The sequence below is a fragment of the Lagenorhynchus albirostris genome, chromosome 20 (assembly GCF_949774975.1).
Source record: "Lagenorhynchus albirostris chromosome 20, mLagAlb1.1, whole genome shotgun sequence".
In the NCBI taxonomy this organism is placed as follows: Eukaryota; Metazoa; Chordata; class Mammalia; order Artiodactyla; family Delphinidae; genus Lagenorhynchus; species Lagenorhynchus albirostris.
In genome coordinates this window covers 39,966,999-40,038,302 of record NC_083114.1, presented here as the reverse complement: position 1 = coordinate 40,038,302, position 71,304 = coordinate 39,966,999, and the positions used below count along the sequence as shown (strand labels likewise).

Sequence of the window (71,304 nt, the reverse complement as noted above, 5' to 3'; positions counted from 1 at the left end):
ACCATCTGCAGTTTGGCGCCACCTGCTGGCAGCTGTCTTCTATGTCTAAAACCAGGAGAGAATTCAGGGACCAGCTGACTTCCAAGAAAGCAGCAGTTCCAGGAATCCGCAGCCTGTTTAGCTGGCCTAACTCATCCTCAACTTCCCCATTCCTGAAACTCCCCTTCCCTAACCACCACCCCCTAGCCCTGCCTGTCCACCAGCCATATAGCCCCTCCTCACCCCAGAAAATTACAAGCTTTAGCCCACCTTCTTGGGGGCTGGATGCAGAATGAGCGCCAACACCCAATCACTTTATGTCTAATTTTTTCAGCAATGCCACATGGTACCAGGGGTTTCCACGGTACTTATATATGGCTGTTCAAGGACTGATGTCCCCAGTATATAAATTCATGAACAGATCTATGGGTACATGATACACATAAGTACTTCATGAAGTATGAATGGCCAACAAACATTAAAAAGTGCCCAATGCCCAACATCTCTAGTAATCAAAGAAAGGCACCAAAACGGGTCCAGTTTGTTTAATGATAATATTCATTTTAGCAAGGGTGTAGACAAAAGGCACTAATACATTGCTGGATGGAATGTATCAATAAATTAACAAAAACTTCATGAGAACAACTCAGCAACATGTATCAAAAGCCTTTAAGAAAAGAATATACCAGCAACTCCATTTCTAGGAATTTATTCTTAAATAATCAGTTATTTATTATATGTCCATTCCTCCTAGCAGTGTTTATCATAGTGAAAAATTAAGCATAATAAAATATCCAACAACGAAGAATCAACAGACTGTTAGAAAACACCCATCAAAGTCCATCAGAGGAGTCTCATGCAGCCATTAAGAATGTTTAGGTTCATGTATTGACCTGAAAAGATGTCAGTCATCAATTGAGAAATGAAAAGTAGAGTTTCAAGACAATAAATACAGTGTCATCTACTTGTACAAGAAAAATAATTGTATGCAAATTATATACAAGCTTATTAAAAATTTGAAACAATATACATATAAATGTTAACAGTGACTATTCATGGGTAGTGGAAATATGAGTGATGTTTATTCCAGCTACATGTTTATATATATTTTCTAATTTTTCTGAAATAAATATGTACTACTGGTAAAATTTTTAAATCTTCAACGAGAAACCATCTGTATATTTAAATGTTTTTTCAATGTTCCTTTTTTTCATTTTTAAGAAAAAAACTAAAAGAGTAGCCAAGCGGTAAGAAATGTGGTAGAAACTTTTAAGAACAATTAAGAACGAAGAAGTGCGTGGGTAAGAGAAGCTGGTAAATTAGGAATTTGTGGGGGGGGCAAGAAAAGCATTCTAGAAGAAGCAGGGTTTGAACTGTGGTAAAATGTGGATACATGGAAAGAAGAGAACAGGGCATGGTTTGGGTCCTTGGCTCCAGGACTAATCACGTCAAAGGGCTTCTAGAAATACCCAGTCACCTACCATGAAGAGGTGACGGGTTAGTACATAAACATCATCCATTTGCCCTTTTTAGAAATACTTGTGTCCACTCTGCACCCAGAAGGGCAATGGTAGGCCCCGGACTTGCTGTTGACGCCACTGGGGAAGGATGCTAGGCTTACCAGGTACCCTTCAACCAAGGATTCCCGGACACCTGGTTTCTCTGTCTCCCTCCAGGGCACAGGCATCGAAGAAGAACAACTGCTTGCTGGGAACTGTTTCTCACTCATCTAGTCATCAGAGCTGAATCTTGTCCCTTTTCTCCCTTCCTGAAAAGCTCTGGCTTCTGAGCCAGCATTCCCATGGGTTCCCTCCACAAAACAGTAACCATACAGGCTGGCCCCCTGGGTCCTAAGCCCACAGCCAACCCTCCCAAGCCTGGCCCAGATCTACAGCCTCTCTCTTCAGACTTGTCCTGTGAGCCCTTCCCATCCGAGGCCACAGATCTGCAACGGTTTCTCAACAGTTCTGTTCTCAGGGGGTCTGCCTTGTGCCCTGGGGCCAGTGCAGGTAGACTGTCTACCTGAGCCTTACCCAGTCTCTGTGCCTGGGATGAGCCTTGGTGGGACGGGTCTGATGAGCACGGAGATCATTCATGGGCAAATAACAGTTTGGCTAAGTACTAGAAAGATCTCCAAAGTGTGTTCCATTAACTTGTACATGGCATTCTTTTACAATTATTTTAACCTTTCCTGTATGCATAGTTATGTCTCCTTTCCCATTTCTAATCTTTCTAATTTTTTTTCTAATCTTATACATTTTGAATCTCTCTCTCTTTTCCTTAACCAGGGTCACAAAGAGGTCATCTATTTTAATTGTCTCTTTAAAGAACCGGTTTTTGAGCGACTGTATGTATTTGTTACTTTCTATCTCAATGATGTCAGCTCTTATTTTCATTAATTTATTTTGCATCCATTTGATCTTGTTGTTCTTTAAAAAATTTGTAGTAAGTTTCTTCATTATTAATCTCTCTTTAATAATGCAGCCATGTGAGGCTATAAATTTTCCTCTATAATTTCAGCTATAACCCAAAAGTCCAGGTACAAAGTTTTCTTCTTTTCATTACTTTCAAGTTGGTTTGTAATATCAGCTTTGATTTCCTTTGGTCCAAGAGTTATTTAGGAGAATGTATCTGCATTTACAAAGTAAGGTTGTTCCGGTTGTCTTTTTATTATTGAATTCTTATTGTGTCAAATAAAAACAAATAAGGAGGGCTTTCGTTAGAAAGACTCTTGCAATAGGGAGATTGGTGATCTCAGAAATCTGCAAGTGTGTCAAAATCATACAGAAAAAGGGTTTTTGTGTGTGTGTGTGTGTGTGTGGTACGCGTGCCTCTCACTGTTGTGGCCTCTCCTGTTGTGGAGCACAGGCTCCGGATGCGCAGGCTCAGCGGCGATGGCTCACGGGCCCAGCCGCTCCGCAGCATGTGGGATCTTCCCAGACCGGGGCACGAACCCGTGCCCCCTGCATCGGCAGGCGGACTCTCAACCACTGCACCACCAGGGAAGCCCAAAGGGTTTTCTTTTATAGAGTAAAAGAGGAGGCAGGCAGAGATAAGCAGAATCTTTGGAGAGGAAGCAGGGCAAGCTAGGAGGAATGACCACTGAGGTCTGACAGGAAGAGGGTCTCTCTGTGGTCAGATGATTCCCAGGAGAAGTTGATAAGGGGGGCATGTCCCACCTTTTGTGTGTGCTCGCTCAAGCCTGAGGGCAAGCAGATCAAGGGCCTGCGCAAAAGAGAGAAGCCGGACCAAACAAGGTCAAGACAAAGCAGAGAGTAAGAAACGGGCTACTGTGAGTGCTTAGTCAATTGTAACTCCGATTGGAAGGTTGCCTTGGAAGAATTCCTAGGCAAGCCCCCCTTCCTCAGTCAGCTATCTTTATCAGGTTTCCTCTCGGAATGGACATGTACAGGCCAGTTAAGGAGGACCTGTAACTTCTAACCTCTAATTTGGCACGATTTCTACCAAATAAGCATCACTCTACCCAGTTCTTAAGTACAAGTGCTGCCGTAAGTCTGCAGCTTACGGGCTAGTAAAGGAAATCCCTCCTAACTGTAATATAAAACACTTCGTAAATCTGACCAGAAAGTGATGCACTTAGTAACCAAATTGCTACATATTAGAGCTCGAAGGGAACCTGAAAATTATAGAGTCCAATATAATAGTTTTCCAGATCAGGAGACTGTGACCTCATCTAGAGACACCCAAGATGTTGGAATTTGAGAACAATATTTATAAAGTGTCATAGTCCTGATGGCTGAGGACAGAGGACATGAACAGGTGAAGGTTTCCCCTGAGCCTATGAGATAAAATACCATCCCATTCCTTCCTATAAAATTATTCTTTTACCACTGGGACTCCTTGACCAAAAGTTTGTAGCCTCTCTGTGATCAGAAGGTCAGATCTGAGGGGTCAACCTCAGAGAGACAGAGGGGAGAATGCCCAGAGGATTGACTTAGCAATGGCAAGAGCTACGGGAGGCTGGGTCTTGCCGCTCACATTGCCATCTGGGTTATAGATGTCTGTGCGTTCTCTGAATAGAAGCTATTGGCTACCTGGTATGAAGAAAGGTCCAAAAGGACCTCTCAAGCACAAAAACAAGTCCCTGTGCTTACTTCCATCTGTCTTAACTCTCCAACCCTACAAAGTCACTTGCCCATTCTCTTAATTCTCCATAAACTGGCTAAATGATCTTCAGGAAAATTTTAAAACTGAGCTGCATAAAGGGATTCTAGAGCATTCAAGCACGACAAGCACAAAGCTAAGTCATTTCCTCTTAGAACAAAATTTGGCAAAATGGTGCCAAACAGATGCAGGTGGGGAAGAGGAAGGCTTCAAACAGACACGCTTAACGGAAGCTATTAAGGGAAGATTGGAAAAGGTGACAGGGAACGAATTCAGGAAAGGAGAGGAAGGCGTGAAGGAAGAGAAACAGTCACAGCATGGGTGGATTTCTGCTCTATTTTTGTAGGTGTTTGTAACTTCTTTGGTGTCTGACAAGAACACTGGGTTGAAATCGATTTAGGGATGGTGCCAGATCCAGCTGGAGTGTCCTTTCAGGATACTTATTGTTGCAATTTTTGTTTCTTCCAAGTAGTTGAGCCTGGGGGGGCTCACAGTGGCCACCACCAGGACACTGACCTAAACAACGATTCCCTACAGGGGAGGCCCCGGCTCATTCTGGCAGGTCCTTCCCTGCCCTTTCCCCAAACAACACCTCCCCCCACCAACACACACACACACACACACACACACACACACACACACACACACACACACACACACACACACACACACACACACCCTGAATTACAAACCCAGAAAGTGGAGAATAAAGACTTAGAAGGCAGAACACATGTCCTTTAGGACAAAAGTGATCAAAGTATTCATGAAGCAAGTCAAGCCGTGCTGTTTTTCATCCTTTCATTCAGTGAATATTTATTATCTCTCTACAATATGTGGCATATGACAAAGAGGCTGTGCACACATCAGCTGGGAGCTTTTCCCTTTTCCGTACTGTCTGCCACAAAAATTTCTGCCTACACTCCACAAATACGCTGTGCCCACCTCCTTCCCTTAGCTATTCTGATCTTGTGTTTTTATTTGAAAGACTCATAACAGAATATTTTCTGGAGTGAACAGAAGGCAGAAGCCCTGAGTTCATTCTATTCTTAACTTGAAAGACTCATCAGGGGCAACACGCCATACCTTTCATTATTTGGTTTTCCTCCTAATCTAAAAACATGCAGTTTATTCCTCTGTAATCTTTTAAAATACAAATCTATCTCACCAAAAAAAATGCTGTTGGTTACTATTTGCAAATCATTCTGCACTTATAAAAATCATGTTCTATAGTGAAGTGTAGTTTATATGACTCTTTACAGGTAAAAATAAATGAATAAATAAACCGCTAATCACAAAGTATTCAAAACTACATGTAACTGAAGGCAGAGCATTGAACTGGGAGCCTGGACATCTGGGGTTCAGTCCATTGCTTCTAAACGATTATGTATTCAACAACCACTGGATGCCAGGCACTGAAGCCAGCATTTCTGAACATTCTGTTTCACTGGAGCCTCACCAGATTCCTGAAGTTTTCATTTTACAGATGAAAGAAATGCCGAGAACTCATTTGTGATCTTTGGCAAATCATTATTTCAAATAGAGTGCGTATTAAATTCGGGGATGGCTCGGAACAATGGAGACTAATGTTTATACAAGAATTGCTAACACTTCAGGCAAGAAGAAGACTTTATTTACATATGTGATTAAAATTCTTTAATCCACAAAATGCCAACATTCTAGACAGTTTGCAAATCACAGAATCAAGATTAGTCTGTTGGATTGATTCACCATTTAAAAGAAAAGGCACATAGATACAGAAAGCATAAAAATGCATTTAAGGAAATACACACGGAAGGAACTCCTATGGATTTATGTCTACATTTATTTACACACTGCCTCATTAGGCAAAGAATTTGAGGCAGTAATGGCTATTTTATTCATTAAATACCCTTCCCAGCGGTCATCTCCAAAGTATAGACTAAAAGAATAATGTCAGAGAAGTATCTCAGAATAACTTAATTTTTAAGCTGAATTTTAAATACCAAAAAGACATAGATACCAGCATTAAAAATTGTATTAAGAAGAAAGCTAAAAAATAGGAAACAAGACAGAATACCTGACATCACAAGCTTCCTCAGTTGTGACCCAAATGTCCAAATATCCCAAAACATAAGGTATATAAAGCTTCCAAACTGAAACTGCCACAACTCAGAAGACAACTAAAGAAAAATTCCACAAACCTCAGGCAAAATTCAGAGGCCAAAGCTACTGCTAAATTTTGTCTTTTCTCATTCTTTCCACCTAAAGCTCTTCCTACCCAGGATCTCAAATTTCTAAGTTTCATCAAATTTTTCACTTAGTTATTCCTTTCTTTAAACCTTTTAGCCAAATGCCAACCTTTTTGAAAGTGGAAAGATTACATTTCATTATTTTAAGAGGGAGGAAAAGAAAGATGTTTTTCCTCCCATCTCTAATATTTGCATATAATTTAGCCATTAGTGTTTAGACTTCTTTGGTTTCATAGCTTTGGGGAGGGGTGAGGCAAGATGACCAACATACTGTAATGGGTGGTGCATTTTGTAACCTACCTTAGAAGGATATGAGAATTACTCCCAGCTTAACGATTTCAAGCTTGGGAAACACCTTGTACCCCTCGAAGCAGTGGCACACTAAATGTAAGAACAGTCACACACCACTACTGCAAAAACAATGTGGTAGAACCTAAAAGCTTAGAACTTAAAGAGTTACACAGTAAAAGGAATGATCACTATTTCATAAGGTGTCCCCATCAAAGGCAGTCTAAGGAAAATTAAAAGAAGGCAGAGCACTGGATAACAAATGATTGAATATAAAGATTCAAGCAAGCACATAGTTTAACAAGCCTGCCAAGATAAGCAAGAAAGTTGTAAATAAACAAAAGTCAGCGACTTGAGCTAAAGCTCAGAAGGCCAAGAAATATTTTTGGAAGCATCTATACTTTAAAAACAAAAAAAAACAAAACAAAAACACTTTTTAAAAATTGTGGTTAAAGGCACATAACATAAAATTTACCATCCTGGGACTTCCCTGGTGGTGCAGTGGTTAAAAATCTGCCTGCCAATGCAGGAGACATGGGTTCAAGCCCTGGACCAGGAAGATCTCACATGCCATGGAGCAACTAAGCCCATGCACCACAACTACTGAGACTGTGCTCTAGAGCCTGCGAGCCACAACTGCTGAGCCCACGTGCCACAACTACTGAAGCCTGCACACCTAGAGCCCGTGCTCCGCAACAACAGAAGCCACCGCGATGAGAAGACCGCGCACCGCAATGAAGAGTAGCCCCCACTCGCCGCAACTAGAGAAAGCCTGTGCACAGCAACGAAGACCCAGCGCAGCCAAAAACAAATTAATTAAAAAAAATTTACCATCCTAATTATTTTTCAGTGTACAGTTCAAGAGTGTTAGGTACATTGACATTGTTATGTGACCAATCTCCAGAACCACTTGCATCTTGCAAAACTAAAACTCTGTACCCACCGAACAACTCATTTCCTCTCCCCCGAGCCCATGGCAACCACCATTCTATTTTCTGTCTCTGAATTTGACTACAGCAGGTACTTCATATAAATAGAATCATACAGTATTTGTCTTTAAAAAAAGAAAAAAAAAACCACTTTCAAAACAGAGAAACTACTAGCAGAGGCAAATGGAAATAATCTAAAGAACAAAGGGACAGAAAAACAGGAAGCAGAAAGTGAAAGACAGGGGAGGATTCTAGATTTTAGTATCTATAAAATATGACCCCAATCATAACATTAGTTATCGGAAGTGGATCCAGATCCTCTTTTCTAAATACCTTATAAACAAAAATAGAAAAAAACCTGAGCAGAGAGTAGACAGGAGACTCCAGGTTTTGGTATCCGCAAAATCACTCCAAGCCTAACACTGGTTCTCAGAAGTGATTCACATAGGGTCTTAGTTGCTCCGCAGCATGTGGGATCTTCATGGACCAGGGATCTTTGCGGACCAGTGATCGAACCCATGTCCCCTACGTTGGCAGGCAGATTCTTAACCACTGCGCTACCAGGGAAGTCCACTTTATCAGGTTTTTATATTAATGTTATACTAGCTACATGACACGAGTTGGGGAGTGTTTCCTTTTTAAAAAAATTTGGGATACTTTAAATCACATTAGAATCATCTCTCAAAGATGGTGGTGTGGGAAGACATGGAGTTTGAGTCTCCCCACAACTAGGGCGCCTGCCGGACACTGGTGGGGGACCCCGATGCCCAAGGAGAGGGGAAGAACCCCCAAGATAACTGGTAGGATGTGGGGGGACTGAAAGGGGAGGAGAAGTGGAGGCTGGACAGGACCGGTGCCCCTGAGGGGTGGCTGAGAGGGGGTAGGGGTTCCCACGCCTGGAGGGACCCTCAGGGGCTTGGATCAGGAGGGAGCGTGCGCAGTGTTTCCCCGGCCCAATCGGCAAGGGAAATCTGCCCTGCTCTCCGGCTGGGTCCTACACCCTCAGAGGTCCCCTCTGGTCTGGGTTGGTCTTGGGGGCATAGGAGGGAGGCTGGGGAGATCAGGAGAGGTGGGTGGGAGGGGCCCTACAGGACCAGAGGAGCAGAGGAACAAGGGCATTTCCCCCTGCCCACTTGAGCCCAGGAAGCCTGCTGGGCTCCAAGGTGAGTCTCCCACCCTCTGAAACTACAGGTGGGAGGCACACCTGGGCCCCTTCTGTTCTGTTGTGCCTAAGCCTCAACTCCCACACCCCAAAGGGCCTTTTCCAGCCCTGTGGGTCCTAAGCATAGGCCCCGCCCACTGCCCGAACCTCACCCCTGCTTAGGCCCCGCCCTCCACAGCCAAGGCCTTTTCCACCTTTTTGTTTTTCTCCTCTTTTTTACTATTGTGGTTTTGTTTTACCTTCTGGTTATTGTCTCATCTATATTTTTATTTTTATTTTTTTTCTAACATATCTGTTAGTTTCCTAGTCTAATTTTATTTTTTACTTTGTTATTGTTCTTTTTTCCTTTTTTTTTTTTTTTTTTTGTCACCCCGGGCGGCTTGTGGGATCTTGGTCACGAGCTGGGGGTCAGGCCAAAGCTCCTGCGGTGGGAGCTCTGAGTCTGAACCACTGGACTAACAGAGAACCTCAGACCCCAGGTAATATTTATCGTAGTGAGGGTTCCCGGAGGTCCTCATCTCGGCACCAAGACCCAGCTCTACCCAACAGCCTACAAACTCCAGTGTTGGAAGCCTCAGGCCAAACAACCATTAAGACAGGAACACAATCCCACTCATAAAAAAAAGGAAAAGAAAAATGAGATGGCAAAAAGATGTCACAGATGAAGGAGCAAGGTAGAAACCTGTGAGACCAAATAAATGAAGAGGAAATAGGCAATCTACCCGAAAAAGAATTCAGAGTAATGATAGTAAAAATGACCCAAATCTTGGAAATAGAATAGAGGCACGGATTGAGAAAATACAAGAAATGTTTAACGAAGATCTAGAACTAAAGAACAAACAAACAGACATGAACAACACAATAACTGAAATGAAAAATACACTAGAAGGAATCAGTAACACAATAACTGAGGCAGAAGAACGAATAAGTGAGCTGGAAGACAAAATGGTGGAAATAACTGCTGAGGAGCAGAATAAAGAAAAAAGAATGATAAGAATTGAAAACAATCTCAGAGATCTCCAGGACAACACTAAATGCAACAACATTCAAACTATAGAGGGTCCCAGAAGAAGAGAAAAAGAAAGGGTCTGAGAAAATATTTGAAGAGATTATAGTGGAAAACTTCCCTAACATGGGAAAGGAAATAGTCTCCCAAGTCCAGGAAGCACAGAGAGTCCCATACAGGATAAACCCTAGGAGAAACACACCAAGACACATATTAATCAAACTAACAAAAATTAAATTCAATGAAACAATATTAAAAGCAGCAAGGGAAAAACAGAAAATAACATACAAAGGAATCCCCATAAGGTTATCAGCTGATTTTTTAGCAGAAACTCTGCAGGCCAGAAGGGAGTGGTAGGATATATTTAAAGGGATGAAGGAGAAAAACCTACAACCAAGATTACTCTACCCAGCAAGGATCTCATTCAGATTCGATGGAGAAGTCAAAAGCTTTTCAGACAAGCAAAAGTTAAGAGAAGTCAGCACGACCAAACCAGCTTTACAACAAATGCTAAAGAAACTTCTCTAGGTGGGAGACACAAGAGAAGAAAAAGATCCACAAAAACAAACCCAAACAAAGTGAGAGAGTGGCATGGACATATATACATTACCAAATGTAAAACAGATAGCTAGTGGGAAGCTGCCACATAGCACAGGGAGATCAGCTGGGTGCTTTGTGTCCCCCTACAGGGGTAGGATAGGGAAGGTGGGAGGGAGACACAAGAGGGAAGAGATATGGGAATGTACGTATATGTATAGCTGATTCACTTTGTTATACAGCAGAAACTAACACACCATTGTAAAGCAATTATACTCCAGTAAAGATGTTACAAAAGAAAACCAAAAACAATTAAGAAAATGGTAATAGGAACATACATATCAATAATAACCTTGAATGTAAATGGATTAAATGATCCAACCAAAAGACACAGACTGGCTGAATGGATACGAAAGCAAGACCCATATATATGCTGTCACCAAGAGACCCACTTCAGACCTAGGGAGACATACAGACTGAAAGTCAAGGGATGGAAAAAGATATTCCATGCAAATGGAAATCAAAAGAAAGCTGGAGTAGCAATACTCATATCAGATAAAATAAACTTTAACATAAAGAATGTTACAAGAGATAAGGAACGACACTACATAATGATCAAGGGATCAATCCAAGAAGAAGATATAACAATTATAAATGTTTATGGACCCAACATCGGAGCACCTCAACACATAAGGCAAATGCTAACAACCATAAAGGGGAAATCGACAGTAACACAACAATAGTAGAGGACTTTAACACCCCACTTACACCAATGGACAGATCATCCAAACAGAAAATAAATAAGGAAACACAAGTTTTAGATGACACAATAGACCAGATAGATTTAATTGATATTTATAGAACATTCCACCCAAAAGTGGCAGAATACACTTTCTTCTCAAGTGCACACAGAACATTCTCCAGGATAGATCACATCTTGGGTCACAAATCAAGCCTCAGAAAATTTAAGAAAATTGAAATCATATCAAGCATCTTTTCTGACCACAACGCTATGAGGTTGGAAATCAATTACAGGAAAAAAACTGTAAAAACCACAAATACATGGAGGCTAAACAGTGCACTACTAAATAACCAAGAGATCACTGAAGAAATCAAAGAGGAAATTTAAAAATACATAAAAACAAATGACAATGAAAACACAATGACCCAAAAGCAGTTCTAAGAGGGAAGTTTATAGAAGTTCAAGCTCACCTCAAGAAACAAGAAAAATCTCAGATACACAATCTAACCCTACACCTAAAGCAACTAGAGAAAGAAGAACAAAGAAAACCCAAAGTCAGTACAAGGAAAGAAATCACAAATATCAGAGAAGAAATAAATGAAATACAAACAAAGAAAACAATAGCAAACATCAATAAAACTAAAAGCTGGTTCTTTGAGAAGATAAACAAAATTGATAAACCCTTAGCCAGACTCATCAAGAAAAAAAGGGAGAGGATGCAAATAAATAAGATTAGAAATGAAAAAGGAGAAATCATAACTGATGCTGCAGAAATACAAAGGATTATAAAAGACTACTACAAACAACTATATCCCAATAAAATGGAAACCGCGAAGAAATGGACAAATTCTTGGAAAGGTACAGTTTTCCAAGACTGAACCAGGAAGAATTAGAAAATATAAACAGACCTATCACAAGTAATGAAATTGAAGCTGTAATTTAAAATCTTTCAAAAAACAAAAGCCCAGGACCAGATGGCTTCACAGGTGAATTCTATCAAACATTTAGAGAAGAGCTAACACCTATCCTTCTCAAACTCTTCCAAAAAATTGCAGAGAGACGAACACTCCCAAATTCATTCTACGAGGCCACCATCACCCTGACACCAAAACCAGATAAAAATATCACAGAAAAAGAAAATTATAGACTGATGAACATAGATGCAAAAACCCTGAACAAAATACCAGCAAACAGAATCCAACAACATATTAAAAGGATCATACACCATGACCAAGTGGGATTTATCCCAGGGATGCAAGGATTCTTCAATATATGCAAAACAATCAATGTGATACACCAAATTAACAAATTAAGGAATAAAAACCATATGATCATCTCAGTAGATGCAGAAAAAGCTTTTGACAAAATTCAACACCATTTATGATTAAAAAAAAACTCTCCAGAAAATGGGCATAGAGGGAACCTACCTCAACATAATAAAAGGCCACATATGACAAACCCACAGCAAACATCATTCTCAATGGTGAAAAACTGAAAGCATTTCCTCTAAGATCAGGAGCAAGACAAGGATATCCACTCTCGCCACTATTATTCAACATAGTTTTGGAAGTCCTAGCCACGGCAATCAGAGAAGAAAAAGAAATAAAAGGAATACAGATTGGAAAAGAAGTAAAACTGTCACTGTTTTCAGATGACGTGATACTATACATAGAGAATCCTAAAGATGCCACCAGAAAACTACTAGAACTAATCAATTAATATGGTAAGGTTGCAGGATACAAAATTAATTGACAGAAATCTCTGGCATTCCTATACACTAACAATGAAAAATCAGAAAGAGAAATTAAGGAAACAAACCCATTCACCATCACAACAAAAAGAATAAAATACCTAGGAATAAACCTACCTAAGGAGTCAAAAGACCTGTACTCAGAAAACCATAAAACACTGATGAAAGAAATCAAAAATGACATAAACAGATGGAGAAATATACCATGTTCTTGGATTGGAAGAATCAATATTGTGAAAATGACTATACTACCCAAAGCAATCTACAGGTTCAGTGCAATCCCTATCAAACTATCAATGGCATTCTTCACAGGATCCAAACAAAAAACTTTAAATTTGTATAGAAACACAACAGACCTTGAATAGCCAAAGCAATCTTGAGAAAGAAAAACGGAGCTGGAGGAATCAGGCTCCCTGACTTCAAACTATACTACAAAGCTACAGTAATCAAGAAAAGTTTGATACTGGCACAAAAACAGAAATCTAGGTCAATGGTACAGAATAGAAAGCCCAGAGATAAACCCACACACATATGGTCACCTAATTTATGACAAAGGAAGCAAGAACATACAATAGAGAAAAGACAGCCTCTTCAGTAAGTGGTGCTGGGAAAACTGGACAGCTACCTGGAAAAGAATGAAATTAGAACACTCCCTAACACCATACACAAAAATAAACTCCAAATGGATTAGAGACCTAAATGTAAGACCAGACACTATAAAACTCTTAGAGGAAAACATAGGAAAAAAACTCTGACATAATCCACAACAAGATCCTTTTTGACCCACCTCCTAGAGTAATGGAAATAAAAACAAAAATAAACACATAGGATCTAATGAAACTTAAAAGCTTTTGCACAGCAAAGGAAACCTTAAGCAAAATGAAAAGACAGCCCTCAGAATGGGAGAAAATAGTTGCAAGCGAAGCAACTGACAAAGGATTAATCTCCAAAATATACAAACTGCTCACGTAGCTCAGTATCAAAGAAACAAACAATTCAACTAAAAAATGGGCGGAAGACCTAAATAGACATGTCACCAGAGAAGACATACAAATGGCCAGGAGGCACATGAAAAGATGCTCAACATCACTAATTGTTAGAGAAATGCAAATCAAAACTACAATGAGGTATCACCTCACACCTGTCAGAATGGCCATTATCAAAAAGTCTAGAAACAATAAAGGCTGGAAAGGGTGTGGTGAAAAGGGAACGCTCCTGCACTGTTGGTGAGAATGTAAATTGATACAACCACTATGGAGAACAGTATGAAGTTTCCTTAAAATACTAAAAATAGAACTACCATATGACCCAGTGATCCCACTACTGGGCATATACCCTGAGAAAACCATAATTCAAAAACAGACATGTATCACAATGTTCATTGCAGCACTGTTTACAGTAGCCAGGACATGGAACCAACCTAAATGCCCGTCGACAGATGAATGGATAAAGAAGATGTGGCACATATATACAATGGAATATTACTCAGCCATAAAAAGAAATGAAACTGAGTTATTTGTAGTGAGGTGGTTGGATGTAAAGTCTGTCATACAGAGTGAAGTAAGTCAGAAAGAGAAAAACAAATACCATATGCTAACACATATATATGGAATCTAAAAAAAAGAGAAAAAATGGTACTGATGACCTAGGGGCAGGGCAGGAATAAAGACATAGACATAGAGAATGGACTTGAGGACACGGGGGTGGGGGCGGGGGAAGCTGGGGCAAAGTGAGAGTAGCATCGACATATGTACACTGCTGAATGTAAAATAGCTAGGTAGTGGTAAGCAGCAGCATAGCACAGGGAGATCAGCTCAGTGCTTTGTGACCACCTAGAGGGGGTGGGATAGGGAGGGTGGGAGGGAGGCTCAAGAGGGAGGGGGATATGGGGATATATATATGCATATGGCTGATTCATTTTGTTGTACAACAAATAAACTAACACAGTATTGTGCAGCAGTTATACTCCAATAAAGATCTATTTTTAAAAAGTGATTCATATAAAATTTTTTTAAATAAAATAAAAACTAAAATAAATTTAGGGCATTCCCTGGCCGTCCAGTGGTTAGGACCCTGTGCTTCCACTGCTGGGGGCATGGGTTCAATCCCTGGTCAGGGAACTAAGATCCCATATGCCCTGTGGCACAGCCAAAAAAATAATAATAAATAAATTTTAAAAGAAGTGACTCAGATCCCCTTCTCCAGTTATCAAAGAAATCAACATTATCTCTTTGTTTCTTAGGATTTGATTCTAAAGAAGGAAATTGGTATCATTATATCAGAGTCAAATTCAATCAGAAAGAAAAGCATCTTTGTAGCACAATCATCTAAAATCACAAACTTCAACAACCTTAGAAATATGCTGATTGAAGTAATCACAGAGAAGGACAATTAAGTAAATCTGAAACAAATGCTGATGCTAAAGCTCATTTCAACTTTAAGAGAACAATATGAACAAAAAGTCACAAGTTTGATGGGAAATTTCCATTCTGGTCCTGGTAAGTATTTTAATTACATCTGTTAATCTGGGGATGTGCTCTGCAACTGGGAAATCATGAAGCAAATTTAACAGAATTGCTCTTTCAGAAAAGAATTATCACTCATCAAAACCTCTGAAAAATTAAAACTATAATTCTGAAAAATAGTTTTTTTTGCTTTGGTCCACCTTTTTTTTTTCTTTTTTTCTTGATATAGTAAATGCCCTGAGGCTCTGACCCAGCTTCAGAAAAAAAGCCAGTAGAGTGAATTCGGGAGGAAAAAAATATATATTCAATTGAGGATGAGCAAAAGGGTAACAGGAATTAAGAACTGACATGGAAAAGGAATACCCTAAAAGTATGTATATAAGGGCCAAAAAGGCAGCTTGCAAATAGGTTGTTCCCGATCTCCTCTCCTCACCTGGACAAACCAATCCTTTGCAGGAACACCATGTCTTGCTCATCTCTAGTGTCCTCCTCCAGGGCTGGTGGCAGCAGCTTCAGCAGCAGAAGCAGATGCAGTCTGGGGGGAGGCTCTGCCCGGGGATTCCGAAGAGGGGCCGGCAGCTGTGGCCTGAGTGGGGGCTCCAGCAGGGGCTTTGGAGGCAGCTTTGGAGGGAGTTTTGGTAGCTGCTCAATAGGGGGCGGTTTGGGAGGAGCTTCAGGCTCTGGGATTGGCTTTGGTGGAGGGGCTGGATTCGGCGGGGGGTGCTAGCGGAGGCTTCTACAGCTATGGTGGTGGTATGGGTGGTGGTGTTGGCCATGGGGGGCTTTTCTCTGGAGGTGAAAAGCAAACCATGCAGAACCTCAGTGACTGGCTGGCCAATTACCTAGATAAAGTCAGAGCCCTGGAGAAGGCTGATCTGGAGAACAAAATCAAGGAGTGGTATGACAAATTTGGGCCTGGGTCTGGAGTTGGTGGAGCTGGAAGAGATTACAGCAAATACTATCCAATCATTGAAGATCTTAGGAATCAGGTGAGACACTAGCCATGTCTGAATTTCTATTACTTCTGTAGCTTTCCCATTTATTCAGATCATGGACCATGTTGGTGAATTTAAATCAAGGAATTATCTGAAAACATATCTGTTTTGTTGTATATGTAAAATGGGACTTGGTGTGCTTTAACTATGACAGTATTGTATACACGACATCCAACCACATTAATTTTGTTTGCATCTTACATTTGAGTATTTCTACATAAGAGTAAAATTTATACAATGCCAGGTAGCTGATTAACATAAGAGTGATGGCTATGAGTTGACACAAGCTTCATCTAATTATTTCGTGATTAATTCTGGCAGGTTGATGTATTTTAGTGTCTTGCTAGATTTAAATCGTCTTACAACTATTTTTCTTCCTAGAAAGTCTGGTGCAAATATTGTATGAGAATGTGGTGGAATCTAAAATGTTTAACCACTGTTGTATGGGAAGTATATTTTTAAAGACTTTTTTGAAGTGGAATTCATGTTTCACACTGTTTCTGAAAGAGCCCATAGAACAACTGATCTTCCAAAGCATCAGAAATATTCAGAGGATTGTGTTCTGTAAAGCAACGTTCCATGCCCATTCCGATAAATGTGCAAGTTGTTAATTTTTGCAGAAAGATGTCTAAATACATTAGGATTATCAATGCAGTGTCATTACTAAGCACATTTTCAAAGCAATTCACCTTTAAAAGCTAACTCAGGCGACGTCTACTCTCACAGGTGGGCATGTAGACACAGGTAAAAAGCATCCATGATTTATTCACTATTATTGTCTTTTCTAGATCCTTACTGCCACTATCGAAAATGCTGGGATTGTTCTGCAAATTGACAATGCCAGACTGACTGCTGCTGACTTCAGACTGAAGTAAGAAAAATGAAGACTTGAAAACAAACGTCCTAAGGGAAATAAAATTCAATCCCTTGGCTTAGTTTACTCTAAATTTTAAAGAAACCTTTTAGGGGATCAAGACCTGAATTCACAAACATCCCAAGGGTACATTTTGAAAACCATCATTCCACCAACAAGAAAAGAAAGGCAGCTTCAGGATGAAATTTTTGTTATCAAAAATATTGGCCATCAATAGAATTAATGTAAGGCTCAGATTTTTCTTTACAAGGGAAAAACCCCTAAGAGAAAACTTAGCCTTCCATGATCAAATTGCTCAGGGGAGAAAATATTTTCATGAATATGAAAGGATGAAAGGATGGGCTGTACTGTACCCTTCCAGATACAAGAACGAGCTGCATCTCCAGCAGCCCGTGGAGGCTGACATCAATGGCCTGCAGAAAGTGCTGGATGACCTGACCATGACTCGCTCTGACTTGGAGATGCAGACTGAGAGCCTCACAGAGGAACTGGCCTACCTGAAGAAGAACCACCAGGAGGTAGGAACACGGTCCACGATTAAATGACTGGCCTACAGAGTTTCCCCCACATCCATTCTATGACAGTAAATTCCATCTGGATGGATTTCCAACTTCTATAACCGGGGGAGAAAAGTAATGATGAGAAAATTATATGTGAATTTGTTGGGTTCTTTTTTTCCCCTTCAGTGTGCTAGTTTCAACCTTCTGTTGGCTTAAGCACATTTTAGGAAGGCATTGCTTTTCAGTTTTCATCACTCTGGTCTATTTTCCCTTCATGCTAGGAAATGAAGAGTATGCAACGAAGCTCCGGAGGGGATGTGACCGTAGAACGGAACCCAGGGACGGACCTGACTAAGTTACTGAATGACATGAGGGCACAGTATGAGGACCTGGCTGAGCAGAACCACTGCGAGGCTGAAGAGCAGTTCAACGAGCAGGTAGATCATCACCCTGAGCCTCCGAGCCCTGCCCACAGCCACATACACACACACAGACACACACACACACACACACACATGCACACACGCCACTTCCGCTCATCTCATCAGCCTCATCTCATCAGCCCCATCTCATCAGCCTCAACTCATCATCAGCCTGCAACGAGACTGCATTTCATTTGTATTTAGAGCGCATCTCTGCAAGCACAGATCTCTACCGATGCTGATGCCTGGCCAGTCAGTTCCACCAAGAATGAGATCACAGAACTGAAACGCACTCTGCAAGCCCTGGAAATTGAGCTGCAGTCCCAACTGGCCATGGTTTGTGCAAAGAGCTTTTCAAAAATCTCCAGTGGAGCAATTCGGTTTTCTTTGCCAAGATGTTCCACTTGGCACATAATAAATGCAGGATTAGGGAGGACTGTATTGTGGTTGTTGAAAGCATGAGACATTCCAGTCAGAAGTAATATATCTATTTCCATAAAAGATTTCGTTTTAAAAAAGTAATGGCAACAAAAATTAAGGAAGCAATGATAGAGCAATAGAGCTTGTAACTCATGGAAAGTGCATTTCTCCTAGTATCTTATAAAATGTATTTTTTAAATCATCCAATGATTTATTTTCATCATGAAATTTTTATTTGCTTTTTCCCTTAGAAAAGCTCCCTGGAGAGATCAGCTCGGTGCTTTGTGACTGCCTGGAGGGGTGGGATAGGGAGGGTGGGAGGGAGACGCAAGAGGGAAGAGATATGGGGACATATACATATGTGTAACTGATTCACTTTGTTATAAAGCAGAAACTAACACACCACTGTAAAGCAATTATACTCCAATAAAGATGTTAAAAAGAAAAGAAAAGAAAAGCTCCCTGGAAGGAACCTTGGCTGACACGGAGGCTGGCTACATGGTACAGCTGTCACAAATTCAGATGCAGATCAGCGGCCTGGAGGAGCAGATCTGCCAGATCTGGGGTGAGACTGAACGCCAGAACACAGAGTATGAGCAGCTGCTGGACATCAAGACCCGCCTGGAGATGGAGATTGATCCCCACCACTGCCTGCTTGATGGAGAAGGAGGGTAAATGAAAGTCAGGAACATGCTAAACGCAGACCTTGGTGTATTTACATTATGAAACCAAAAAGGGGCTTGGGGACCAGACTTGTATTTATAAAGTAAAAGAGTCCAATCAAATGACAGCTGCCTTCATGGGAAAGAGCCCTCTGCATGGAGGGTTTCTCCTGCCTTTGCAAACTGCAAAGGAAAACAATTCTTTTTTTTCTCCAGTGGTTCTGGTTTTGGAGGATCTGATTTTAGAAACTCGGGATCAGAAACACGGGGTCCAGAAACACCGGATCCAGGGATTCATCCATGTCTAGTGACTCAAGATCTGGAAGCTGTTCTGTCCAAGGAAGAGGTAGATATTTTTTTCATGTTCCTGATAATTTTATAATTGAAGCGTAAAGGCACGCATTGCTTGTCATATAAAAAGTGTATACTAGTGTTCACGTCATCTTACCCAGACAGAACATACTCAGCGAATGCATTTGGATTTCTCTTGATGTATGTTTCTGTGACAGTTTCCAGACTGACATTGTGATTCTTTGATTTTCAGATCCAAGCTAGACTAGAGTGACTAAAGACCATCGTAGAGGAGGTGGTGGATGGCAAAGTTGTCTCATCTCAAGTCAGCAACGTTTCTGAGGTGAAACTTAAATAGGCAATTTCCAGATCAACAAGAGTGTCCTTCAGAGAAAACAATCTAAAAGACACGAATGAAGAAGCTGCATCAATCTAGCCATCTTTCCGGCTAACTTCGGGAAAAAGTTTCCGTACAGAAATAGATGACTAACCAATTTTTCTGCATCTTTTTCTTTTCTTATTAGAATTCTCTTGAAAAAGTTGAAATGACAGCTTTGCTCTAATTGTTTCTATGCTTCAATAAATTTACTTTTGCAAGTCAACTAAATTATTTCTGAATATTTTTAAAGAAATGCAATATTTTACCCAGAAATGAAGTTCTAGATTATGATCTAGCTGCATTATCGTTACAAATAATAATGTACACATTATTCATTATTTACATAGTGTCTTCCTCATGAGAATGAAAATTATAGCCATTTTGTATGTGGGAATTTTTTTTTTTTTTTGTGGTACGTGGGCCTCTTACTGTTGTGGCCTCTCCCGTTGCAGAGCACAGGCTCTGGACGCGCAGGCTCAGCGGCCATGGCTCATGGGCCCAGCCGCTCCGCGGCATGTGGGATCTTCCCGGACCGGGGCACAAACCCGTGTCCCCTGCATTGGCAGGCGGACTCTCAACCACTGCGCCACCAGGGAAGCCCCTGTATGTGGGAAATTTTAACATCACATTGGAACTTAGTGATAGCTGAAATTAGACCTCAGTGTCCCTAAAACTACAGCCAACAGCTTAGCCCACAAAAAAGGATGAGATTGAATAATCAGTCTATAATTAATTAATGTCTAGTTTCTTTACGTCCATCACTGAACTGACTATTTCATGAGATAAAAAGAAACATAAGAGACTTCCCTGGTGATCCAGTGGGTAAGACTCTGCTCTCCCAGTGCAGGGAGCCCAGGTTCGATCCCTGGTCAGGGAACTAGATCCCACATGCCGCAACTGAGACCCAGTGCAGCCAAAATTAATTAATTAATTGGTTAATTTTAAAAAAAGAAACATAAGATATACCTCCTACTTCAAGAAGCTTACATTTTAGATGGAGAGGAAAGCTAAAAACACAAAGAAGATAGCAGACAATACAGGATGTTAACAGTGAAGGGCTTGATTCCACAGTATCTACCAGAAGTGCCGCAGGAATCTGACAGTGCACGTTTGCAGAGCTTTTAAGAGACTGGTCAAAATAAAAGTCTTGGGAAAGAAGATGGGATATGTGATATGGTGTCAGATTTCCGAAAACCTTGCAAGTCCCAAAGGGAACAGATGCTCAGATATTTGCTCCCTTGTCAAATCTAGCCACACCTCTAACCAAAACTTGTCACTTAGCCAAGCTGGTGTTTCCTATTCCCACTCTCCATTGCTGAAGTCTTTTACCCCATGGGTGGTCCACAGAGCTCTGTCTTGTCTTGCTTGGGAGATGAAGCCTGTTAAAGTAGGGTAGGGGGTGGTATAGGTCAGTCTCAGGAAGAAACAGGCAAAGGACAAAGCCAGGCTGGATAAGGACTTTCCCACTCAAGGAATTTAATATGACCAGACCACAAATTAGATCATCAATCCCACAAGCCAGTCCTTAAGAAAAGGACATGGGACTTGGCATAAAAACCCAAAGTAAAAATTACAAAAGAGTAAACCTGAATGTAATTCATGTAAATTGTACCTTCAAATATAAAATCAATAAGAGCTGCATGAGAGTATCAAACCTTAATAATAAAAACAACCAAATAATGTAGTTTGTTTTCCTCTAGGCACACTGAATAAAACATAAAAAATGGATCTGTAGGCACTCTGTAACCACAGAATGAAGTTGATAGCTAAGCATCGACCACTATTCAGAGAAAAAGAGCAACACTGTCTTAAGCCAAACATATGTTTCCCATCAAAGCATTACAGCAAGTTAAACCTTGGATGTTTCTCCTCTACTGAAAAGTTCAGAAATATGAACTCGCTGATTCAGCCTGGATTAAAGACAGAAGGACAGACATGGAAACCAGCTGTATGTGGCCTCCCATCAGGAAAGCCTCTCTCCATGAGTCTTCCCACGTCCAGTCTTCTAGTCCTCTACCACCTGGGACCTATGTTTACGGCTAGTATTAGCCTCATGTCAGGGCAAAAGTATACGGCTACTCTGAAAATTATCTTGAGGTGAAACCCTCATTCTGGGTTTCCTCGGCGTGTGTTGAGATGCTGTATTTGTACTAAATGATTGTTTACAGATATGGAAAGGGCCAGATCACAGGTGCCAACATACTGAGATGCAGTAGAATGTGCAGTAAAATGAGCTCATTCGATTTTAAAAACTGAAATGATTGAACCATTTTGGATTGTGAAATTTATTTAGAGTGCTGAATAAAATGTTAAGGACAGGGTGTTCACACCTTATTATCTGCCCTAAAATTATTTTAAAACCACACAACAGGCATAGGCTTTATTTTGAAACTCTAAAGTTCAGCTCTCCAGTCGACTTTTAAGTAAGAGGAATGTGTTTCTTTTTTCTGAGTTGGACTTATGGACAAGAAGGAAGAGCCAATGCCAACCTGCATATAGACGTTCATTGTTGACCTTGGATCCAGAGATTCATAAGGTTCTTCTTGTCTTTCTGACCTCAAAGGACAATGGACAAGAACAGTGAGGATGCTGGAGGTGGCGTCCATCCTCACAGAGATTAGAAACAAGAGACAAGGGACTTCCCTTGTGGCTCAGTGGTTAAGAATCTGCCTACCAATGCGGGGGACACGGGTTCCATCCCCAGTCCGGGAAGATCCCACATGCCGCTGAGCAGCTAAGCCCGTGTGCTACAACTACTGAGTCTGCACTCTAGAGCCCACGAGCCACAACTACTGAGCCCACATGCCACAACTACTGAAGCCCGCGCGCCTAGAGCCCGTGCTCTGCAACAAGAGAAGCCACCGCAATGAGAAGCCGGCGCACCGCAGTGAAGAGTATCCCCCGGGCTTACCTGGTGGCGCAGTGGTTGAGAGTCCGCCTGCCGATGCAGGGGACACGGGTTCGTGCCCCGGTCCGGGAAGATCCCACATGCCACGGAGCGGCTAGGCCCGTGAGCCATGGCCGCTGAGCCTGCTTGTCCGAAGCCTGTGCTCCGCAACAGGAGAGGCCACAACAGTGAGAGGCCTGCGTACCGCAAAAAAAAAAAAAAAAAATCCTTAAAGTGATTCTATCAGAGATGAAGCATCCACTTTATCAGCTCTAAAAGGAGTTACTAATTGATACCTCTCCATACTCTCCTGGAGGCATTGGGTTTTGCAGGGTTGAAGCCTTTCATGTCACACTTTGCCCAAAAATCAAGTCTATGGCAATTAATCTCTGGTCAAGGGAAAGGAAGACTTGTAGGGGAGAAATGTGGTTTAAGTGGCTTCTGGCGAGCTTTTCCCACCAACTTCGGGAGTGCCAACTTGGGAGCAGGTGAGGGAAGAATAGGATAAGAAATCTAAAGGACCGTTTCACAGTTTGCCTGGACCAGGTGGGGCTCTGGAGCAGGCAAACAGTATACTTGAATATAAAATCAAAGCATCGTATAAGAAATTTTGGACCTGGAGCTAATGGTCAAGAAGCAAAACAGAACTACAAGAAATATTACAGGATAATTGGGGAACTTCAAAACAAGGTAAGAAACTTTGCTACTGCTGGATGAAAGAACTACACTAAAAATGACAAAATATTAAAAGATTAGGAACATCTTACACATATACCTGTACTTTTCTCAATTTAACCAGATTAAGGAATTTAACAAGCAACAAAATATACCTCTTAGCAATATTAGGTTTTTTTCTAATTAGCTCACTTTTATATAGTTCATTTTATGGAAGGAGTTGTAGAAATGTCTCCAAAATACTTAAATGAAATTAGACTAAGTAAATTGCCTACAGTTATTTTATTCTCAAAAGAAGAGATAAATGCTATAAAGAAATATTTAAGCAATTATTTAATGTATTTGTCATTAAGGAATCATATACATCTAAAATTTCATTGAAGACCCTGAAATTGTCATCGCTAAATACCAGTGTACAGAAGTTACAAATGTGAGTGTAACAAACACAACTTTTTTGTGTCCTGCTTTCCCAGATATCAGATGCAACCATTAACGACACCAGCTTCATGCTGCAGACTGACAATATAAAACTAGTAGCCGACAGCTTCAGACAAAGTAAGACATGGTTACCTTCAATGGCACAATGGAAGACATAAGCCAAGGAGAGAAACGCTACGTGAAGTCATGCTTATTTTTATACTGGAGTCACAAGTTATGAAAAGAGTGTTTTTCTTTTTAGAAATAAATGAAATCCTAAAAATGAAAAAAATATTTTAGCTGAATACACTACAGAAGGCCTGTATTTACAAGAATGTTTTGTGTTCAAATAATCACTACCTAATTTATGTTTCATAAGTAAGAATTATTTCATTTATGTAAAGTTGAAAAACATGTACTGTACCATTACGAAACGATGTATGGTTTAGTGATGCAAACAAAAAAGGTTAAACTAAAAAGAACAGCAAATAAAATATAAACGCAAAATTCAGGGTCAGGAAGAGGGCATACAAGTGACTCAATTGTACTGGTAATGACAACGTTTCATTTCTGAGTGTGGTTCATGGGTATCTGCTGCATTGTTTTTTCCAATACATTGTACACAGTTTATAATTATTACCTTGCATCTATTCGATAATGCTTTTAGTTTCAATAAAGTAAAAAGGCTTGAATTTTAAAGGAAGGATTTGAATAGGCAGACATGAAGCCAATATGAATGAAGGAAAAGTGATAGGACTGACCATGATTTACATGGAACTATGACGTTGAATCTGGCAGAATAAAGAATTCACCTTTGGAGAATGACAGGGATAAGACTAGATACATGGAATAGGGTCAAACCATGGAGGGTCTTAGCTTCTCTAAGGAGTAGAAACTAATGTTAAGTTCCACAGAGAACTCTTGGAAGCTTTAGGCTTAGGAGAAACCTATCAAGGGTTGATTAAGGAAATTAATACGATCTCTGCACACAAGGCGGATTGGAGTGGTGGGGATAGAGACTAGAGACAAAGTGAGTAGCTTACTGTAGCAACTCAAGGATAAATTGAAATTTTTCTGGATTGAGATAATCCTGGGAGAAATAAAGAATCTGGAGACAGGATTGGGACAATTACTAGACTTTAAAGAGCTAAGACAGGGTAAACAAAAATTTTTCAATTTTAAAGCAGAATAAAAATTGGAAAGTTGGGAGGGAAAGCAGAATTAGGAGAAAAGATAATACAGCAAGTTGTACGTATATTGAGTTTGATGTAACAATGGAATACCCAACTGGAAATATCCAATAGACAACCAGAGATACAATGGACAGTTGCCTACAAGTTTCACTAAGGTAAGTATGCAGAGCATGAAAAACACAGTAGTCTTAATTGGTATGTAAAATTTATTATACACAGCCAAAATCCTAACCAACTGGTAAACGGTCGGACTTTTAGAGTACACTTTAAAAACGACTTTACAACTAATACAACTCTAGAAATTCAGAACTAAATATATTTTGAGGTATGAATTATCTCAAGAAGCACAACAGAGAGGTCCTTTCCAGAAGTGAGTCACACACAAAAATACACATATTCAGAACGGAATCATGCAGAGTCTGTCTTGTAGGTACTCAACTCAACTCAAAAGACAGTTATTGATTGTTTAGAATAGGCAAGTACAGTAATAAGGTAATACAGCTGAACTATCAAAGGTATCATATAGCATCATACGGTTGAAAAAAGATCAAAGTTAATCCTAAAAGGTTAACATTTAGGATTCTCAAAGAGAACTGAAAATGTTTCCCTAATTCTCAATCAGTGCTGACTTCTGTGAAAATCTCTTTCAAGGTAAGAGTCACTGGTTTTCTAACCACTTGGAGAAGTTACAAAGATAATGATTTTTGAGGGTAACTGAGCTTGTGGTACCTGTGGTACCACATATCACCCAATTTCACTTCTGGAGTCAGAAATCATAGATGGTGTGAGCCGCTGGGGAGGTGAGCCATTTGACAAAAGTGATTATGAAGGAGTTGAAGCTTAATGGATTAGCATAATGATTTTTTCTGAAGGCAACAGTGTGGAGATATTTGTAAAAGGTGCAGCAGACCATGGAATCACTAAATGGCAACTGTTCTTGCCCTACCGACAGCTTTGTTTTCATATAGGCTGGACTAAATTTCAGAAAGTGTATTAATTTCCCAATGCGATCATTTGTATTTTAAGCCAAAAGACATCTTAAAATATATTAAAACTTTTTTTTTTTTTTACTGAATGCACCAGTGGTGTAAGAAGCAGAAGAGAAATAAAAGTCAAATTGAGAGGTCAAAAAAAATGAAAAGGAAATTTTTAAATGTTCACAAATTTCAGAACATTTTATACCACAAATAGTATTGCAGACTACAGCCTTCAAGAAATCAACAACTGTGTTAAGCACAAAAATCAGAAAATGAATCTTGCACATTTTAACCTTAATACCAGATTCTTTCAAAGATAGCTCAGAAGTTATTGTTAACTACACAAAGTTATAGTTAAAAGTAAGAAGGTAGCATAGCTAAACCATCAACGGTATCATATAGGATCATACAGTTGAAAAAAGAGTGGGTTCTGTTTTACTCAATCTTTGAGATTAATATTGAGAATTTGTCAAAGAGAATAGAAAATGTTTTCCTAATTCTCAAACAGTGCTGACTTCAATGAACAGCTCTTTCAAGACATGAGTAGCTAGTCTTGTGGCTGCTTGGAGAGGTTTCAAAGATAATGATTTTTCAAGGTTAAAATCTACAGACTCCAGCATTTCCTCCAAACGCTCAAAATTGTTCACGAAGGTAGAAGTATTACATTCATGTAAAATGATATGATCTACAGGTGTAACTAAGTTGCATTACACAAAAATTGCCAGTATGCTGTATTAGTGTCTTTAATCTGAACACAGCCCCACGCGCAAGAGGAAAAGATTATCATTCAATCCTAAATATACAACAGTAATCCCTAAGAGAGCAACTCCTCTCACGGTTATACAATAAGAAAGTCAAAACAAACCAGAGCTTTGCCATGAACATTCCAGAACTCAAAACATACTTTTAAGAGAAGTTTGACAATAGCCACTCATTTTCAAGACAAGATATAACATCAATAAAAGATAATCTACTCTGGTATTCATTCGTTTGTTCAAAAGCAAGCGGTAAGTCTAAGGGGTTAGTAGGAAACCCCACTAAATTAGTGGGAGTTGGGGCAGTTTCCAAAGAAACAAGACATGCGCTCTTTGCCCTTGAGAAGTTCACAATCTAGTTAAGGAGAAAACAATTACCAAGCATTTTGAATCTCACTTAAAGGTTGTGAACAAATAAAATTTTTTTAATCTATATATATTTTAAATGCATTTATTTAATAGCCAAAGTCAGAGTCTACCTCCTCCAAACCTGTGGGGAAATATCATTTTTTAAATAACAGTACAGCTAAAATTTCTTTTGTAAAATGTCTTTTTATAAAGAGCCTAAATGTACCACTTCTGAGATTCCTGTTTTTATATATAAAGCTTACTTAGAAAGGGATCCACGTGTAGATACCAGCTGCCATACTACCAGCTATACACATTGCATCCTTCAAAGCTATACAAAAGTACTGAGCAGCTGAGGGTGCTTGGATACTCAGAGAGTGACTGGAAAGTTGAAAGCAAGGGAAGAAGAGAAGGATGGGGAGACAAAAACAGATGCATCCGGTACCAGCTGTCAGAGAGCAGAGTCCAGCCCAGAAGAAGTTAGAGGACTCTGCAATGGCAGCAGAAAACTAAGGAGGTGATAAGCACCATGGGGAAGTAAGAAGGCAGAAGGAGACACAGGTTGTGGAGAGTTTGCTTCTAGAATAGACACGTTCATCTAGCCAGTTTGTGCAGTGGGAGAGCTTTTAAACCTGAAAATAGAACTCAGTAATTCAAGCCATTATGTGAAGACCAATAAGCAAAAATAATATCCAAAGATATATGAACTTGGGTTACAAATAAGTACTAAGTCATACATTTGAATGTGATCCACACTGTTCTTTTCCCAGTGCCCACACAATCTGTCCTGGGGAAGCTACTGGAGAAAACAAAAGAGGAAAACTAAAGCTGAGTCCTGCATTCAAGGCATTTGAAACACATACATGCTCAATTCTGAGGACCAGACAATCGCTACTATAACAGTTGTGTATCCAGCATGTATCCAGGCCGGGGAAGCAACCAGCACTAACGTCAGAGAAGTTTCACACAGAGACACAGCTTGCTTAGGTAAGATGAATGTTCAAAGCCAAGCAGGGGAATTTCTGTAAACTCTTGTGTCCCCCACCATCAGCCACCCTCTGATTTTTCTACTTCCCACCAATCCCTCTTTACTGCTACTTTTTACCAGAAAACACTTTACATGAAGACCACACCATCTGTGATAAGGGTCCAAAGTCTAGCATATAATGTCTACCCATATGTGCTAGAATGTTCCCTCCCAAAAAAAAATGTTTTTTTTTAACCGATTCTGGATATTTCATACAGACAGAAGCATGCAAGATATGTCCTTTTGTGTCTGGCTTCTTTCACGTAGTGTGACGTTTTCAAGGTTCATGCATGTTGTAGCATGTATCAGTACTTCATCCCTTATTATGGCTGAATAATATTCCAGTGTATGGATATACCAAAATTTGTTTGTTCATTCACCTGTTGATGGAAACTTGCGTTATTTCCACATTTGGGGTATTATGATTAGTGCTGCTACCCATAAAGACACAAAGCAAATTGATGGTTACGTAGGCTGGGGGATCAGATGAATGACAAGTGACTGCTTAATGAATATGGGTTTCTTTTGAGGTGATGAAAATGGTTTGGAACTAGATACATGTGTTGGTTACCTTACCTTGTGAATGTACTAAATAAACTGTACATCTTTTAATGGTTAATTTTATGTTATGTGAATTTCACCTCAATTAATTTTTTTTAATTGCAAGGCAAAGCCTCCATTGCCACCTGCCTAAAATAGCGTTCTAAGTGTGGGCTAAACTACAAATAGGAAATGTTAGATATTTTAAAATAGATTGCCTATAACATGTAGGCTATCCTTCATAGCCAAGATCAGAGAATGCTTACTCCGTTAAACTTCTTGGGGAAATATAATTAAAAACAAAATCTTCTCATCCAGAAAACCTCTCCACAAAAGTATTAGAGAAAGAAAACATTTTGCTATTGAATAAGCATTAAACCAGAATGTGATGAACATCAAATTCAATCCACTGAGACCACAGACAGAAGGAAATCTTACCCTTTTATAGCCAAGCAGGTAAAACCCATTACATCCCTGTTCTCAAGACAAATGATAACCAGTCCTCAAGTAAGAGGGCTTGACATCATCATTTGTCACATAGTTCATCTGGTAACTGGGGCAACTTTACCTGGTGATTGGGGCTACCATCTGTGTTCACTAATGGCTTCATATAAAAGAAAAGTACACTTCTTGTAACAGGAGGTAGTTCTGCAGAGAGCCTCCTACCTTCCCACAAGAACTGGGAGACAGGGGTGCTATATTCCTTGGATGTTCACATTCCAAAATACGTTCCAGGTCCTTGAGAAAGAGATTCCTGGGTCATAAACCTGGCCAAAGGCTTGTTTAGGTTTGAAAAGGATTCACTTACATTTCAAAGAGACAGAGAAAGAATTTACAAGGTTTCTAAAGTAATTGCTCTAAGAAAAGAGAGGCGGGGGGGGGGGGTCTCTTCCCTTATTTTCGGTAAAGAGAATTAAGCCTCTTATTTTTCATTTGTATTTGCCCTTATAAGCCTTCTCTGATCTCCTCAGCAGAAAGTAATTACTCCCTCCTCAGAGGTGCCTTTCTGTGGTACTTCCCACTTTCTATCTTGAATTGAAGCAGTTTCAACAGGATCAGTATCTGTTTCCTTTCTGCACCCCTCCTGGTGCCCAGCACACTGCCCAGAGCTAACACTCAGAAAAGGCCCTGGACGACAGGAGAGAGCCTTGTGGCGATGGAAATGTCCTGTATCTTGACTGCATCAGTGTCGATATCCTGGTTGTCATTTTGTCCCTTTGTTCATAAGATGTTACTATTGGAGGTGCTCAGTAAAGGGCATGTGGGATTTCTCTGTCTTCTTCCTTACAGCTGAATCTACAATTACCTCAAAAGTTTCATTTAAAATTTTAAATGTCCTTGAATGAATGAACACTTGTGAATTATGAACTGTCAAGTAATAGTTACAGAGTACTATCAAGAGAAATACAGACCAGGCTGAACAGAAGAAAACTCACAGCTGCATTCAGGGGAAGAGTTGAGCAGAATTAAGCGATGCCTTTAGGAAACTACGGGGACTATCAACCAGGATGCTAAAAACTGCTGTGCAGGGCAGGAAGCTATGAGAATGGACTAGGCAAAAAAAAAATTAACAAAATTAAAATGTTTAGCAACATGGGTGGACCTAGAGATTATCATACTAAGTGAAGCGAGTCAGAGAGAAAATGACAAATACCATATGCTAGCACTTATATGTGGAATCTAAAATATGACATAAATGAACCTAGCTACCAAACAGAAACAGACTCACAGACATAGAGAACAGACATGTGGTTGCCACGGTGGTGAAGTGGGGGAGGGATGGATTGGAAGTTTGGGATTAGCAGAGGCAAACTCCTATATACAGAATGGATAAACAACAAGGTCCTACTGTATAGCACAGGGAACTATTCAATATTCTGTGATAAATCATAATGGAAAAGAATATGAAAAAGAATGTATATATATGTATAACTGAATCAGTTTGCTGTACAGCAAAAATTAACACAACACTGTAAATCAACTATATTTCAATAAAATAAACTTTTTAAAATGTTTAAAGAGAGACAAAAAGAAGACAAAAAGATAAAATCCAAGAACGAATGAATGCAAGTAAAAGGGATTAAATTGTCTAGAATAAACTAAGATAAGCGGAAATTAACTAAGACTAGACTCTCCAGGACACTTACTAGAAGACAGCAGGGCCAGTGTCATCAGGTAGAGGAAGGAGGTTTAGAAAAATCAGTATTTCAATGGCAGGAAGGGAAGCTAAGGGAACACCTGTCAAATTGGTGAAGAAGATGTACTTGGGACCCAACCAAGATCTCTCTTTCAGGGACCAGAAAAGAAAGGCCAATATTGTGGCTCAAGTGGGACCAGTGGATGGGTGCACAGTTTTAGCCTAAGAACTACAACTTCAAAGGTTGGGACCTCCAGATAAAAAAGGGGTAGAGAAAAGAAAATTGAACTATTCCTGGATAGTTTTGTTTAGCGCTTATGGTCTGCAATGATAACAATATAACATGCATTGTATTTGTAATACACTGAAACTGTTTATAATTGATAACCTAAACTGGCCTCACTCTCTGGTAATGGTCATTTTTGGAGCATGAAACATCCATGTGTTGGGCTGCAATGAACAAGGTAGGAAGGGGAGTGCTGTGGAAAATGCCAGAGAAAATAGGACCCAAAAGCCAAATCTTTGGTTAGAGAAGTAGCCCTGGGTTTTACTCTTGAGTTTCAACAGCAAAGAATGAACTCAGTATCTGCCAAGAACACACTGGTGTGTGTACCATGCCTTGATTAATCACCCGACACGAAATGCATGTGCAGGACATATGGAAATGCATGTCAGCTTCGCTCACGCACCTTGAAACATGCTGGAAAATGCTGACAAACACATTCCAACACAGATCTGTCTAATTATATTCTTAATTGATACATGAAACACAAGATTAAACCAGATCGTGTGCAGGCATGTTCCCGTGAGAAAAATCAGCAATATAACAAGAAGAGGACAAACTAGCAAAGTAAAGTCCTGTCACTTACAACAATTTTTTTAAAGTACAAAAAAATACATCTTTATTTGCTGATGAATTATGCATCTATAATCCTATTAAATGGCGTGACTGATTTAAAAAGAAATTCACAATATTTAAGCTGCTAAAGAAATTACACTTAATAAGCAAAATAATACCCGGGCTCTATGAGATTATCCCCTAAATTAAAAGATCAGTTAGACTGATATGTCTGTCTAAAGAAAAGAGATTTGTATTTACAAATGCCTGGAGGAGAAATCCACTTGATAGAAACTTGTGTCACCATCAGTTCTATCTGGTACACTTTTTTTTTTTTTTTTTTGGCTACGTTGGATCCTCGTTGCTGCGAGAGGGCTTTCTCTAGTTGTGGCGAGCGGGGGCTACTCTTCGTTGCGGAGCGCCGGCTTCTCTGCGGGGACATCTCTTGTTGCGGAGCACAAGCTCTAGGCGCGCAGGCTTCAGTAGTTGTGTCTCGTGGGTTGCTCCGCTGCATGTAGGATCTTCCCGTACCAGGGCTCTAACCTGTGTCGCCTGCATTGGCAGGAGGATTCTTAACCACTGCGCCACCAGAGAAGTCCCTCTGGTACACTTCTTAGAATAAAACCTGATCACAACATTTATGTGTAAGACAGGCAAAACACTAAATGGATTAAGATTCGGGACCCTCGTATACAACAAAATTAGGTACTTGAATGGGTGCCCAAGTACATACAGGGACTTCCCCACTAGCCCCATGGTTACTGAGCACTTTAAACATGGCTCATCCAAATTGAGATGGGCATAAAAATACACACTGGATTTCAAAGACAGTACCAAAAATAAAGGATGTAAAATATCTCATTAATAATTTATATTGGGGCTTCCCAGGTGGCGCAGTGGTTGAGCGTCCGCCTGCCGATGCAGGGGACACGGGTTCGTGCCCCGGTCCGGGAAGATCCCACATGCCGCGGAGCGGCTGGGCCCGTGAGCCATGTCCGCTGAGCCTGCGCGTCCGGAGCCTGTGCTCCACAACGGGAGAGGCCACAACAGTGAGAGGTCCGCGTACCGCAAAAATAAATAAATAAATTAATAATAATAATAATTTATATTGAGGGAATTCCCTAGCAGTCCAGTGGTTAGGACTCAGCACTTTCACTGTTGGGGCCCGGGTTCAATCCCCGGTGGGGTAACTAAGATCCCGCAAGCTGTGCGGCGTGGCCAAAAAAAAGCACAAATTTATATTTATGACATGATATATCTCAGATATATAAAATATAATATTAAAATTCATTTCACTTGTTTCTATCTTTTGATATGACAACTAGAAAGTTTAAATTACATACGTGGTTTGCATTTGTGGCTTGCATTCTATTTCTATCGAAAGCACTGCTATAGGGTAGAAATACCCGAGAGGCTCGTTTCAGATGCAGATTGCCAGGCCTGTCCTCCGGGGAATCTAGTTCAGCTCTCTGTATTTTAGGCAGAGAACAGCAGGAGCTAGATAAAGCAACAAGAGTTTAATTCTTTCCTGATTCTCCTCCCACTATCAATGCCTGATTCTCTTCCTATTTCTCAGTTGCAATTACCAAAAAAAGAGAATCAGTTTGTCCTAAATAATCATAAGTGATGCTCTTCAGTCAGAGCTTTTGCGTCAGGCTACCTCATAGGTCTCTGACCTACAGGTTGTTTATCCTTAGGTCAAGTGTCCAGCCCAGGCCAATCCACTGTGACCAGTGGGGAGGGTGGAGGAGGCATGGGTCAAATGAAACAGAGTACAAGAATGACCCGGAAACTCGCCTCTCAGCATGGGCTCTGGTCTGCCAGCTTTCTTTGGAAGCGACTGTGGGAATGCCCAGCACAGATTGGACTGGCCAGTAGTGAGTTAATTCAGAAATTAAAAGAGCATGGTGCACATTCAAAGGCCCTGTGAGCACTAGAGCCAAAGATTGATTATTTCCTGAACTACACTCCAGATACACTTTCAGCCAAGTCACTCTACAAATAACAACAGTGATAGATCTAATCTCAAAAATATTTTGAGTCATATCTAACAACCAGCTTGCCAGGCTAAACAAGGAATTTAGGTGGGGAGAGACATAATGCAGGGGCAGATGGGACAATATTTGGAATACAGCCAAGGAGTCAAAGTCCCAGTCCCAAGGATGCCATAACATCACCATATGTCCTTGGGAAAGATGCCCTAACCCCTCCTGCCTCAGGCTTGTCATCTTTACACGTTACAAAATGACAGGGATTGTGACTACTGAATGGAATGACAGTCGTAAACGTGCTTTTTAAAGTTAGAAGAGCTGCACAAATGTTATATTTACAAGTAGGAGCTATCATTAACTCTGTTTACTCATGAAGGAGTAACCCCACAATACATCTTACCTCAATGAACACATCCTGCTCAGGGACCATCTGATCGTATTTCTTCAACCTTATTAAAACGTTGGAAATGTTAACGGTCAGCTCTCATACTCTCTTAGCGCTTACTTCCAGCCATAGCTTCATTAATGTACCTTCAGGAATTCACCACAATATATCAAAGCCTGCGGTCAGACCAGCAGCCCACCATGAGCCACGCAGCATGTATTTAAGAGAAATACTGTCAGTCAGTCCTGCGGCTGATGACAACTGTCAGCTGAATCTGATGGTAGCTTTTTCCAATAACTGTCAGAATATTCAAGGTTTACAACATATTCTAATGCCCTCCCACAGCATTTCTGTGTAAATTATCCAAATGGTGAGGAAAGCCATAAAAGGAAAGCTTAGTTACCATGTTTTGAGCCCAGATTTATTTCCACGCAATATCTTGGGAAAACAAAATACAATTTTCTTTATGTTATGCCCCATTTCCTTTCCACAAGCTAAATTAACTCCCCCCCCAAACGTGCTCAGTTTTAGAGAACCAATTCAAGAATACTGAGACTGTTTTCATTTTTCTGTTACTTTACAGAGAGCCTGACACTTCTACTAGATCAACAACAATAGGAGAAAAGCGTTTATCAAATATTTGCATAATTGATTAGAAACCCGGGCTATCCGTGGCTTCCGGAAAAAAAAGGAGCTCTGTATCTTTAAGGCTCCATGGAGCTGTCTCTGCGCGCGATGCAGACAGTGCAGGTTCTGCGGCAGAGACTCATCCTATCGATAAGGTTCTGATAGCCAAGGTGGAGGATGGGAAAAGAATGGAGCTGTCCCAGCTACTCAATGAGATCAGGGCAAACTATGAAAAGCTCCTCACCAGAAATCAGATAGAGACCGTGCTCTCAACAAGGATCCAGGTAATGATTTCATACAGACAGGCATCTTCCAGGATAAGGAGACAATCCATGTCTATCCAATTCCTGTCTCGGCCTCTCTGAGGTACAGTATTTCCTTTTCAATGCAGCATATACTGGGGAAGGAATTTAGGTTTTACTGCAAAGTGACTGGGACTACAGGGGGAAAGGCTGTGATTATTCCTGTTAAATAACCATTAAATGAATGTTGATTGATACATTTGATTTTTATATAAATCATGAGGTTACTATCATTAACAAAACACGGAATCAACATACAATAAAATGGTGCACTCTAATCTCTTTTAGACATCCTACAGGAAGGAACATTTCAGATACCCTTCGAAGCTATTATGGAGTTATTTATAGAGATAATATAAATAACATCTTTAAAATGACAAGCTTTATAGTAAGATTTATTAGCTTCCACACTTGGCAAGATAAACCTAAGTAAAATATTGCTAAAAGGTTTCTATCATTTTTTAATGAGTTCAATTTTATACCAGATTGTTATAAATAGAAATCATCTGAGTATGTGAACATGGCATTCAGAAACAATGATATAAATTGGGACAATCAAAATTGCCAAATCGAAAATGACTTTCTACTTTAATTACAGGTTTTTGCTTTTGTACTAAAAGATGAGAAATGTTTATTTCTAATACTAAGCATGCAATATTTAAGTATTTTTTTAAAAGAGAGTCAAGTTAAATAAGAGCTAAATCCTAATTTCATAGACTTACTTTGTTTTAAAGTGACAAGCACCTTTAGTAATAAATTAAGGTCTCATCTCTAAACAAATGAATAAACAACTCTTTTAGAAACAAAGATTCAGAAATTCAGGGTTTTTTGTTTTTTTTTTTTTTTTTGGTTTACCTATCATATCTGAGTACAAGTTCTATTCCAAGCACCCAAACACAGCAAAGAGTTTACTTAAGAACATACCCAAAAGGGAAAAAATATTGCTGGGAAATCATAGGACATTACTGCATGCAATTCATTTTTAGTGACAACATACATTTAACTTCTGGGTAACATTTTCGGTCTTCATAAAGAGTTATCAGCATCGTAGATGAAGCAAATTCACTGGGATATTTGATTTAAGTGTTGGAATAGTTCACTCACCTTTTACAAAGAGAAGAAAACAATTAACAGATGGCAATTTCTAAAAATTATAAGCCAAATAAACATTTTATTTTGCAATAATAGAAATACAAGTTATTTAGTTTACAAGTCATTATGCTGAAGTGAATAAAGTGAAAAAGCAAGACTACAGTAAGTTTTGTTTCATCTTCTTAACATAAAACTACTTTAGGGGATGTTTTTTCAAAGAATTTAGAAAATCAACTGGAATAAATTCAAGGAAGCCTGATTACTTATTTATTACAAAATAAACATAAGCTAATTTAGTTATTTACTGCTGTATAACAAACCACTCCAGAACTTGGTGGATTAAAACAATTGTATTGTCTTTCACAATGCTGTGGCTTGACTGGGTTCAGTGGGGGTTATTCTTCTGCTGCACATGACATTGGCTAGGACTTCAGTCATCTTGGGGCAAAACTAGGTTGGGACATCCAAGGTGGCTCACTCCTGTGTCTGGCACCTTGGCAGGGCATTTCTGGAAGGCTGGCTCAGCTGAGACAACTGGGCCTGTTTCTCTCCATCTGGCCTCTCTACATGACCTCTGCAACAGGGTAACCAGATCTCTTACATGTTGGCCCAGAGCTCCCAAAATCATAGGAGTGGAAGTCATCAGGGCTTCCTAAGGCTTAGGCCTAGAACTGGCACTTCAGCTATATTCTACTGGCTAAAACAAGACACAGGTTATCCCAGATTCAGTGTGGAAGAGGACCAAACAAGGACATGAATTTGGGGAGGTGTGATTCATGGGGAGCCATCTTCGGAATCTAGCTACCACACAAGCCTAGCTGCCAGCTCCTCACTCAACATCCAAGAGACCAGCATTTTTATGCTCTTCTATTTCCAAAATTCTTGTCATCCTCTTTTGTAGTTGCTCTGATATGTGTTGCTGCTTGGCTTTGCCAACTTAACACTAAGAATAAGTGATACAACAAACCAAAAGAAATGAATGAATTTTGTTGTCTAATACCTCGCGCTAAACTTTACTGACTTTCATTTAATCCAATATTTCCTTTTAAAAAAAATCTATTGGGCTTCCCTGGTGGCGCAGTGGTTGAGAGTCCACCTGCCGATGCAGGGGATGCGGGTTCGTGCCCCGGTCCGGGAAGTGCAGTAGGAGCAATGTATGCAATTGATTGCAGTATTTTGAAGCAAAAATTAGAACTTCTTAATGTATTTATAAAAATGCATTTTAAAATGTAAAAAATTTAATTTGGTGGTACAATAGATTTTTATTTATTTATTTTCTGTACGCGGGCCTCTCACTGTTGTGGCCTCTCCCGTTGTGGAGCACAGGCTCCGGACAAGCAGGCTAAGTGGCCATGGCTCACGGGCCCAGTCGCTTTGCGGCATGTGGGATCTTCCCAGACCGGGGCAGGAACCCGAGTCCCCTGCATCGGCAGGCGGACTCTCAACCACTGCGCGCCCTAACATGCCTTCTAAGAAAGGTAAATCAACAATGGGTTCTCTTAATACAGAAGTCTATTATAGAATCTCTAATGGCTATGATAACTTAACTCTCTAAATGATTCATAATACACTTTCTAGCAGTATTGTAAATTATCCTGTAAATTATTGTAAAGTATCCTGTCCATATACCCAGTCCTAGAAATGATCGATTTAGGATATATAGCTGTTTATCTGCTTTTATGAAGCAGCCTACAAGAAAATATGGGAGGGTGGGCAGTAGCTAATTTTCTATCTTTCTTCCTTAATGATAACATAAACAATAGAAAGTTAAGAATCAGAGGTCTCAGGACTTCCCTGGCAGTCCAGTGGTTAAGACTTCGCCTTCCAATTCAGTGGGTGTGGGTTCAATCCCTGGTTGGGGAGCTAAGATCTCACATGCCTTGCGGCCAAAAAACCAAAACATAAAACAGAAGCAATATTAACAAATTCAATAAAGACTTAAAAAAAAAGGTCCACATCAAAAAATTAAATAAAATTAAAAAGAATCAGAGGTCTCAAACTTAGGTCCTGCAAACTTACTTCTCATTAAATGTATTTTTCTACATTTCATAGACTGTCATGGTAGGAAAAGAATTTTGAGGTTCATTTTACATCCTAGAAAACTGAGGCTGAGAGTGCAATTGACTCGCTCATGAACTTAATTAATTAGTAACGGAGCACCAAGCAGAACACACATTGGTAATTTAAAAATTTAAAGAAAAAACTATTTGATTCCTGTACTATTTTTCTATAACTGCTTTTAAATGTCTCACTTTCAAGAGTGCTTTTGTTGTTGTTGTTGTTGTTATTGTTGTTGTTGGCTTTCTTCTAGTTGGAGGAAGATCTAAGCAAAAAAATGGACAAAGATGAAGAGGCTTTAAAGGCGGCTCAAGCAGAACTCAAGGAAGCCCGACGCCAGTGGCATCACCTGCAAGTGGAAATTGAATCTCTCCATGCTGTGGTGAGAATCATCTCAAAAGCAACTGGCCCATTGAATCCCCAGATGTTATCTGATTAAGAGAGGGAAAGGAATAATGTCCATTACTGGCCAGTGAGAAACTGAAAATCAGACCACTGAATTCCATCCATGGACCTAGTTCAACTACTGCCCTGCCTCCATCATGGCAATAACTATTATCAATTCACTCAAGGTTTATTCACACCTTTAAAAATGAAATAACCCTCGCTTATCACCCTGGGGTTCTCTAATTGTTAGAGTAGGGGAATAGAGTCTTTGTCATTATCCAAAGTCATAACAGTGGGGAGTCTTATCCATACCACTGAGAATTCTAATAGAAAAATATTTAAACACTTTCTGAAAATGCCTTTTATAAGCAGTCTGCTCTGGCTTTGATATTTAATATTCTATATTTTTCAATATTTAAGAAATCAAATAAATTAGGGTGATAATAAACTAATCACACTGCAGATTTTTTTTTGGCCATAAGAATTATCACAGGATTCCTTTGAAATAGTAAGCTCTCTAGCTGTAAATAGAAAATACAACTTTTTAAAATTTGGGTCATACCTAAAGCTGTAAGGAAACACCTCTTGCATAAGGGCTGTACAATTATTGCAACTTTTTAAGAAAGACGAGAACTCAATAGAACAAAGACATTGCAAATCAGATTTCAGAAACACAGTTAGTTTCCCTGATTCACTGATGAAGATCTGTACAAAACAGGAAAGGGGCCTTGAAAACTCCCTACACGCCAGTGAACAACATTACCAGATGCAGCTGCAAGACCTAGAGGCAGTGATTGAAGGACTAGAAAAAGAGCTACAGGAAGTAAGGCGCGGCATCGAAAAGCAGCTTCAAGAGCATGAGATGCTCCTCAACACGAAGATGAGGCTAGAACAAGAAATCGCAACTTATCGCCGCCTCCTGGAAAAGGAAGAAATCAGGTACCTAATTCCATACAGTGAATGACCAGAAATACAGAGCTATTTATGTCACTGAGATAGAGAAATTAAATCTAAAACCCATCATCACCAAGGCACACTCACGGAGTTCCTACCACAAAACAGGATTAGTAGGCACTGCAAAAAAAAAGTGGGAGAACTATTTCCAGCCTCCCAAAATTATGAACAGACTAGCCAAAGTCAGGGACATTAGCTACAACAAAGAGCACAGCAAGCCTAGAACAAAATGTAAACAATTCTTTATCGCTACAAAAATGATCTTCCTTAACTTTCTCACTTTCCTGGCCATTCACCCCTTTTAGAATTAGTCAGTGCCTTCTATGGACCACCCATAAAGAAAGTTTGAAAAATTCACACATTACCACATTTCCCCTCCCACAAGGGCCCACTCCCAACACACATCAAACACCAAAATAATAATAATAATAACCATTATTATAACCATAATAATAATAATAATGTTATTATTATTATTATAGTACAACCACGGAAAGCAATGTTGTTCTGAGTACATGATTTGAAAGATTTCCAGATATCCTGGTAACGAAAGGTATCAAAACAGGAATTCTTATTAATTCACATAATTTCATAATCTGCAATCACTTATAAGGTCATATGGCTTTCAGCACAGCACAATGTACAATTTTCCATGTTCCCATAAAAAGAAAACCTTTATTCCTGCTTACTTCAGAATTCTGAGTCCTCTATAAAACTGGATGAAACTACTTTCACCTATAATAAATCTCGACATTTACTAAATCTTTGAAAAACATAAATTGAATTAAAAATATGCCACTTACTAGCTAAGTGATGCTGGGAAAGTTACTGAATCTTTCTGTTCCTCAGTTTTCTCATCTATAAAATGGGAATAATATTGCCTACCTCAAAATTGCTGAGGATTAAATGAATTGTTTGTAAAGTGCTTAAAACAGTGCTATGTAAATATATATATAGCTATATACATATAATTTATTCATTATGAAATAAAATGGTTGTAAATTTTATTTAATGCCTAATCATTCAAGATGTTGATAAAGTGGTCTTTAACATTCCTTTAATACAATTTTTAAAATTTTATCATGCTATATTTAAGATACACAGGTATCTTAAATTTATTTAAGATAAATATACAAAGTATCAAGAAAAATATAATGAACTCCCATGTTTAAGAAGTGAAACATTTACAATGTTATTGAAGTCCCCCCGAATCCCCACCCACAGCACCTAAACCACACCCCCACCAATCTCATTCTCTTCCCTCAGTCTAACCTGGCTCCTGGATCTGATGCTTATGTCTCATTAGTCTCATTATATATCCCTAAGCAAAATGTGAAATTGTTTTGCATGTTTTTTAACCTTGATAAAATTAGCTACAATGTATCTTTCTTTCCCCACTCAATGTTATACTTGGGAGATTGTTCCCTACAGATAGAGTATACCCTTAGTTCACTAATTTTCACTGCTAAGTAGTATTTCCTTTGTATGACTATACTACAATTTATCCATTCTCTTATTTGTGAGCATTTGTTTCAATTACATGCTACATGAAACAAATGTGAGCATTTGTTTCAATTACATGTAATAATGCTAATTACATGCTAATGTTGCTCCTATAATTCTTTCCAATTTCAGATATTATGGTTGCATCCAAGGTGGGAAAAAAGAACAAAAACCTACCACAAGTAGAGTTGGTTTTGTTTTACCTTCAGGTGAGTTTCTGATATAAGTTAACTAACTTAAAAAGTGAAGTGCCTGTTTATAGGGATTATAAATAAATACTCTAAAGTAGCAAAAACAAGCAATATTTGAATAAAGTTTGACATACAAATTGACTGTGAATAGTACTTCAACATTGTAATTTAATATTTCATAAATAATATTTTCACAGCCATTATAAATGAAATATCTTTTTCAACAAAAGTCCCACAGAAGTATGAGAACGAAAAAGTGGAAACAGTGTCCAAACAAGCAATATTAAATGGAAATGTCGTGAAAGAAAGCACTGAAGCTCATGGCACTATTCAGTAAGTAAAAAATTTTGACTAACAGTGAACATATGCCAAAAAAATTAACTTCAATTGAGTAATCTCAGCAATCTTTGAACGTTTCCAAACATAATTTTATATATTGTGATTTTTAACCTGACATGAATAAATATACATAAACAAAAACTCAGATGAAGTACTCTATTCTTAATGGACCATTTTTCCAAAAATATAACCAAAACATGAGAATTCCATAGAATCAGTTAGACATTTTATTAATATGATTTTTAAAGAATATAAATAATAAATGCCACAATGTAAATTATAATTTAAAATGTAAATATAAATTACATCTCTTGATTTATTTTTCATATACAATACATATTACATGTTTTTTACTATAGCCATACTTCTTCATATAGAAAGATTTATTTTATCATTTCAGGACAGAGAAAGTGGATGAAGTTATTAAAGAATGGGAAGGTTCCTTCTTTAAAGATAACCCTCGATTAAGGAAAAAATCTGTTTCTCTTCGATTTGATCTTCATTTAGCAGCCACTGATGAAGGGTGTTTACAGACTAAGCAGGATAATCTACCAGATATAGAAGTCAGGCTTATCATGAGAAGATCATGCAGTATCCCCTCTATCAAACCTCCATCAGCAGCTAATTAATCCAAAGACAGTATTTGACTTGATGTGAAAATGACATTAGGTTGGACCAGGGTAGGCCTGCTGACCACCTTCTGTCCCAAAATGTAAGTTACTAAGTATGTATGTTATGACCAATGTATGACTCTTCAGAAAAAAAAAGGTGGGGGGGGGGACAAAATGTCTCTGAATCTAATTATAGCTATATTTTTTGGACAGAGGGAGCGTAAACTCAGAAATTTAGTACAGTTTCTATTTTATTTATTCTCCAAATAGTCTTCTTTTTCCCTTGAAATTTTTATCAGAGACTGTAAGCATTAAGATGGTTTAGTTAAGCCTTTGAAATTTCACTCAGTGTCTGAACATTCTAAGGAAAATGGAATAGTCTGTTTAAATATGACTGTATTATGTTAAGAACCACACTGAGTTATTCATCATTATTCCATGACTGGTTATATCTAAAAAGATTTTTCTACTTAAAAAAAGAAAGCAATTATAAATGAACATTTAAAGAGGACTATTCACTTAACCAAATATTTCCCTTTTGAGATAATAATTTGCACAGGTAGAAAAATAAAAGTTATTTTCTGTAAGATGTTTTGAGCAAACTATAGAACACACCCCAGGGCTAATTTGATGATTAAATTAATCTTCATCTGAAAGTTTTTTGTAATCATTATCTGATTTCCAGAGAGTTAACTTTATTCTAAGAACTTTAAAGTTTGTGTCCTCCCCCACAAAAAAATCAGAAGTCCAGCTGCACAAAAAGAACATGAAAGCTAGTTACTCCAATTACTAGAACAGTTAATCCAACCTCTCACCATCCCAACTTTTCCATCTGTAAAGTTAAATGTGATTAATTTGAGTCTCTGATGCAAGCATTAAAGATACTCCATAAAGTATTATAAATATTTCTTGCGAACATTTATGTGAATTAAGATAACAGTATTGTTCAAACATTTATGTGAATTAAGATAACAGTATTGTTATCTAAGCTAAGAGTATTTCCAGGATTTATGTTTTTAAATTGTTCAAACTCCAATAAATATGGATAGAAAATATATTTGTGAATAAGTCAAGTATTGTTGCAAAGTTTTTTAAACAACCTAATTTGTTTAATACAGGTATATTTAAAGACCTTAAATAATAAATACCTGTTTTAAAACATTAGAAATTTATAGGCTATCAATTTTTTTCTAAGCAGAAAAAAACATTGAGTACAACTCACCATACTTTTTTCCCAGCTAAAGTATCATCTAAGGGCTACAGCTGTTAGCATATTAATACAGCCTTTACAACTCTCCCTCTCTCTCTCTCTTCTTTCTTTCAACCAAAAAAAAAAAAAGTATATTTTAACCAGAAGAAAATTATGTTAAATAATCTTGAACATAATACAGGGAATCACATTTAAATTTTCTTTTGATTACATCATATTTCTTTTAGCCTGGCTTATTCTGTTTAGTGAAAGGGATGATTTTGTTTTGTCAAGGATACAACAGCATGTTAAGTGCTTATTCTTGCATAAGCATCTGACCTAAAATACATCCTACACATAAAAATGTTTTCATTCAATATTAGTTAAATGCTACTAACTTTATTAAAGCTTTGGAAATGCAATCATATAAGCTATTGTACTAAAGCTACTATACTAAGTAACAGTATCGTAAATAAAGAAATATATCTAGTGTAATCTATACGCAGTGTCGAAAACTTAGTACTGGGCATCATGAATGTAACTGCTTGTTATAGTAATTCCACTGTGCAGCTACTGTGTGTATTACATGTACATTTTAAAATACAGTACTTGAATTTATAACAGAGTTTTATTTGCTTTGGGGCGTTTTAAATTGGGATATGAATTTACCAAAGTAAATGATACCACTACAATAAAAAAAAAAGTTGAAACATGAACTACAAACCTGCATTGTATTTGAGTTTGATACACTGTTTTGAGTTTAATTGTTCCAATATTGTTAGCTCAATTGGGGGATGAAGAAAACTGTAACCAAGGTGCACAAAAGCACAATTTTTATACTTTTTTTAACAACAGAAAAATTAAGAAGAGTATATTCTAATAAATGGTATATTCTAATTAAAAAATAAAAATAATCCCATGATCCTGGGAAAAGTATAGTAACAGGAGCCACCATTTGCAGAGTGCTTGCTCTACTCCTGGCCCTGTACTCAGCATCTTCGTACACAATCTCTAATTCTTACAACAATCCCACAGATGAATATTATCCTCACTTGATGGATGAATAGAAATGAATATTCTTCAATCTCTCTGAAATGGTTCAAATGCACCCTTCCATAACAAAATACAAAAGTAAATAATAATTCCAGTTACCAACAATTGCAGGATATCAGCCCTGGGACTGTCAGTAATGACCCATGTAACCAGGAAGGAATCACTTAAATTCCCTAGGCCTCAATTTTCACACCTGAAAATTAAGAGAAAGATGGTGGTTGATCAGAACTCCTACGCTGCCTACCTCACAGAAATGTTTGAAATGATATACATGTGAAAATATCTGGCAAAGCACTACTCAAATATACAGTACTATTTGGATGAAAATGGTCACTGGGAGAGAAGAATTTGTGAGGACAATTATAGCTGACGATGAGTAAGTAATAGTTCAAACACAAGAGGTAAAGAGAATTTTTTAAATACTTCAATTACTGCCAGAAGAGTTATTCTTTCCCAGTGAGTTATCCAATTTGACCTGTTCTACCATGAGAGTTTAAAGTACAAAATGTTCTCCAAAGTAAAAAAAAAAAAAAAAAAGTTTAAAATAATTTGAAAGTTTCCAATGGAATCATGTTATGGTACATGGGCCAAAAAATAAACTTCAGTTAAATAATATGTATACACACATTACTCAAATTAGCAACACATGAAATGAAAGGAAAGTCTGTGCACAGGGTAGAATTTAGTTCTACATTTATAAGTTATGGCCATCATGTACACATAGATTGCCAACATTCATGGGCATACTACAAAGAAACATTTTGAAATAAGGTGTATGTGCAAACCAGTACAAGCCTTTTCCAGTTTCCCGCACCCATTTAGACCCTAGACCAGGACTGGCAAACTTTGTCAAAGCCCACATAGCAATTATTTTAGGTTTTTCGCGCCATAGAATCCCTGTAGCAACTATACAACTCTGCCCTTATAGCTGAAAGCAGCTGCTACATAAATAATATGTAAATAAGTGGGCATGGCTGTGTCCTAATAAAACTACAAAAACAGAAGGCAGCCCAGTCCTGGCCTGCACCTGCAGTTTGCTGTCACCTGCCCTGGACCCTCAAATAAGGCCTGTGGATGACAGACCATACCCCAGGTTCTCCAGGACCATTCTGTTTTCAAACACTTTCATCCTTTTCCACACCATGTGTCAAAGTTCATGTCCCAAATCCCCAGGTATTTTGAAGGTAATGCAGAAGGCTGTAAAAACAAACCATACTTTGTCGAAGTCTACAAAACCTCGTGAATCACTCAGACCTGGAAATCTTCCGGGCTTCAATATTTCACAACAATTTCTAGTGATAGCAACTGAATAGCCATAACTTCTGCCTTCACAGAAACAGCTGAGAAAACTAGCTTATTTCACCATTTTTCCTAGAGCCAGAATTTTTTTTTTAATATCCAGACTTCATAAGCTATTTGGCTCAGACAGAGTTCTGTTTTCCCTTTCCCTATTTTAAGGGGGAAAAAATCCATTGAAAAAAGCTTCATTAGAACAAACTACAGACAAATTGCATGGTTCAGTGTTTGGTTCAAAATCTTTTTTGAGTCACAGAACTCTTTGGAAATCTGTTAAACTCCAAACCCTCTATCTGGGGGTTAAAAAAAAAAAAGCATCTAAAAATTGTGTACAATTTTAAAGCGTTATATAGGAATAAACCTCCTAGAAGCAATTCGCACAGACTACTAGGTGTCCAAGGACTATGGGTTTTTCCTTGTTCTCTCCCATTTTCTCCTCTTTCTTCCTTCCCACTCATGGTTCTCATTCTACCCCTAATTGTCTCCCTCCCAGCTTCTTCCCACACTACTATAGAAAGAAATCAAAGAGACCTGGGCTTCACTCCCAGCTTAATCACTTACTAGTTTTGACTTCCCTGCTTGGAGCGGGGGAAGAAGTATCTCAAGGAAATATGAGCAGTGTCAGAGAGGAAAGCAGGCCAAGTTCCTGAATCTTGCTGCCAGAAAGAAAACTAAACTACTTGGTCCTAAGACTATCACTGTGGTCTACCATAAGGCGCCTGCAAGGGCTCCCAATGACTTCACAGTTACATGTAGCTGAACAGTCATGTTAATGATGCATACCACGTTTTCCAGGAATAATCACCATTCCAAAAGTCTGTCCTGCAGTTCCCATAAATATCCCTGTCCATGCAAGATCATATGTGCTGATGGTTGCTTGGGGAAAAATCAACAGCAACTCAGTGTAAGTTGAATCCACTCTTCAGTCTTAATCTCTAGGGCTTTCTCTCTTTTATCTTCCCTATATTCCTCCTTTCTTAATTCTGCAAATCTTTGGAGCACAGAAGGAGCCAAAGGGAAGAAAATGAGATAGCCATTCATTTATTCACTCCACAAATAAGAGCACCTGAATGGGCACTGCTCCAGATGTCGAAAGCCCCCCACTCAAGGAGCTTTCATCCCGATGGGAAGAAAAAGACAATAAGCACATAACAAATAGAGGATGTTAGGTGGTGATAAATACTGTAGAAAAAAACAAAGTACAAACCATGAATGGAGGTTGGGGAATGCGATGCAGTTTTAAATAGGTCAGGAAAAACCTACTGAGAAGGTGCCGACATCTGAGTAAAGACCAGGAGGTGAGAAAGTGTATCAATGTCACTACTCCTCCGAGATCCCCTCCTTTCCTTTACCACCATTTTTGTGCCACTCTGTTCGCACTACAGTGTGCTTTGTTCCTAACACCCAGCACCTGCAGCTTTTCTGCAGAAGACTGCCTAGAGATGACACAACCCAGCACCTGCCCCAGCACCGCACTTGCCCAGACCCCCACCATGAAAGCCAGAGAAAGTAGGTTCTGGGCTTCCCTGCTGAGGCATTTGTGTATCTTACATTAATCTGTATCTCTGATGCATATATATATATATATACACACACATGCCTTTTTTTTTTTTTTTTTTGCTCCTCTACCTGGCTTGCAGGATCTTAGTTCCCAGACCAGGGATGAACCCGGGCCCCCTGCAGTGGAAGCACGGAGTCCTAACCACTGGACCGCCAGGGAATTCCCTGATGCCTATATATTTTTAAAAAGCAATTTCGTATACATTATCTCAAGCACCACTCAGGCCCCCCATTATCCTTTGATGACCTCCTTTTTAGCCTTTCCCTTTAACATGCTCTTCAACTTCACTAATCTCTAATCATGAGTATAAAAATATTGGAGGTGTAAGAGCTGGACAGTGGGTTCAGCTGGACAGCTTTGCTGACGTCTAGAGATGCCCTAGCCCCTGCTGGCACACCCAGGATGATGGCTAATGGCAGCCAGAGAATTCAGTCAGTCACCCTAAATGTCAACACTGTTTTCAAGTAACTTCAGGTCCTTCTCGCTCCACAGTGTCCCACATCGGTCAGGTGTTTATATATCCAAGGAAAAGCTACTATCTAGTAAACGAACGTAGTCTTGATTCAGTGGAAAGAGCCCTGGACTAGACCAGAACCTGCCTCAGTACACATTTATTGAGCATCTAACAACGGGTCAAGCCCTTACTGGGCACGGGCGATACGAAGATGACCAATGCAGATGACTGAACCTTTGCTTTAGTGTCTCTCATATTGCATTGAAAATGACAAACAGTCCGATATCAGGTAAAGACCATAATAAAGTTATCAAAGCATCTTGGGAGTTCAGAGGAAGGATTGGGGGGGGGGGGAAGGGGAAAGTTCCAGGTGGGCATCACAAACAATTTGAGCTGGATCCGGAAGGACAGATGAGTTTAAGCTGAAAAGTGAAGGACAGTCGTTCCCGGTGGAGAGAACCGAGTGAGCCAAGGCGCGCTGGGACAGAGACCCTTGCCCGACGTTGCAAGAGCACACAACCTGGGGCAAGGAGATTAACATCTCTGGCCCTTGGCTCAGAAACCTGTGGCAGTTACCCTAGCCTCGCGCTTGGGAAAACTGGAAAGGTCCGTGCTGCTTTCGCCAAGGCTGCTGCCCGGCCGCTAAGGCAGGAAGCCCTGGGAGGCGCGCGGGAGGGCAGAAACGGCGAACCGCGCGCTCCGCGCCTGCATCCTCGGCTTACTGAAGTACACACTCCAGGTCCCAGGGAAAGAGTAAAGAAAAAGACCGGAAGGAAAGAAAGAAAAAAAAAAAACACCCTCGGAGGCGGGGACGTGCTCGGCCTGAGTCCGGCCGGAGTGGCGCGCGGGCCTCACGGCCACAGTGGTTCCGGGGCTAGCTGCCGGCGCGCTTCCCGCTGCCTTCCGGCCCCGCGCGGGGAAGCTGAGGCCGCGCTCCCACCTCCCCTCGGCGCAGCTTCGCACCTCCCGCCGCGTCACCCGTCGCTGCTCCCGCTCCTCAACGGCCGCGGGGTTTGGGCCTACCTAGCGGTCGGGCCACCTCCGCTCTCTCCGCCGTGACGAATCGGCGCCCGGCTGGCAAATTACCCAAATTCGGGGAGTTTTGAGAAACGTATGGGGCCTGAAAAAATCCTTGATTGTACTAAGCACCACCGCGTCCCCACTAGAAGACTTATTTTTCTTAAGAGAGTCGGTTGGAGCCTTGAAAGGAATTAAGAAGAGTGTTGAAAGTGCGAGCGCGGAAGCTCCGGACGCGAGGGGCGGGGCGTGCGCGGGACAAAGGGAAGCGAGGCCGGAGCTGCGGGCGTTTTTTCTGCCCGCGGGTGAGTGTTTCCGACTGGGCTCGACTGGGTCGGGAGGGTGGCGAGGCGTGGGGTCCCGGCTTGGCCCGACCCCGAGTCCCCGGGGGTTGCTGGGGTTCAGGCTTGGCCGCGGCGCCGGAGCCGGGGGCCAGTTGCGGCCTCTCTGAGGCCTAGCGGAGCGAGGGTGGCATCTGGGGCTCCTACGGGGCGGCCAGATGTGCCCCTTCCACTAACCCCGCGGAATTGGTCAGAGCACCTCTGCATACTCCTCTTGAGTAGAGTCGCTGGGAAAGTGCATCCTTCACACAAACCTAAAGGAAACGATCTCAGAGGAAGCCCTTGGGGCAAGGCAAGCCCGTGGTCCCTCACCCCCGGAAAGGTGGTTTCCCCTCGGTTCAGGCAGCGACCTGAGCACTCGTGGTGTGGCTTAGAGTGAAGAGCGAAAGCTCGGAAACAGTTTGACCTGGGTTTGAAACCCAACTCTGGCACTTCCTGGCTGTGTGTCTTTAGACAAGTTACTTACCCTCGCCGAGACTCCCTTTTTTCTCTGTAAAATGGGAATAGCAGTACACATCTCGTTGGTAGTTGTGACTGTTAAACCAGATGGTGTGAGTAGTAAGCCTGTCCCGTATAAGGTAGTCAACAGATACTTTAGGATTTTATGCCAGGCACCGGGCATGCATCCGGTGGTGGACAAATGCACAAGGTCGCTCTTGGAATTTATAGTATAGCAGAGGAGATCAGTAATTTTAAAGTATTAGCAATAAAGTGTGACATATCAGGGAGCTCGTGACAGTTATTGTCAGGGCTGCCCCCAGCAAGGCCTAGTGGATGTTGACAGCCTACCTGAACTTGAGCAGGAAGGAAATCTGCACCAGACTCTGGTTTCTTGCCTGTTCCTTAAGGAGAGAGGGAGAGACCCAGGTTGGGCCATTGAGAAAATAAACGATTTCGTTCTGCACCAGGCCTCTTATTCATAATGCTCCAGGAATTCCCTTAAAATGCAAAACAGAAGCAAAAAACATCATGTTTGTTTCGCATAATGTTGGATGAAAGGACTCCAGTAGTCATAAAAGTTATTTGCCTTATTTCTAAAAATGAATGTTTGTCTCTTTATACACGCAGTGTGTGATGTATATTGAGGTAAGGAACAAGCTCACCTGTGTATGGTCATGTGGTGAGCTAGTAATACTAGGACAAAAGTTAGTAAGAATTGAGCTAGAAAAAAAGAAGAGCTAGGTACAGGGACTACAATCATAAATTAAATGGTCCCTGTTTCTAAGCAGCACACTATATACCCACATTAACAGGTATAATACGATAGCATAGATCTGTGTAAATTGGATAGGAGTACAGATGAGGAAGGAATTAATTCCGCACAGGTCATTTGTCAAGAAAGCTCCATTGAGGAGATATATTTTGAAATGGGCTGAGAAGGGTAATAAGAGTTTTTCAGGTAGACTCTCAAAATTTATTCCCAGCAGTTATAAAGCTGTTTACCACTATAAGAGAATGTAAAGTTCATTGTCACACCAGTTACCTTTTGCACTGCCTCCAGGAATAAAATGGTGCTCCATTTTAGTAGAAGTTGTTATCCTAAAAGGAAGGCAGAGCTGCGGCTGACCAGGGAGCTGTCAGTATCTGGCAGGCCTTGTTGAGGTAGGCCCTGACAATACATTACATTCTATTGTCACTGTATTTTTATCAGTCTGATTAAATGTTTACATGGCATCAGCAAAACGTTTTCCATGCAAGAGGTGGCTCAGTATCAAAAACAAAAAAACTTGCAAGTACATGTCTAATTTTACTTTTTAATATCCCCAGTAATTTGTTTTAGTCATTTAATTCTGATCAACCAAATGACCTAAAGAACTAGTAAAATATTAAAAAGGCTGGATTACTAGAAGACAATGTAATTTTACTAAGAAATACCAATTAAATTACCCTATTCTTTAGGAAAACATTCTCTTATGCTTGCTGAGTTTTGATTATTTTTCTTTATTTTTCTTTTTTTTATTTTAGTGTCTCAGATTCATTCTTAAGGAACTGAGAACTTAATCTTCCAAAATGTCAAGTAAGTTTCATTTTTTATATTTATCAATCTATATTAATAAGAGACTAATGCCCTAGCAAATGGGAATTCCAAAATACTCTCATTTTTTTTTTCTTCAAAACAGGACCATTGGTAGTTTTGTTGCATAGTATTATATCTCAGTTGTTTACAAGAAGTTATTTATTTTCTTTCAAACAGAAAGACCATCTTATGCCCCACCTCCCACCCCAGCTCCTGCAACAGTAAGTTTTAATTTTCTTGTTAATGTAATAGCCAAGTCTGGCCTTGATACAAAAACCCAGATGTCTTCCAGTGACAGTCACTCAGTCATCACAGCAACAGGATGAAAAATTCAGCTAAAAAAAACAGCACTTCCTACTAAATAAAATAACTCTGCATCTTACCTTGAACCAACCCCAACATTTAAAGAAACATACTACTGAAATGCCAACCTCCTATGCTCAGTTCTTTTTTTAATTGGGAATAAGTGACAAGTTTAACATTTCTTTCTTGTTAATCTCTATTAAGAGTCTTGAAAGTTAATATGAAATGAATGCTCGTTCTGGCATTTATTATTTTTAAGCCTGACCTTCAACTGGTTACATTTTTCTGTCCTTGTCTGTATATAATTTTCATGTTAAATCAAACAATAAAGCTTCCAGTTCTATAATAGCTTATTGTAAATCTTTATTTTCAAGCTGTTCAAGTAAGGATTTCATTATCTATGGGTCAGATCCTGCCGTTTCACTTTACTCCATAAGTAATGCTTTATTGGACTGAGAATTGATATGTTTCAAAGTGCCTAAATGATAGTCGTGAACTAATTTTTTTCACCCAGCAAGCTCTGGCCCAGCTTGGTCAGCATGTAAAATAATTGTCCAGTCCACAAAACAGTTCTAACAGTAACCATTCAGGCCTTGTTGAAATGGACTTCTTGTTGTTTTTTTATTTAAAAACAAAAACAAAACACTTAACATTGACCATATCCTACAAAAGAAGTTCTTTAAAGCTGTTAGCCCTCCTTCCATCCTCCCTACCCCTAAATTTCTGGCTAGTTTACTAATTAGGTCCTTGTGTAATTTTGTTTTCTCCACTAGATAAACTAGTTTTATTTACTAACCCTCAGATGTATGTTTTAGTTATGTTTATCAACAATTTATTTTTCCATAGTAAGATGCTTTTAAAAAAGAGATACTGTATCACATCTTCTCAGCTCAATTTATATAACATACAGTTTCTAAAGTTACTTCTGGTAGATCTTAAAGTCCTGTGTTTGGTTTGTTTCTTTTCTTAAATCAAAGAACATTTCTTATGACCATCTCCTTGGCACTCTGCTAATGGCTATACAGGTGGAGTTGAACAATTGAGATTCCTGACCTCAAAGAGCTAACCATGTACTTCATTTTTGGAAACGGTATAATTGTAATATTTCAGTTTCGATTTTTTTTTAGTTCCCTTATTTTCTTACATTACTGCCTCATAATGTTGAATAGTGATTATCATTGCTTATGCAACTTTGAAGGTGTCTTTTTGACGCAAATACTGCCTCTGACAGCATATAATATCTTGAAAACAGACTTGATTTTTTGAGATAATAAAAATAGCTCAGAAACTAACCCTATGACTTCTTAAATGTAGAAAGGGATATTTTTACCTTTCTTTAGTCATACTTCTGTACCATTATAATTTCACATTTACACATAAACTACGGAAGACTAGGGGTTAGGACATCCAACAGAATGGATATTAAATGAGTTATCCTCCTTTCTTTTTTTTCCATTTCTTCTGCCACCACCATCACCAGCTCCACCCACCACTACCACCCAAATGTACCACTCCAAGTAATATAAACTTCTTTTGTGCCTTTGATACTTCATCTGTGTTTTGCCTACTTATGTATGCTTGATTTGCGTCTTCTATAACTACATAGACTAGAAATTGATCAGTAGTTTTCTTCTAAAGAATATCAAATGTATTATCTGCTTGACTGTCTTTCTTTTGGGCACTAAGGATATGTGCAGTGGCATGTTTTAGAAAATTGTGTTTATAATAGCTACAGTTTAGTTGGGATGTGTTAAGTTCATTATACAATTCAGCATTGGTATTGTCAATTGCATGTTAAAATGAAATTACTGTCACTTGTTTTGATTGAGGTTCATTAGGTAAAATACCTTACTTTTGGTCTCTCTTTGCTACGTCCTTTTTATGCATCATACCTTGATTCTCATGAACATTGGATGTCATTTTATTAATCACGAAGGGCACTGCTATATAAGAGCCCATTTGTGATCACATCAACACATAATTTACAAAAGCCAAGAATTCTGTTGCTCCAACGAGCAGTTGTGGTTTGAAAGAGCTAGGGCTGTCAGGAAACTAGATGAGAAAAGAAAGTTCAAGTCTGTCTACTAGAAGAGTAGTTCACATTAAAACTAAATGCAGAAATTGTTTATGATTGACCTGTGGAAGATGGATCAAAGAAGAGATGGAAGAGAAAGCCTATAAAAGAATGGGTTAAAAAGATCAGACAGTACCCTCAGAATGAAATCCATGCATTTCTTACAAGTCTTTGTTTTGAAATCATGTATGTGACATCCATTGACTCCCACATATGTTCTTTTCTATTGACAACTTCTGACTTCCTGATTTGAATCTCTTCTCATTTCTCACACTATATAAAATGATTTAAAGCTGTCTTTGAAAGTGATTCATTTCTTGTTTTTGGTAGATAATACATTGGCGGCATTCACATAACTGTCAAATAAATCATGTTTTGTTTTGCATGTAAAGTGTTCTCAGACTCTAGCTTATCACATTTCAAGCTTTCCTATCTCAGACATATATCGCTAAGTTGTTATTTCATACTATTGACCATAAAGTAACCCTGAATGTTTGAGACACTTCAGTGCATTGCTTATCCCGAAAAACAAGCACACATATTCACACTCACACGAACACCACTGGCCCCTGCAAAGAGACAGAAAGAGAGGAAAAAAAAAAAAAAAACACAGACTGGTTTTCACTGAAAGAAAAAGAACAGTTACAACACATCATTGCTTGTTTAAAATCAGGTTGCTTTTGCATGCCATATGCAGATCATTTTTCATTTCTGTGTTTTCCTCGTTTGAGCTCATTTCTCATTCGTGTTTTTGTCTCATTTGTTTCCATCAGCAAATGCCCAGCACACCAGGGTTTGTGGGATACAATCCATACAGTCATCTCGCCTACAACAACTACAGGCTGGGAGGGAACCCGGGCACCAACAGCCGGGTCACGGTAGGAGAATCAACTATTACAGCATCCAGCAAACAACTGGAATTGACCAGAAATGCCTTCAGAGTTAGGTCCTTTGAATCATCAGCACAGCCATTTTTAAAAAAAAAATTTAACCTGGCTTTTAGACTATTTTAAATATTCATTGTACAATCTTACACTGAAAAATGAAAAAATAGTGAGATCTGGATATGTATATAGAAGAAAAGAATTTATTCTGTTTGGTGGTTGGTAGAGATAAAGCCTTGGGCACTTAATGCTAATACTATATGTAGACAAACCTAGAATTTCCTATGGTTAAGATGCCCTTTTTGAGATGAAGAGTATCTTTCATTTAAGGTAATTGGCATTAGGCTCAAGACCTTAGTTTCTTAATAAAGGCTGGGTTTACAGGCCTAGCTGCCCTACCAGTTTGAACTGCTGCACATAATTATTTGTCTTTTGGATTTAACAGTTGACCTGAGATTCATTTCTCTCTAAAAAGATTTTAATGTCACTTCAACGAATTGCAGAACAAAAGTTGAATGAAATTAATTTGAATTATCAGACTATAGATATCTACAGCTAGAAGTATGTTTATAATCCATAGGATAAAGGATATAATTTCTGAAACTTAGGATGTTTCACTTAAATTATCAGCCTAAGATACCAAAATTGGATGATGTAATTCAGACTTTCTATTTTATTTTATTTATTTATTTGTATTTATTTATTTATTTAAAGAAAGAATTGGAGAATTCTATTCAAGCCAAATTTGAGGATTATAAACTGGGAAGAACATGTCAGAAAGCTCTGAGAATTGTTCCTCCCGTTGGAAGGCTTTTTATTTTACAGTCATCTTAAAGTCCATTTAAGGAAGTTTAGGTACCAAAGAAACAACTGTAAAAATGTTTTACCAAAAATAAATAATAAATCCAAAAGCCAAATACCTACATACACTGGAATGTGGTATTGGTGAGAATTTATACAACCCAGAATGGCTGTAAACTTTTTAATACCTGGTTTTTGTTTGCTGTATTCATAAGTAATTCAATTATTGTGACTTCCAAAAAGCCCTCTCACCCTGTAGTCAGGCTAGAGCAGAAAGCTTGTACCTATCAAACTGTTTGTCTATCTTGGTAAGCATATTGCTTAGCTTGATAGGTTTCGTTTGTCTAAATTTTTCATTGTTTCTGCATAATTTGTACCTCATAAGCATATCAAGTTTTATGTGCCATGCATATTTCATGGTATCTGAAAAGAATTCTGACAAAGTGTGTGTATGTATGCATTTCACAATGCATACAGTTTTTATGTGCATCGGTACTTGTTTTTCCCTGGCCTGAATGTGTTTCACAAGTGTAACGGGTCACAAAGTTATCAAATGGTAAAGAATATTTTAATTTAAACGAGGAGTAGAATCGATTTTGGACCATTCATGTTAATACAGAAAATTATTCATGGGCAGTAAACAAAAGAATGATTACATTTTAATAGCTCTATACAGTCAGCTCTTGATTATCTATGTTAATGGAAAAGAAATGGTGGTAACTGTAATATTAGAATCATTTGTATTTCAGTTTCTGTAAGCATTTTGTTCTTAATTTGGATGTATCTGTGGGATTCTTTGTTAACAAAGTGAGATCATTCAATGGAGACTTACTAGGAATAGGAAAGTGCAGTTGCTGTCTCGGGGCCTCAGCAAGTTATCTGTTTCTCCCCATTCTTTCTTTCAGGTGTTAGAACCCAGTATTTGGGGGTAGGCACTAGCTTCAGGGTAGATTAGTATAGGAGGGCTGTTGAGCATGGAAACATTAATCTTCTGGTTCTTTATGGTTGTTTTCTTTGTATTATTTGTTCTCTCAACACCAGAATGAAGTGTAATCAAAGTGCTTTATAGACTTAACTTGAAGAGCCTAGAAAATGTGGAGGCTTTTAGCCTGTGCTAATCCCAGCCCCTTCAACTTCTAGTGACCTCTCAGGTCATTGAATCATTCTCTATGAAAATTAGTTATGCCTAAAGTTTTATACTACTATATATGTATAATTTAAGCTCTGTTAGGACTCAGTAGATCTGATTTTGACCTTTATAAAAGTGTTACTTTAAGATGACCTCACTTATGTGTTTTTTTGGGGGGTGGGGGGCTCCTCTTTGGTATTACTGCCTGCAAATCGCCTTAAGTCATCGATTTGAAGGAATGATTCGGTGGCACCCTGTGAATAGCTTCTTGTAGCGTCCACAGAACATCGGGTTTTCCCAATGACTCCAGTACACTCGAATGGTTTTCAGACAATAAACATTTTATATATAGCATGTTGAAACCTTTTGGTTTCAACATATGGTAGCTATGAGATGGAATTCACTTCTGGTCAGTTCTTCATCAGATGATGATTAACATTCTCAAGTACAGGTGTGAAGACAGATCAAGACCAAATGTTAAAAGTAGCTCATTTCTGTGCTTTAATGGAAATTCCATCCCAGAAGAAAACCTTAGATAAGATCCTACCAGAGAAACAGCTGAAAAATGGGAAGAAACAACAAAAATCTCTGAGTAGCCAGAATTTCACAAAATCATGGGCTTTATTCATAGGAGGATCTTACTCTATTGTAAGCACAGTTTTAACAAGCATAATTAGTTTTCTCCAAACTCATTGCCAGTTGGAAAGAGGGACAGTTGCTGCTAGAGGTAGGTTTCCTGATAGCAGCAAGGAAAGAAACCACTAAAAAAGGAGTCATGCCCTCCAAAAGCATAACCACCAGGCCATTTAATAAAGGGGCCAGCAGGTTTCATACCTCAAACTAGAAGATATAGCAAAGCAGTGATTATAATTGTGTTCAGTGCAGACTGCTTCTTTTTTCTTTTTTAAAGAATAATGTTTGAGAAATTGTAGAAAGATATCTGTTTGAGATGGTTAATAAATTAGGGGTGTTTAGTGATATAAACCTTTAATATCCTGAAAACCAGCTAGAATTTAACTATGTTGTTATTGTTTTGGGTTTGGTTTTGTTTTCCTTGTATTTGTAAATTGGTCAGTGTAATGAAAATACCACCTCAACATGTTCCTTTGGGAGAAAAGAAGAGAAATAAGCAAATTCATTGTTATAAAATACAGTTCTTTGAAAAATATCGAAGAGCAAATATTACTGTAATTTGTTTTTAAAGTGTTTTAATTTCACATATTAAAGCATAAACATTTTAGAATTCTTTACCTCTTTTTTAAAAAATTGTTAACAGAGGTCTACCAACTTCAATTATTGGCACAATTCCAACTTTATTTGTAACCCACTTCATGGAATTCTGAAGGTTTGTGTTGGATATAAATTGGAAGTGCTTTCTAATAACTTTATGAAGAATCAGACTTTTATGTGTTACTTGCTCTGAATTCATGACATAGGGTTAGCTTTGTAGAAATCCCCCCCTCCCCCAGAGAACTCCTACAGCCCTGAGACAGATCTCCTAGTGGCTGTTCATACCACCACTGTTGACAGTTTCCATCCCCCATGGCTCACTTCACCCCGTTGCCCACTGCTGGCTAAAAACAGAGTCTATCTACATGAGCATCAGCATGAGGTGTGCTAAGAATACGTGGGAGGAGTGGAAAGAAGGGAAATACTGCTTCAGAGGAGAAATACGTTCTGATAAGTTCATGTGTGAAGAAGCAGAGAGGAAGCAGAGTTAATGGACAAGTATGGAGGGAGGGAGGGAGACGCTCCTCACAGGAAGAAGAAGTATTGTTGGAAAGTGGTGGAAGCAGGTACCAACACACTATTCCCGGAGCCCTTGCATGAAAAATAAGGTTGATTGGGGTCTCAGCCCAGATTGGAGGGGTTTCCCTCCGGTTTTACCACAACAGCAACATCAGGGCAAGGAAACAAAATGGCACCTTAGTTTTCTTGCAAGAATTTGCTGATTCCTGTCTTTTGGTCACTAGAGTGAAGCCAGCTCTTCTTCCCCCGAGCCTGGGAAGGAGGATCAGTATCAGGAGTCTCCCAGAAATTTGGGAGAAACAAATGTGATTCAGCCATGATTTGATTCTGGGTCCTTGACCAAATGCAGCCATGCGTGTAGAGATGAGAGTAGGTTCAGCAGCAGCGCTCGCTCGTTGGAGATGTGTGGGGTGCCCACTGGGAGCTATCTGATATCTTGCCTAGATTTGGCTTTTAGAAAGAGCTGATCTCTCCTCTTTCTTTCCCTTTTTTCTGTCTCTCACCCACTTTCTTCGTTACCTTTTTAAAACTATTTTTCAGTCTCCTCGCCTCCTTTTCTTCTGTTTTCCTTTCCCTTTCTTTCTGTGTCTTCCCCACAAAACCAGCATTTTTTAAAAATTAAATGGAGTTTCTTGATATAAGGTCTCAAAAGTAACTTAATCAGGCCCTGTTTCTGCCATTTCTCTGTTCCTGGTAAACTTGTTCACTCCTCCACTGTGATTAGGAATAAAAAAAGGCATGACTTCAGTTCACACTTCCTGATCTCCTTTATAAAACAAGACACTAGATATGGGCATAGAACCTTCAGAAAAGTAAAATCTCTAGTCATAATAAAGGAGCTAAGAAGGGTTTTTCCGTTTTCCATTTTTGAACCTAGGAAATAGGGTTTGCGGTGGTGGCGGTTGTTCATGTGGAGGTGTGTTCCTGAAATGGTGCAAATAGTAAGTAGTCCCCTGTAGGCAGTATGAGGTGTGGTAAGTGCTGAACGGGTTCAGCTTCCGGTGAGGTAATCAAGTGTTGACTGTATGTGTAATGGTAAATTAAGTAAAATAAAAGGGTGCCAGGTAATGTCCTAAACGTGGGACATCTGATATATAACCATATATTTTCGATGTATGAATTATTGTATAATATTTTATTTGTTCTTACAGCCAGGTTGTCAAAGCAGTGGCAATAAACTGCTAAGTAACGTATTAAAAAATTATGTGCCTAAAGTCATTTTCTCTATTTTCTTCTGATGTGAACATTTCTGAATTTGCAGTGATAGCTATTTTCAGTGGAGAAAATATAAGAATCTTGTATCCATGGACGAGTAGAAGAAAGGCGCATTAGCATTTTTTAAGGGACTCTCTTTTCAGTTTGCTGGTGAACTTCTTGCAGTTGAGTAATGAATGTATCTAACTCTTTCCTAGGCATCCTCTGGTATTACGATTCCAAAACCCCCAAAGCCACCAGATAAGCCGCTGATGCCCTACATGCGGTACAGCAGAAAGGTAGGTGCTCAGGGGCCAGAAGGGAGTGAGGACTGCCGTCCTTGCTCTTGGCTTTATGTCAGGTTTCAGATTGGCTTAGCCAGCTTTTTTGTGCATAGTCAGAGGAAAAGATACAGAATTGCAGTTTTTAAAGAAATTAGTTCTAAATTCCAGAACTAAAATCCAACAAGAACATGATTAAATAAACAGTTAAAATACTTAAAGCAAAGTTATGTAGCCAGTGTTACTTATGTAGTCTTTTGGAGAATATTTAATGACATAAAAAAAATGTTTAGTGAAAAAAGGAATGCAAGACTACATGTACTAGTATCTTATTTTTGTAAAAATAATAGCAAATACATGCTAGTTTGAATTTAAAAAAAGCCTAGAAGACAATGGTTATCTCTAAACAATAAGCTTATGGTAATTTTTATTTTCTTCATACTTCCTTGAATTTTTCCTCTTTTTTTTTTTGGTGATGAACCTCCATTACTCTTTTTTTGTTTTTTTTTTAACATCTTTATTGGAGTATAATTGCTTTACAGTGTTGTGTTAGTTTCTGCTGTATAACAAAGTGAATCAGCTATACGCATACATATATCCCCATATCCCCTCCCTCTTGCATCTCCCTCCCCCCCTCCCTATCCCACCCCTCTAGGTGGTCACAAAGCATCAAGCTGATCTCCCTGTGCTATGCTGCTGCTGCTTCCCACTAGCTATCTGTTTTACATTTGGTAGTGTATATATTCAGTGCTACTCTCTCACTTCATCCCAGCTTACCCTTACCCTTCCCCGTTCCTCAAGTCCATTCTCTATGTGTGCGTCTTTATTCCTCCCCTGCCCCTAGGTTCACGAGAACCTTTTTTTTTAAGATTCCATATATATGTGCTAGCATATGGTATTTGTTTTTCTCTTTCTGACTTACATCACTCTGTATGACAGACTCTAGGTCCATCCACCTCACTACAAATAATTCGTTTCTTTTTATGGCTGAGTAATATTCCATTGTATATATGTGCCACATCTTCTTTATCCATTCATCTGTCGATGGGCACTTAAGTTGCTTCCATGTCCTGGCTGTTGTAAATAGTGCTGCAATGAACATTGTGGTACATGACTCTTTGAATTATGGTTTTCTCAGGGTATATGCCCAGTAGAGGGATTGCTGGGTCATATGGTATGAACCTCCGTTACTCTTAAAATAGCAAGTATAACTGATATCTTTATTAAAGACGAGCATTTATTGATTTTCACCACTATTTAGAAATTTTAAAATTTTTGGTCAGAATTATTATACATATATTTGACAATATGGTGTATTGTATTATGCAGAGTAACCGCATTCCTTCTAAACTCTCGTGAATTTTTAGAAAGACATAAGACTATGTTATTGAGTTAGCTCATCATAAGTGTCTGCAGTGATTGGAGATATCCGAGATCTGCCTTAAAGTAACCTGACAGAGGACTCGATAATTACTGCAGTGGGCTGAAGAGAACACGGGGATTTGACACTATTGCCTCTGCCTTTGTTGATGATTGAAGGTTTCTATATTAAAAAGTATTCTTAAAGGTCTTTATTTTTAGGCATCAATACTGAAATCTCAACTGTTTGTCCTTTTCAAGGTCTGGGACCAAGTAAAGGCTTCCAACCCTGACCTAAAGTTGTGGGAGATTGGCAAGATTATTGGTGGCATGTGGCGAGATCTCACTGATGAAGAAAAACAAGAATATTTAAACGAATACGAAGCAGAAAAGGTAGAATGGGACTGTAGGGATGGGTACAATAGAAAATTCATGAACACTTGCCTTATCATTTATAAAAGAAATATAAGATCTAATCAGACAACTGAGTCATTGTCTGCCTGGGTCAAGTCACTTAATTTCTCTAAGACTTCAGATCCCTTGTCTGTAAAAAGGGAGATCGTTATCATGTCTTTTGATATTCAAATGAGGTAATATAAGTATTCATTGTAACCTGCAAAATGTCAATTCTAAAACTGAAAACATTTGACTTTCAGATAGAGTACAATGAATCTATGAAGGCCTATCATAATTCCCCCGCGTACCTTGCTTACATAAATGCAAAAAGTCGTGCAGAAGCTGCTTTAGAGGAAGAAAGTCGACAGAGACAGTCTCGCATGGAGAAAGGAGAACCTTACATGAGCATTCAGCCTGCTGAAGATCCAGATGGTAAAAAAAAAAAAGTGGGGCTTTGTTTATGCTTTCTCTGAGAATTAAAATATGAGAAATCTCAAGTTTTATTTCCTATTCTAAATGGAAACAAAGCATAATTTAAGTGCCATTTCAATATTTGGAATAATTATTTTGATTAATATTTGTATGTGAACTTCCCAAAGATAAAGAAACACCCTTTTTAGTGTAGAAGATAGCAAAAACTACCTGTCGTTTATCAAAACCTTTGTACTCAGAATGCATGGAGGGTTTTTTAGTTACAATCAGAATTTTACCTCAACTGCTTTTGAAAAGTTAAATGCCTTCAAGTTATATTCTATTTTCTTATTGGTTCCCTAAATTGGCTGAGTTAAAGGCTCTTAAGGGAGAAAGTTAATGAGTGGGAAGAGGCATTATGAACTTTCTTTTCTAGTTAATTCAGAAATCCAGCTAGAATTTATAAATACAACTCATGATGACACTTAGGAGGGTGCGCACCTACAAACTTTATACACACGCACGCCACCGCACACAGAGCAGAGCTTCCTAGTTGGCATTCCACGAAGAGTTTGCAGGTATGCTTTTGTGCCTCTGGTTGGTTCTCTGTAGCCATGCAGGGTCTGAAGCTGCAAGGAGCTTCAGAGCTAGCCACCTCCAGCTGTGAGTATACTCATCCACATAGCAAGCATGCGATACAGATATTTCCTTCGTGTACTGCTGTGATGTGGTAAAGGTTGGAAGCTCCAGCTGCAAGCAACAAAAGCATCTAGAAAATAATTTAAGATCCCATTTTAAAGAAGTAGTAGTAACAAAGAAAAGGCTTGTAAGACCTTGAAGAAGAGACCTTTAATAAAGGAAGCAATAATACCACCTAAAGACATGAATAAACTGATATACTTAAAAGGAGAGAAAAACAAAAATGAGTTTTTAAAAGAAAGGACTGGGATATTGACAAATATTCTCATAAATACAAAATATAATAATAAATATAGAAAACAGAATAGGGAATAGAAACAATATAGCATGTTAAGCAGAATCATCAGTGCTAAAGAGACAGTAGTGTAAGCAAACTTTAGTTGCTCAAATTGGATAATTAGTGCAAGAAAATATACAGAACTAAAAAAAATAGAAGACCCAGTCTACAAATAATTGGAAGGATGGGGGTCAGTAATAATCGGAAACAAAGGCTAGCAACAAAGAAGACGTAAGTAGAAGTCAGTTGAAGTTTTCACAGGTGGAAGGTAACAGCAGGAACACTGAGAAGGACTGAAAGAGCTTCACTTAGGAACAGTCTTCAAAGAGAGTCCTTTTCTCTGTTTCTCAGACTTCTGCCCATTATGTTTTTTAAGTTTAAAATAGGATATTAGAGTTGCTAATAAGAAAAGATGGTAATAGTTAAGATACCAGGATAAGAATGACTTTAGACCTTGGACCTTATCCCTCAGAACTGAGTAGAAAGAGGAAGACTTGGGAGGTGGAAATGTACATAAAACCAAGAGAAAGGTAGCACATCCACGAGTACAACAGCTGCTCACTTTAACAAAGAAGACCTACAAGGCCTACAAAACATACGTAGTTATCCACACAAGACAGTGAAGTCTTTTTTAACTGACATTTTAGAAAGAGAATATTCATGAGATAAAGTAAATACCTGGTGAATTAGAAAATATAAACCTACCCCCCCCCTCCAAAAAAGAAAAAAAGTCAGACAACTAAGTGCAAAGAAAGACAGGCCCAGATTTTTAAGACTTTATTTCCCCTACCAGTACAGTGGTCAACACTGGGGACATATACATGAAAGAAGAAAAAGAAAGGTAACCTAGATGGATAACCTAGCACAAATGTATATAGTCTTAAGTGTGAATATGAAAAACTCTCCCTTAAGAAGTGAAAAGAGGACTTCCCTGGTGGCACAGTGGTTGAGAGTCTGCCTGCTAATGCAGGGGACACGGGTTCGAGCCCTGGTCTGGGAGGATCCCACATGCCACGGAGCGGCTGGGCCCGTGAGCCACAGCTACTGAGCCTGCGCGTCTGGAGCCTGTGCTCCGCAACAAGAGAGGCCGCAATAGTGAGAGGCCCGCACACCATGATGAAGAGTGGCCCCTGCTTGCCACAACTAGAGAAAGCCCTCGCACAGAAACGAAGACCCGGCACAGCAAAAATAAATAAATAAATAAACTCCTACCCCCAACATCTTCTTTAAAAAAAAAAGAGGTAAAAAGGTCACAGTTTTTTTTATTCCAGTAATTTTAATTTCAGAAGTGTATATCCTAAAGAAATTACTTGAAACAAAAAGCAATTTGCACAACAGTTCGTAGCGGTGGTGTTTCTGGTAATAAGAGTTTTAGGAACTACTTAAGCACCCAAATTAAGGGACGTGCTAAACTGACATAGCACAATTTGACCCTTTGTAGCAGTTCCCTAAACTGGTCCCCCACCTCTGACGGCACACTAAGATGGTTAGGTGGTTCAGAGAGGAACTTTTGTTTTAATGTGTATTGCTTAAGAGGAAGCTCTTTTTTTTTTTTAAGTTGATTTAAATAAAACTATTAAGTAAATAATAGCACAGGTTGTTAGCAGATACGTCAAAAACTGGTAGTGATAGAGCAAAGGTAATAGCTGTTAAGAATAAGCTTGTAAACCGGATCCATACTATATGTATATGCACTTGAGTGGATGAAAACAGCATGTAATATACCTTCATACACTGACAACAAATGTATGTGTGTGTAAATTGATAAAAATTAAAAGTGAAACTTAGAATTAAACGTTTTTAAGGCTTTAGTGGTATTTTAATCTTATAAAATATATATGCCCATCTGGGAAACTGAATATTGCTAGAGATAATGTTTTCTCTGCAGTGGGCATTTTCCTTACCTTAAAGTGCTACAGTGACAAAGAAACCACCCAGTTCCTGTGTATCATCAGTTGTAAAAGCCTTAAATTACTACCCCAGAAGTGAGACATTTGGCAAAATCTGTTTTGCTGTCAGTGCAGCCTTCACGTTGATTTCCAGGCCAGAGACACATGGTTGTATTTCATTTGCGTTTCAGCCACATCTTCCCAGATGCACATCATAACTTAAAGATTTATTTTAGATTTTCTTAGACCAGTGAGGGCCGTGGCTCCTTGGCAACTAAGTGTGAACGCTGTTGCGCTCTCCTGATGATGGTAGTTGGTGACCTAATTTCCAGATCCTTTTGTTTATTCCAGATTATGATGATGGCTTTTCAATGAAGCACACAGCTACCGCCCGTTTCCAGAGAAATCACCGCCTCATCAGTGAAATCCTTAGTGAGAGTGTGGTGCCAGACGTTCGGTCTGTTGTCACAACAGCTAGAATGCAGGTCCTCAAACGACAGGTCCAGTCCTTAATGGTTCATCAGGTAGAGTCACAAAGCATTTTATTATGCCCCAGGTGCCAGGTGACCTGATCCTATACCATGCATCAGTGTGCCTGTTGCATATTTATGTTCAGTCTGACCTGTTCCTGATTCAGGGAAGAGGCTGGAGGGAGTAGACCTTTCCCAGAGATTTAATAAGTTTGTCATTAAACCTGTAACGTAGAGCCTTTTGACAGAAAGCATACCCATTAAGAATTTTGAGACATCCTGTCAGCTCTTACTGATGTACTAAATATTTCTTTTCCAAAAAATCGCTGAGGCCTGAAACAGTATTCTCCAACATATACTTATTAATCAGTCATTCCCTCTATGCTGCATTTTACATTTTAAAAATCTTAGCTAGATACATTATGTAATAAATAAATTAAAAATTCAAAACATTTATCATACTATGAGAACGTGTGGACCATTAAAAAAAATGAGACAATTTCTGTGTTTGACGTTTGCTTTAGAGAAAATAATTCAGTAGTAACAAAACCTGACCTTATGTTTTACAGCGAAAACTAGAAGCTGAACTTCTTCAAATAGAGGAGCGACACCAAGAAAAGAAGAGGAAATTCCTGGAAAGCACAGATTCATTTAACAATGAACTTAAAAGGGTATAAATTTAATGTGTTAACTATACTTTTTTCACTGTGTCTGTTACTTTTTTTTTTCCTCTTTCTTTTTTCCAAAATAGTGATTTCATGGAACGTTGTTCACTTTGAAACAGGGTTAACTTTGCTATAACTGGCAAGGTCTTTGCTTTATGAAATAATTTCCATTTTCTGGTAGAGTTGCAATAGGTTTGAAATATCATATAGTACACACATATGTACTAGGCCTTAGACCCTAGAACCCTCTGAGGTTTTAATTTAAACTCTCATGCAGTTGTGAATTATTTTCATTTCATTGCAGTTTATTCATCAAATGTCTCCATTAGCTGTAGTTTACAGTTTGCACTTTGTATGAAAACAAGTAAATCTAGTGTTTGGCCGCCTGAAATACAAAATGGAAGCTTTGAGTATAATCCAGAACTTTCAGCATTGTCTCACCAGCTGTGCTGTAATACTTGATGTTATGTGGCGTGCTAGGGCAACTTTCCTGTAGACCCAAGAGCTTCAGAGAGGACGTGGAACCATGTTTTTCTCTGCCATATATATGTATATAGTTCTTAGCCAAGAAAACCCACTTTCAAAACAATTTCTCTGGTTCAGAGATTGTAAGAAAAGAACATTACTAAGAGAGTTTTTTGGGTTCTGTTTTCTGACTGCTAGTTGTGTGGTTTGAAAGTAGAAGTGGATATGGAAAAAATTGCAGCTGAAATTGCACAGGCCGAGGAACAGGCTCGCAAAAGGCAGGAGGAAAGGGAGAAAGAGGCAGCAGAGCAAGCTGAGCGCAGCCAGAGCAGTATTGTTCCTGAGGAGGAGCCAGCAGCTAATAAGATGGAAGAAAAGAAAGAAGACGAGAGCATTCCGATGGAGACAGGTAACCTTTCAGTTGATACGGAAGTAAATGTCGAGGGTTTTTACAGCTGTCTTTAGTTCTGCTTTTCCTTTCTCAGTGCTTTTCAGAAGTCACTCTGTTGATCTTGCCTCTTGAATTATTCTCCATATACTACCCATTTCTTTCAAAATCTTAATCTCTTATAGTAGAGTCCACTAAAAATGTCGGTATTGGTACAAAACAGCAGTGGTGTGTTGTCTTTAGTCTTGCTGTGTGAGGTCTTGGTTGTTTGCCCAGATTGAGTCATGTCATTTCCTGGGAATATAAAGTATAATGGTTTAATGGTTAAGGATGCTGGCCCGGGAGTCAGACAGATCTGGGTCTAACACTGCTTCACCATTAGCTAGCGCTGTGACTTCGGGTAAGTTATTTAATATCAGTTTCCTCATTTGCAAGTATTCTAGCACCTGCCTCTGAGAGTGAGTTCCCAAGGATAAATGTACATAAAATCATCATTACTGCACTTGACATGATATTGGCACTCAGTATTTTAACGTTTATTGCTAAAATTGTTTAAACAAGATGTGGTCATTGCTCTTAAGATCAGTGTCGTCTCTGGTGTCCTAGAACGGAGTTAGGCAAATAAAACCTACAGGGCAAATCCTGCCTGCCACCTGCTTTTGTAAATAAAGTTTTGTTGGAACCATTTATTTACGTATTGTCTGTGGCTGCTTTGGGGCTACAACAGTATAGTTGAGTAGTTGCAACTGAGACTGCCTGGCCCACAAAACCTGAAATATTTACTATCTAGCCTTTGTAGAAAGCATTTGTTGACCCCATCCTGGAACAATTCATACTTCTGTTCTACTGATTTTCCTGATTAAAAGCATTCCTCAAGGCAAACAATAACACAGCTTACATGAAGTACTGATTAAATCGATTATTGCTTGAAATTTTGAGATCACTCTACTTTCTGGCACTGTTTTGACCCTGCGCAGTGCACTGTGTAATAAACAGAACTGAGCTGAAAGTATGGGAAACACAAATCAAACGCTCCCTGGACCATCAAGTGAGAGGGACCATAGTCATACTTGGTGCTCAACCGACAACTTCTGATTTGACATCTGGAAAACATTAAGTAGAATATAGTATCTTTACCAGATATTTCTACAGAATGATTCAGCAGATTAACATTTCAGATAGTCAGATTTTAAGTTTTATTATCTGAACCTTTCTCTGTTTTGTGTGAACATGTTTTTTATCTTAACAGATTTGGAGCGTGAACACATTTTGTGGTTAAAACAAGAGCTTGAGAATTAGAGCATGGTTCTTTGGCTCATTTTGCAGCTAGAATACTCAGCCTTGCCTCTGTTTTGTCATCTATGAATAGAGCATGCCTAGGTCTTTACTCAGATTTCATCCTTCTAGCTGAAGAAAAAGAACTGAAGAAGATTGTTCTGAAGACTATTAGAGCAATAACAGAAAACAGCCCAGCGTGACTTGTAACAAAGTACTTTAAATATCAGCCTTATACCATTTCCATACCTGCTTTCTCACTCATTAAATCCAAGCGCTTCACAAGAGCACTGTCCAATAGAAATGAAATATAAGTCACTGTGTAATTATAAATTTTCTACTACTGACATTTTTTTAATGAAATCTTTTTTTTTTTTTTTTTTTTTTTGCGGTACGCGGGCCTCTCACTGTTGTGGCCTCTCCCGTTGTGGAGCACAGGCTCCGGACGCGCAGGCCCAGTGGCCATGGCTCACGGGCCCAGCCACTCCACGGCACGTGGGATCTTCCCGGACTGGGGCACGAACCTGTGTCCCCTGCATCGGCAGGCGGACTCTCAACCACTGCGCCACCAGGGAAGCCCAATGAAATCTTTTAAGTGAAATTAATTTTAATAAGTCTTCAAAATCCGGTGTGTATTTTTAGACTTAGAGCACATCAAAATTTGGAAGCTAAATTTTCAGCAGAAATACTTGATCTGTATTTAGATTTCAAAATTTACAGTTAAAAAGTAGATTGTTTCCAAATCCCAAATTGTTCTAAACATGCTAAAAGTTCTTTCCTCGGTCACACTTGCTCATATCAAGTGCTTAGTAGCCATAGGTGGTGAGTGGCTGCCTTATCATCGGATGCTGCAGCTCTGGACTGTCAGCATAATTAGAAGAGGGAATTTCTGTATTGGAACTAACAGTGACAAATGTGTGATTACAGAGGAGACACACCTTGAAGAAACGACGGAAAGCCAACAGAATGGTGAAGAAGGCACGTCTACTCCTGAGGACAAGGAGAGCGGGCAGGAGGGGGTGGACAGTCTGGCAGAGGAAGGGACCAGTGATAGTAACACTGGCTCAGAGAGCAACAGTGCAACTGTGGAGGAAGCACCAACAGACCCCGTACCAGAAGACGGGAAAAAAGAATAAATGTTGCCTTGTTTTATGTGTTCTAAATACTTTTTTAAATGAAAAAAATGTTTTTCGAGTTTTAATGGTGTTATGTGGTTTGTGTATTAATTTTTTTCTTGTCCATATCATACCACCAAAGGCTTTTGGACCATTTAGCATCATGAGCTGAATGGCACAGTCACCTTTCTTAAGCGGGAAGAAGATGATTCTTTTCTTTGGATCTTGTTTCTAGCCCTCAACTGTTGAAAGCCTCAGAATTTAAATTAATTGAGAAAATGCCCACCTCTTTTAGAGAAGTATCCTTTGATGCTGCAGAATCTACTCTTAAAATGCCTTCCTACAGCTCACTTGGGTGCTTCCCAAAGCCATAGCTTTAAACCTTCCCAGTGCCCATCAACAGCTTCCTGAAGGGCCCCTTTCCTGTTTGCTTCCACAGAGAGTAGCTTCTTGAAAACATAGTTGTGTGAGTTCACTTACCCTTTTTTTATTTTGAATCAATGTCAGATACCAAGAGTTGTGTTAAGGTGTTTTGTGTACCTACAGCCAACACTTGGATTGTATTGATCCAGAAATAGTCTTCATAGTTACTGGCTTATGAAATAGTCATTAAAGTGAACATGACACATATACATTTATCTATACTGCCTTTTGTTATAATTAATATTGGATATGTTCTGGTGAATTCATCCCTATTGTACGGCGGGGGAAAATTACTTTTTTACCAAGTTTTCCAAAGACAGAATAGATCACAAAGCTGAAGGAATTGAATATTCTTGCAATGGAGGAAGTAACTTCAAAATGATTAGCCCATTCTAGAAGAAAAACAGCTGGGAATTAAGTTCATCCACTGGAAATTGTTTTACAATAATCAAAACATTTAAAACCTCAAGGCTCAGGATCCCATAGATAAGAGCCTACCTTTTTGATAAACTCTTAGTAAAGTCTTAGAGACCAGAAGCAAGATAGTTTGTGACACATATGCATTCCAAAAACTAGAATAGATTTTTACTGAATAGTGGTATAACTGGTGGTATATGTTTCTTAAAGGTCCAAATGTAATAAAAAAAAATGGAAAAAAGAGTCTCAGTGTTTTTAATGCACTAAATATGTTTATGCAACACAAGCTTGTAACTTCATTATTGTAATGTACTGACAGTAGGGAGTGGCCTCTCACAACTGTTATGAATTTGCCTCTTGAGATAAGGCCCCGTCTCACCCAACTATGTGAACTGCTGTAAGTAGTAAGTTCATATGTACAAGACACTTGTGAAAATTAGTTTCCTCATATTATAGTCATGTCACATACAGTCTTTGATTCCAAAAGTAAAGTGATAAGTTTCTACATACACATATGAGAAACTTTTTGTACATTGAAAAAAAATCTATGGCCAAGTGAATAAAGGTAAGCCCTGTGCTTACATGTAGATAACTTCTCTATATGGACAAAACTTAATTTATAGTGAATTCACTGCTACTGAGCTCACGGCACGCAGTGACTGTGACTCCACTCTGTTGGGCCTCCTGAGAGAGGAGGAAAGGAGACAAAATTGGGCGGAAACACCCCTTGATACCCGTTTTTCTTAAAAACACATGGAATGTTTCTTTCTGAATCAAAAACTAATTTATCAGTTCCGGGTGTAGGGCGTCATAGGGCTAAGAACTTCAGCCAGCTCATCCCCAACAAACTGGATATCCTTTTCAGTAACTTGTCAAAACTGGATAGAGCAGTTGTTAATATGGGTGGAAAACAGTACCAGATCAAGATGTCACATTATTACCCTGGTACTGAAGTCTCTTAAGAGGATGGAAGTGGTTCTTTTGCTGAGCTGGAGATGGCACAGGGAAAACAAGGATATCTAGACCAAGCCTGCCCGTACGATGCTACAGCAACGGATCGAAACTTAAGATGGGATTTGGCAGCCTTTAACTCAGGGTGGGAAAAGTGAATTAAAATACCTTCTTGTCAGAGTGATAACAGAAACCACCAATGTTTGAGTTGTTCCCTAGTTTCTTTGAGAATGTGGCATATAGTCAAGGTCTTTGTTTTCCATATCCCCTGTAGGCATTGGGCGTGTCACTTAAACTCTCTGAGCCTGTTTCAACCGTAAAATAGATTGAACTACTTTCAGTCCCCTTACTTCTCCACATAGCCGTGATTTTTAATGCATTTGTTTTGAGTATGAATGCGTAAAGTTTGAGGGCTTACATTTTTATTAATTTTTAACAACAAACGGAAGAGAGGGGAATCCCCGACAGTCCCCCAGTTTTCTTACAGAATTTTCAAGTGTCATATCTTTCCCCATTTGTCAACAAGCATGTCTTTTATGTGGCTCGCCTACAGTACATAAAAATTTTGTATTTGTAAAGCAGAGCTTTCGGGAAAAGTCAGAGCAAGCTCATTTTAACATGAGAGGATGAACGTCCTATGGAAAGGATGTAATACTCGATTCACTATATTTGAAAGAGAATCCGGAGTTTAAATCCCTCCAAATTTTTAGTTTTGATGCTTCCTACTTAGAGACTAGTTTGGGGTTTTAAACAGTTGGTGCTGACAGTGTGAA

The 71,304-nt window shown here is 39.1% G+C and overlaps 3 protein-coding genes and 1 long non-coding RNA gene across 6 annotated transcripts; 3 read left to right on the top strand and 1 right to left on the bottom strand.

Annotated features, from left to right (window-relative positions):
• The first annotated feature begins 15,674 nt into the window (after nucleotides 1-15,674).
• Nucleotides 15,675-19,733, top strand: KRT24 (keratin 24). The gene is given in 11 exon segments (XM_060135727.1): nucleotides 15,675-15,925; nucleotides 15,927-16,200; nucleotides 16,995-17,077; nucleotides 17,442-17,598; nucleotides 17,862-18,017; nucleotides 18,207-18,338; nucleotides 18,876-19,093; nucleotides 19,301-19,349; nucleotides 19,352-19,430; nucleotides 19,629-19,651; nucleotides 19,653-19,733. Coding segments are annotated over 11 exon segments (1,503 nt in total).
• A 14,205-nt stretch (nucleotides 19,734-33,938) lies between these two features.
• LOC132510781 (uncharacterized) lies at nucleotides 33,939-48,272 on the bottom strand. The gene is made up of 6 exons (XR_009537429.1): nucleotides 48,118-48,272; nucleotides 38,353-38,434; nucleotides 38,198-38,268; nucleotides 35,851-35,957; nucleotides 34,796-34,948; nucleotides 33,939-33,988 (listed from the first exon to the last, which is right to left on the bottom strand). It is a non-coding gene; the product is annotated as an uncharacterized LOC132510781 (long non-coding RNA).
• On the top strand, nucleotides 34,740-42,006 carry KRT222 (keratin 222). Its single transcript, XM_060133148.1, has 6 exons — nucleotides 34,740-34,835; nucleotides 38,257-38,385; nucleotides 39,109-39,329; nucleotides 40,980-41,056; nucleotides 41,236-41,371; nucleotides 41,778-42,006. The coding sequence occupies exons 1-6, from the start codon at nucleotides 34,740-34,742 to the stop codon at nucleotides 42,004-42,006; spliced, it is 888 nt and encodes a 295-aa protein (XP_059989131.1).
• Nucleotides 48,273-48,446: 174 nt separating the features above from the next.
• Nucleotides 48,447-69,807, top strand: SMARCE1 (SWI/SNF related, matrix associated, actin dependent regulator of chromatin, subfamily e, member 1). 3 transcript variants are annotated; one of them, XM_060133552.1, is made up of 11 exons: nucleotides 48,456-48,863; nucleotides 50,865-50,916; nucleotides 51,094-51,137; nucleotides 54,067-54,171; nucleotides 59,269-59,349; nucleotides 60,952-61,083; nucleotides 61,347-61,518; nucleotides 64,714-64,886; nucleotides 65,402-65,503; nucleotides 66,161-66,371; nucleotides 68,553-68,826. In XM_060133552.1, exons 2-11 carry the CDS (start codon nucleotides 50,910-50,912, stop codon nucleotides 68,759-68,761), a joined length of 1,236 nt encoding a protein of 411 aa, XP_059989535.1. In that variant the 5' UTR covers nucleotides 48,456-48,863; nucleotides 50,865-50,909; the 3' UTR covers nucleotides 68,762-68,826. The 3 variants fall into 3 exon arrangements, with proteins under 3 accessions (XP_059989536.1, XP_059989535.1, XP_059989537.1); XM_060133553.1 differs by lacking the exon at nucleotides 66,161-66,371 and having other exon boundaries at nucleotides 48,447-48,863; nucleotides 68,553-69,807; XM_060133554.1 differs by lacking the exons at nucleotides 48,456-48,863; nucleotides 50,865-50,916; nucleotides 51,094-51,137 and adding an exon at nucleotides 58,734-58,797 and having other exon boundaries at nucleotides 54,092-54,171.
• The last annotated feature ends 1,497 nt before the right edge of the window (nucleotides 69,808-71,304 follow it).

What these genes read in the sequence shown, in the direction of transcription:
- KRT222 (XM_060133148.1), top strand. Translation starts at nt 34,740, where the DNA reads ATGGAGCTGTCCCAGCTACTCAATGAGATCAGGGCAAACTATGAAAAG. An exon ending in TGCTCTCAACAAGGATCCAG is followed by an intron (nt 34,836 to 38,256) that starts GTAATGATTTCA and finishes GCTTTCTTCTAG; the next exon opens with TTGGAGGAAGATCTAAGCAA. An exon ending in GAAGCTCATGGCACTATTCA is followed by an intron (nt 41,372 to 41,777) that starts GTAAGTAAAAAA and finishes TTATCATTTCAG; the next exon opens with GACAGAGAAAGTGGATGAAG.
- SMARCE1 (XM_060133552.1), top strand. An exon ending in CCACCCCAGCTCCTGCAACA is followed by an intron (nt 51,138 to 54,066) that starts GTAAGTTTTAAT and finishes TGTTTCCATCAG; the next exon opens with CAAATGCCCAGCACACCAGG. An exon ending in GAGCATTCCGATGGAGACAG is followed by an intron (nt 66,372 to 68,552) that starts GTAACCTTTCAG and finishes GTGTGATTACAG; the next exon opens with AGGAGACACACCTTGAAGAA.